Here is a 72,089-nt window from a genome sequence, read left to right as displayed (position 1 = left end):
GGAGAAAAGATATTGAACTTAATTTCCCAGGAACCAAAGGTAGAGGAGGTGAAAGGTGCTGCATTTGTGGATCGGCCTGTCAATGTCATTAGGCTGTCTTCCTTGCTACGTGGTACTTTTCCAAATTAGGCTCCTCCCCTTTCACAGAGATTAGGAAATCAGAGCACTATCTTTCCTAATGATGACATTTCAAAAAGACGGCTCCCAGGTCCCTGAAAAAGGCATTCCTGGGTCTACACGATTTATATCTGTAGAGACCTGACTGCTAGCTCTACAGAACAGCCTGAGAACAGAAGCTCCACTGAGCACCCACGATCCATAATTTGATTTACATATTTCATTTATGGAGGCACAAGTTTTCTAATATCACACAGCTCACCAGGACAGACTGTAATTTGTTATTCTGCTTCTTATTCTTGACAGTAGGCTATGAACTTCATGAGGGCAGAGATCGTGTTTATATTTGTAAACTCAGGACTTAAAGTAATATCTCTCACCTCATTGTTACTTAATCAACGCTTGCGAAAATGAACTGAAGTCTAAGGAAATCAGAGAATGAGATAGGAAATAAGAAGTGAGGACAAGCTATGGTTGTCACAAGAAAATTAACAGCCTTGAGTTTGGTGTAATGGAATTTTTAAGGGAATATGACTGGGAGACATGTATTCCTGAAAGTTATAAATTTTTCCAGCCAATTCTAGAAAACTAAGTAATAGCAAGTGAAGACAGGAAAAGGGCCTGTGTTTACGGTATATTGCAAGGTAGATATAACGTTTGCATATCAAATTTAGTCCTTTTTGTGAGGGAAGCATTACAGATTCTCCTTTTTAAAAATTCTACTTTTATAATTGGATAAACTGATACATATTCTAACCATATAGGCACATTCTCTGTATTTTCATGGACGTAGGTCATAAGGTTATTAAACTTCCTCTGAAGCATAAATTATAATACTTTAATTTTTAGAAGAAGGAAAAAAAATGAGAACTTTTAAAATAGATGAGTCCCCTTAGGAAGGATCATCTCCAACATATAAATAGAATTTGTGTAGTATTTGACACATCTTTAAATGACACACACAAGAAAGAATATTAAAAGTAGGTAATGTTTAGGAATGCCTTCAAAACTTCATAAGATGAGGGCCTTCGTAAGGGTTGTCTACCTCTTGGCAGAACCATCGGCTGGGTTGGATAGACACCGAGATGGAGATTAGCATGGCTCTTCTTTTGTACTTAGCATATTCTGTGGAGTTCTTTAGTGTGAAATACATCTGTTTCTTGGATCCTGTTATCACTGACAAAGATTATTTAAGGAAAAATCTTTTTCTGGATGTGAATTGAGAATGCTGTTTCTTCTTAATTACCATTACATACTGAAGACCTGGAGAGTTATGGGTAGCCACCATCCGTATATCTGTGTCAGAACAGGCCATATGAGGGCTCCAGGTGCCTGTCTATCTGGTTAAACTGTTTGAAGGAGGATATCCCTACACTAAGGAAAGATGTCTGAGACAAAACTAAAAAGGTTGGACAGAATTTAATTAATTATTTGCTTTTAACATTCAAATACTCATATAGGGATGACTAGAGCTTATTTGTTAAAGTAATATGGATTAACAATTTTTTCTCCATAATTTGAGGTGACAAGAAAAAAGTAATGTACTCTAGTCTATGAAAGGAATATCTGTTTCCCTCACATTTCCTTGAAATTCTGGATTTGCCATCTGACTGACTTTACTGTTTTCTAGGGAAAAAAACATTTTGAGAGGGGTAAGATTTAGTGCTTTTCCAGTACGCTGCTGGCATTCTTCCAGTTCTTTTGAAAACACTGTTCTGCCCTTCATGTGCCTATGGGAAGATGAGATGAAAATCTCTGTACAGCCTCTTGCATACAAGTATCAGGGTTTTCTTAAAGGGGCCGTGTCAGGCAGGCATATGTAAAGCAGTTATTAGTTCAACAGCTGTTACCGCTTGTAGCAAGGCGTACTTCCAGAAAGCCTCGTGCACTCACAGGTGGGTCTTTTCAGTTGTGGCTGCATCTAGTGTGTGTGATGCTGGGATTAAGGTGTGATGCTTTTATTGATTCATTGTGTGATGATACGATTAAGGGCGCTCCACCCTGGGTGTAGGTGCTACCTACTCTAAAGGCAGATAACCTGGATAGAATTTAAGGGACAGAAAGAGGGCTGCTGTAATTGCATGCTGCTGCTTGATACTTTGCTGCTTCGGTGCCTTCTGCCTGACCTGCTTTATGATGAACTGTTTCTCCTTTGTGATGCCCCTCTGCCATGCTGCTGTGCCTTCGAGCCAGCCAATTATGGACTGAAACCTCTACAAACTATGAGCTGAAATAAACCTTTTCTCCTTTAACTTTGGCTGTTAGGTATTTTGACTCAGCAACAATAAAAGTAACTAAGACGTCATCATACTCCAGCAAGACAGCCAGGTTGCTTAGCAACAGAATCAGGCACACTTAATAGGAATATTCATGGGAACAGTGGTGAAAAGTGATTGAAACCTTGAAAAGGCAAATTCTTTGAACGACATCATAGTGAAAAGACTGTGAAGACATGAGTTGTTTGTCCTAAGTATTGTTCTCTGAACTTTATTTGATAGATAAATTTGAACAAGTTATGATAGGATGGATAGGACAATGGTACTTTTAGCCTATATAATTTAGGACACTTAAAAAAGATTATTAAACTTGGGCCAAAAAGTACATAGTATCCCTATTATGTCCCCTTAATTATCTTTAAAACTGTAGAGATTTATAAAGAAAGGAAGTTCTTACAAAAATAAATGAATATTACAAAATATTTCATTAGCTACAATTTTATTTTATTATCACATTTAATAATTAGCCTTTCAAAAACTCATAATTTTTCTGTTTCAACTTGAATGTCATATCATTATCCATACACACACACACGTTTCTCTCATTTCCATTTTTATTTTTTTTTAAAAAAGGTTAAAGTACTATTTAAATAGTTTGACAGGGTGAGCTGTCCTCATACCAAATATTTAAAGGCAGTGTCTTGCAAACAAACAGAAATCTGGTTCATATGAACTCATGATGCCTAAACATCCAGAAAACTTTAGCCAAAGAATAAATTTAAGGTTCTTGGTAGGGAGGTGTGGAATCCCAGCTCCGATCTAGTGCTGTCCTTGGTTCTATGTCTCTTAACCATTCTAGACTTCATACTCATGTATAAAATGAGACTGCTAATATCCTTTCCAAATCTAATATTTCTAAATCAATTTCCATCAACTCTATATAATATTCTTTTTTCTCTCATGATAAAGATGGCTGTTTTACTGAATTTGCTATTTGAATACTTTATGTAAATACTAGAAGTTGCAGGTCCCTTCACCAATAATTACTCAATAGCTGAGCAATATTTGAGCATTGGCCAGAGAATTTTTACTACTTTTTTTGGCTTTTATTGTGTGATTATATGTTAGAGAGGCAATTTTTGCTCACTGAACATTGAACGCATACAGGGGCAGACATACCATGCTGAAGTCCTTTATACCAACACATTCTGCTTCAGAGCACCTAGATTCTCATTGCACAGTCTTTGGAACAGGGCTAGATCAAGACGTCTGATTTACTTTCTTTGAGAAGTTTTTTAAAATCACCAAAAGTCATCCTTAAGCATGTAGCCTAGATCAACAACCAAATCTTGGAGGAGAGCCGTTGCATCATTTAAACGATCCAGAGGACTATTTAAAACTGTTTGTTTAGGGATCGAGTCTCAAGGTGAGAAGGAGCAGGGCAACACTTTATAGACTTAACCCATAAATAGCTTTAAGGGAGTCTCGTGAAGTTGGACTGTGGGAAACCCAGCAACTGCAAACATACTTGGCACTTGGCACTGAATAAAGGTTTACTTAGAAAGATGTTGGAAGTAAAAATCTAAAACTGAGTCGAAAAAGCAGAATCATAGGCTCCACCCACACTGCACTGTAAATTCTATTTTTAGGACAAAATGAAATTGGTGGACATATTTTAACTGCAGGAAGCGAGAGGTGGATCTTAACCCTATTAGTTAATGTCATCAGGTTTTGGACTATGTATGTGAATATGTGACTAGATTTTACAATGTGGGAAAACACTCTCCCTGGCCCCCAAATACTACTTCTACCAGGAATAGTATAGGAAGAGAAAGCCTTTCTAAAGATTACATATGAGACATGCATTCATTTATACACAAATACACATACTTTCTAAAGATTACATATACTAACTATATTACATATTATTATACTAACATATTAATATACTAAGTATATTACATATTACTATACTAACACAAATGCACATGCTAACTATTGACCTAAGAAGCAAGCAATCTTAAGAGGTAAGTTGACAGAATCCATTGATGTAGGCTTTATACTTTTAGTTGAAATTTTAAAAATTATGACTAGAAATAGGGAATTATATGGAATTTGTGTTTTACCCATATTTCAAGGAAGTGGCACCTTAGAAGATTACCAGAATGAAAAGTAACTCATAGAGAAACAAATATATAAAGCAGAGGTGTTTTTTTTTTGTAGCATAGTATTCCATCAGGTTTCTGAAAGGATGGTTGACACCAGACTCAGATTGTAGTTGTACCTAATATAAATTTCAGATTGCAGAACACATAAGGATATACCTGGGAGATACAGTCGATGAATTTCGTGGAATGTCTTATGGCTCATATCCAGTTGTCCCCCCTGAGCTCGTGGGATCACAGGTGGGGCTCTCTGGAAATGGCTGGATCTAGGGTGTGTGCTACTGGCTTTCAGGGTATATAATAACTAAACTGGTTAGCATAGTTCTGGGCTGGACAATGGAAGACTTATCCTGGTTGTGGATGGCACCAACCAATAGGCTAATGGAATAGAAAGGGACAGAAAAGAAGGCTGCTTGCTGCGCACTGCCTCCTGCCTGCTCTGCCACGGCCTGTTCCTCCTCTGTGATTCCCCTCTGCCATGCTGTCCTTCCGAGGAGCCAGCTAGCTATGGACAGAAACCTCTCCAAACTGTGGGCTGTAAGGAACTTCTCCTCCTTTAATTTTTGGTGTCAGATATTTTGTCTCAGCAGTGAGAAGGTAGTGAAGACAGATTTTGATCCTTGGAGTGGGGCCATTGCTGTGGTGCTATCTGGCCACATTGTTCGGAAGCCTTTGGAACAGGCCTGTGGAAAGAGATTGGAAAGATTTGGAGATGATGGCTGGAGAAGCAGCCCTGGAATGCTGTCAGCTGAGTTTGACTTCAGAGATTCCGGTCAGACCTCAGGAGATCAGAATGCTGATAGGAATACAGCCAGTGTAGACCATTCTCAGGAGGTTTCAGTTAGCAACAAAGACTGCATTACCTGTCGGACACAAGATCATGTGAACGATGATTTGACAGAAAATTTGTCTGAATTTGCTCATGTCCAGAGACATTGTCTGAGACTGAGATTGAGGGCAGTAGACTAATTAATCTTACAGAAGAAATTTTAAGGTAGTCTAAATGTGAGGGAGTGGCATGGCTGCTGTTGGGGGCTTTTAGCCAGGTCTGTTTTGGAAAATCTAGAGCAAATGATCTAGCAGAGTGATTTTTAAAGTTTTGAGTGTAGCCAGAAAGAAAGCTCCAGTAAAGTTGTGACCTGCCAAGATGGAACAGAAGAAAACTTGGTCTGAAAAGATAAGCAATAAAAAGCCAAATATTTCAGAAGAGGACAACAGAAAAGATTGCCTGAGGGCATCACAAGAACCAGCAGAATGCTACCCTTGAAAGTATCAGAATTGCAAAGGTGAAAGACTTTGCTTTGAGAACCTGTGAGCACCATTTTCCAGGATAGCAGCAGCCTATGGAAGTTGTTGCCCTGGTTTTGGTTGGTACTACTCAGCAATCCACAGAATGGATCCCTATATCCAAAAGTGAAGGAAGTCTGGCTATTGCTCTAGCTGGTGGCAGACTTTAGTGTCATCCACATGGTGCTGGTTTTATTTACATAAATAATGTAAGAATTGTGGGGTCAGGAAGGCTTCCACCCAGATTTCAGAAGGGCTGTGAGGCCAGGCAGTGTGCCCCTGAGAGGGCAGCATGTGAAGCTGTGAGTGTGAATCCAAAGGTCCAGTAGTAACCGCAGAATTTTGGAAAAGCCAGAAATGTGGATCATCTGAGGAAAGCTGCAAGGAGTGAGCAAGCCTGACTATAAGATAGAAGCCGTGGGAGCTACAACCACTGGCAGTGTCATAGGGGCAGATCCATGCAAGCTCTCTAGAGATCATACCTTGCCACAGAGGCACTGGATGCTGGACAGAAAACTCAGGATTTCATGTTTACCTTTCTGGAGTTTGGACTTGCTTTGGTCCTATTCCTATCTACCCCTTTGTTTGTACCTTTCTGGATGGGAATGTTTATATTGTGCCAAAGTAGATTGGAAGTATTTTCACTTTCTTTTCTTTTGTACAGGGGCTGGCAACTAAGAGTTTGCCTTAAATCTGAGGGAAGACTTTGGACTTTGACTTTTCAACAGTGCTGAAACTGTTAGGAGTTTGGCAACTCTTAGAGATGGACTAAATGCCTTTTGCATAAAGGAACATGATTCTTTAAGAGGTCAGGGGTGGAATGTTATGGCTTATATGTAGGTGTTCCCCCAAAGTGTTATGTCATGGCTGGGTTTTTTAAGAGGTAGCTGGATCTAGGGTGTGTAATACTGGCCTTAAGTTGTACAATAACTAAATTAGTTTAGCATAATTCTGGGTGTGGATAAAGAAGGCCTACCCTGGTTGTGGGTGGTACCAACCAATAGACTTGTAGCCTGAATGGAATATAAAGGGACAGAAAAGAAAGTTATCTGCTGCTTACTGATTCCTGCCTCTCAGCCGTGGACTGCTTCTGTTCTGTAATGCCCTTCTGCCATGCTTCCCTGATTTGGAACCCGCTGACTATGGACTGAACCTCTGCAAACTGTGAGCTGAAATAAAACTTTCCTCTTTGACTTTGGGTGTAGGGTATTTTGTTTTAGCAATGAAATGATAACTTAAGATATAAGGTATTATAATAGTACATATTACATTCATTTCTATGATTGTTTTTTTTTTTTCAGTGGTGGGGATTAAACCCAGGGCCTGCACATTGAGCCACATCTCCAGCTCTTTTTTATTTTTGGTTCTGAGGAAGGATCTCAGTAAACTGTCAAGGCTGGCCTGGAACTTGTAATCCTCTTGCACTGCTCTCCCAGAGTGCCCGGATTAAAGGCATGTGCCATTATGCCTGACTTCGGTGAAGAACTGTGCAGTCTTTTTGAGACTTTTTAAAAAGCCAAGTTAAAATTTTAAATTTGGGAAATGTGAGGTTTAACAAAAGATGAGCCAGATTTCTCCACTCCAGTGTGTGATGGTCACAGCAGACAGGCTAAAAGACAGTGCATGATAAAAATCTTTGTTCGTTGCACTATTTGAATCACATTACACATTCTGTAATATTTAGTGAGCACTAAGCACTCACAGGTTATGCTTTTCAGGTAAACTGTTGCACAGAAATAATCACCTTCATTCTCTGCTTTTATAATGACAGAAGACCTTGAGCAAAACTTCAGTGTTTGCTGAAGTTTCATCAAGTTCCACGTTCTCAGTTTCTTTCCCTTTGAATCTCTCACTGTATCCTCTCTGTTACCTAATACCTGCCACAGAAAGCGCAGGCTCTCAGGTTCTCTTCCTCCTCCACGTCATCAAACATGCTTGGGTTTGAGGTGGCAGTGATGAAGGCCTTAAAGTAGAGATAATTTACATTTCAATAGGAAGGAAATTTTTAAAAAATAAAAGAATGAGGCTCTCAGAAAAGGGATCAGAGTCTAGCAAGCCTCAGTGAGTAGTCAGGAAGGCAGTGTTCAGTATTAGAACTTAGTCCTACGAGCCATATAATTGAAGGAAACAGTTGTATAAAAGGCTCAAAATATCAGAAAATAAAAATAATTTCTTATTAGGTCCTAAATAGAAAGCAAGATTGCAAAGAGAACACTGAAATTACTCCCTCTTTTCTGAACCCAAAGCTTCTGACAGAAGAAAGAAGGTAGCTGAAGTGCCTTTGTGTTGGTTAACGGCAGGGAACATTCAAGATACACTTACAAAATCAAAGGGGCTGTCAGAGAACCTGTGTGTGTGTCCCTGTGTCTGTGTACAGAAGCCGTTTTTGTTGTCCAAGAGAAGACATTTAAATGCACTAGAGGTGTTAGTGATCTGAGAAGAACCGTGACTTCAGCATCGCTGTACTGCTGACAAGATCACATCTGAGGATGGCAGTAGCAATGCCTTCCACGAAATGTGTGCCAAGCCCATTGGTTTTGCTTTTGTTTAAGACACTGGTAAGCAAGGAGTTCATTCTGAACAAATATAAACAAGTAACGTTTCCGTCAAGAATTTTTGCAGTAATTGAGCAAAACAAAAGAAAGAAAGCAGAGTGGCTTACTTTGTCTCACATAACAAGTTCAAATGAAAAAGTTAAAAAAAGAACCTAAATTCTCTTAATTTTATGTTTTGTGTTATATAAATTAAAACAAACTGATCTGACTATTAAATTTATTCAGTAACCAAAAGAACATTACTTTTGAAAGTGCTTCTTGAATATAGATGCATTTTTTTCTTTTAGTATAATCAGGCAGTAAAGGAAGAGTTTCTGTTCCTTGCGTGGACTTACAAAGTATGTAGTTATTGATGAATCATCATGAAAAATAAATTTTCTGACATTTCGTGGTTTACAGTTAATTTAACAAAAGTGTGAGGTTTAATCAGATGTCTGTTCTGTGTTAATAAATGAGGACTGAAGCACTCACTGACTCTGGCAAGCTGGCTCCTTGGTTTGCCTGATGGTTATGAACGTGAACACAGCCTTTCTGTACAGAAGAGTAGGTCTAGCTGCAACCTATTCGACCATGAAAGGAAAGTGTGCCAAGACATACTCAGTGATCCTTTTAAAAATTTTTAAGGTTAAAATAGCATTTTACTTGGTATGAGTTTTTATATTTCTCCTAAGTAGTTTTTACTGTGAAATTTAAACTGTTATAAAACTATATTACTTGAGTAGGGGTCACGTATCTCCATACCCTATACGGATCACATTCACATTTGAATGCTAGATCTTCCCTGTTTCATGAACTAGGAGACAATTACACTAATAGGCAGACTCTGGCAGGGACAATAGATTTGCCGCCCCTGCTTTCTGTTGTTTGTGAGCCTGATTACTTTAGTTGGCCAATTAATGGCAACACATGACAAGATTTCTCTGACTCCTAATTAACTGGTTCTAATTTCAGTACTTTTGCTACTGCCAAAGCTTCCACTAATTTTATATGTGAATATGTTACTATACTCGTGTTTATCTTCCTCCCAACCTCCGTCAAATTCAGAAAGCATCTCACTAACTTTACAGTCAGATGACATTTGCTGAAATCCGGGGGAAATCAAAGAATGAATGCAGTAACCGTTATTGTAACTACTAATTAGAAGTCATGCACTGAGCTTATCAAACCAGAGAATGGGATATTAAACCAGAGAAATTTTAATACCTCAGCTTTAGGAAAACTGTAATATATAAAGCAACCGAAAATAGCACCGTAGGTAATTTCCCAGTAACTCATATACATGATACAAACCCAATTTGTGCCCATGGATACGAGCAACCAGTAGTAAAAAGAATAAACTAGTTACATAGCTGGACAAATCAGGTTCCTCACGCAAAGTGATGATGACCCTGTTTGCTCAATAACTTACGAGGCTTTCTTTTTCATAATTATGCTAGAAGTGATGTGAAACTGGTAACAGCATTGCAGTGACTTTTAGTATTATGAGTCATGTTGCAAAAAAGAACTCAGAGCAGGGGAAAAAATAAGTAAAGAAAGAAGGAAAAAGAGAGAGGAAAGCTGAAGGACTAAGAGCTATGCGGTACTAGAGAAGTTTACTCGTGCTTTCTTCATCTTCAGCATGCTCTTGTCAGGTGACTGAGGTCTTGGGCTGCAGGTACCTGGCAGGTATTCATGCCTGGGATGGCGACAGTCATGGTGAGATTCCAGTCGTAGCCGACCTGACACAAGTGGAGACCTCGCTGTGGAAGCACATAGTTTTGACCTAAATCTTGACCACATTAAAATGCTGCCTTTTCCTCTTTCAGGATAATGGTTTGTATTTCAGGAAGAACTATTTTTTTTTTTTTTGTACTGGGAATCGAACTCACGACCTTGCGCCAGCCAGGAAGGCTTTTGTGCGGCTGAGCTATACCCCTAGCCCAGAACTATGTCTTTTTGCTCATTAAGTTTTTTCTGAGTTGCTTGTGTCAGGAATAGGCTGTGATTGGTTTCATATGAGGAAAGGCCTGAAATTCCATGTAAAACACTGTGTACAGTTGTTTGTTTGAAGGAAAGAAATACAAAGCAATTGTTGGATTCTCAAAATAAGATCAAATTACCAAGTATTCCATAGTAAACCAGGTAATGAATGAGTCTTCTGGCTCCAAAGGATATTTTTCCTGTAATAACCCTCACAGTTGCCCTGCAATACTTAACTTTTATCTTCAATTAACAGAAAATTGAGGTATAAGGAGGCCTAAGTAAGTGGCAGATACGCAGTTCAAGTCCTGCACTGTTGCAGTCTTATGCCTCTCTACTTCTATATCTAACAGTTCCAGTTACTGAAAATAATCAATATTTATTTCCTTTGCCTTAGTGGAGGACAAAGAGCACAGCGATATGAAAGAACCAGAATCCGCGACATTAAGCAACATCTGAACTGACACGTGTGATTTTAAAATGGTATAAGAACACTACAAGTCTCTAGCTCCTGAAGATTTATTCTGTGTTAGGATCTGAGCATTAAGTACTTTGTGGACATCTTTTATTTAATCTTATTACCTGCTGTATAAAGATGTTCTAAGGTGATTGAATTAACAGTACAGTCAAATACCGTCTGTGAAATGAAAAAGTTCCTCCACTGATGGTTGAATTTGACCAGGACACTCAGGAGAGAAGAGATCGGCACTGAGAAACCGAGGACCTTGTCATGGTGCGAGCGTCCCATTGTTTCCTTGGGCACTGTGGGCCCTGCCAACCTGAGCACAGGGTTGATGAGAGCTCCAGGGTGGGCAGAGTGCGTGTTAGGGAGGGATGCGTTCACACACTGGAATACTGATTGGGTTTTGTTCAGAGCCTCTAGCTTTTAAACTCAGAGCAGAGCCTAGGACCTTGCAGACTAAACAGTTTTTCCTACTGGCACTTTAAAAATATTGGCAAAATTGCATTATTATTTAAGGAAAGCAGATTTGTTTCTCACCCTAAATTTATGTGACATTTTAAGTCAATCATTGAATATAAATTAGATTAACATTATGTTGTCTTTTTCCATCACCAGAACAAATGACAATAACATTTTGTACAAAAAGGAAAGATTCTCCTACCCGCATCTTGTATCATTGCTCTCGTCTTTGAAATCTAATTCTAATTAAGATGAATGTTACCTCGCTAAAATCTTCCACAAAACAAGCTCAGCTGTTCCTTTGGGTAATGATTTCTCTCACATTGAAATATTTTAAACATATAGACAGTAATAGCTGAAGTGATGAATTTCACTAATAAGACATCATCCATCAAAGAAAAGACACTGGAAAAGTAGGTGGAGTACAGTAGTAACTTTTAATAACTGTATCCTTGGTGTTAAGACCAAAGCCTAAGGAAAACCGTGAAGGACATAAAAAACATTTTATCCACCTCAAAGAAGCTGAGTATTTACAGATCACTTAACAGGGCATATTACTAGGTATGGTTTAATAATCTGGAAGGATATATTGAATTTCACATAATTTATTTAATTTAACACATTATTTTGTGATAGTGTTATCTTTATTTGTATATATAGATGGGAAATAGGCTCAGAAAAAATTAAGAATATTATCTATTTAGCCTGTGTGGCAAAACCCAAACTGATCTCATTCTAGAGCAAAGCCTTTTCTACTTTATCACTTTGAGAACGGATGGACTCTATGACTCTTGTCAGAAGAATGCACAGATAAAAAATGTGAGGTATTATATATCAGCACAAATCTCCCTAAATACCTGTTGTGGTTGGACTTGATTCTTCAGGAAGATCTTTTGCAAGATTATTTTCCTCTTCCATTGTAGGATTTAAATATTTCTCTGAAGGCATTTCTAAATCATACAAATTAAAAAAACTATTTTGCTTAAAAGCCAACAAAAATGGAGGTTTACTTAACTATAGATTGGCGCAGTTGCTATAATGTATACTCTGCACATGCCAAGATTCAAGCTAAAGTTAGATATGTCCACAACTGTCCATTATATTGTAATTCTGTGCTCTTGTGAAGTAGATCCTTTAGTACATAAGTAGACAAACATACCAAATTCTGCTTCCTCCTCTTCAACTTCACGCATTCTACCCACTGCCCTAGGTTTAGTCTTTCTCGCCTCTGCTTGTCTGCATAGTACGGAAGGCATAAGGTGACACACAGTCTTCTGCACTCCAGGTGTATTTCACACAAACCCGGGACTCCCACACGGTCAGGTCTTAACTGGAAACCTCTGTGACAGTTGTGTCCTTAGGTATATCGCTTTGAACTTCTCAAATAGGGTCTGTGTAGTCAGTAGAGCATGATGCTGAAAAGCACTGGCACTGATGTCAGGTCTTCTGAGTCTCAATAAGCATAACTATGAGCTTTGCAACCTTGGAGAAATCGCTGAAACCCTTCAACAGCGTCAATTTCTGATCTGGACAAAAGGGATAATAAATACCTACCTCGTAGGATTACTGCCTGGATTAATGTGAAATGAGATGGTGTGTGCTAAGCGTTAGCACAGTATTGGGTCTTACTAGGAATAGCTGCTCTTACTGTTAATTATCACTTTGTGTTCCCGTTAGCTCAGCGCCTGACACGCTGCCGCTTTTATGTGTCACATTCAGTTCTAAAATGCACGCAATACCCCATTAGCAAAATATTCTCCACCTCACTCATCGATGGCTGTCACTGAAGCCACGTGCCAGACCCTCTCTTCCTGCTCTGATCCTTTTGTTCATCTCCGTTATAAATCCTCCCAAAATTTGAGGAATTTAAAAATCGTACAAGTTTTGAAAGAGTGTTATTTCCTTATTCCAGTGCGTACCAGGATCCCAGGTTTACCACGTTTATATTGAGATAGTTTCATTAGGACTAATCGTGATATTTAGTGAGCTGGTATTTTTTTAGCTCATTGTGGTTGTAAAATTCATTATCATTTTACAGCTGCACAGCTGTTTTCTTTTTGGAGACGACTCAACAAAATAAAAAAGCACAAATGAGATATCATTGGCCTTCTGCATACCTCCGAAGACTCCCTAGTGCAAATAACGATAAAATATTCAGCAAGAGTGACAAGCACCATGTGCTGTGACTCCCTCCAGCCCTGTCGCAGTCCACCTGATGAGCACATTTGCCTTCCAGCCTGCAGATGCAGCGGGCGCAGGATCTGCCCTTTCTGATCTTGGTGCCTACCTCATTTTCCTTTCGGCCAGTTAGGTCTCACTTTGAACCCACTACTGCTTCCTCGGAAAGAGGCCTTTCTCCTGCCGTGCAGTTTTGTTTACTTTGGTACGTGCAGTTTGTTTACTTGCTTGCTATACCTGTCCTTACAGCTGGGGTGTTTCCTTAGGAGCGAGGATTTTGTTCTTCCTTTTCCCCTCTGAATCTGACAGTTTCAGCAAAGCAAGGTAGATGATTAAGAAAGGAGTTGAATAAAGAGTGAATAAGAAGCAACAGAAAAAAATGAGAAACACTGCAAGAAAACTTCTCTTTCAATGAACAGAATATGATAAAACATGCTCACTCAATAAGAATCAGTCATGTGTACTCGCTAACATATGACTTAGTTTATATTCAATGCGAGATATCCCATTGCGATTCTTGGTGCTTTCTCTCATAAAGAGCAATTAATTAAATTTTATTCACCTTAAGAGCAACCTGTGAGGTATTATTTAACTTGCCTATTCTAAAAATCTAGCATTAACTCAGCCAGAGAAATCACCAATTACTGGTCATGTGACCTTGGGTAAATTATAGGTAACCCCTTAGTATCTCAGTTTTCTCACTTGTTGTATGGGAATGATAATAATAAGACTTATTAATTTGCTAGGAGAATAAACATATTGACATGCACAAAGCTCTTAGAATAGTGTCTGGTGCACAGAAAAAATTAAGGAGGTGCTGACCCTGCTACAGAATTACTGTTATGAGAGTTTCATGTTGAAAATAGTCTTTCCTACATTTGTACATTCCACTGACGGTAAATACGACTAGTAAAATATTTTAAAATGAGGCCAAAAGATAGTATAAAACATAGAAGGATAAAAACATTTCCCTTCGGTTTTTCCGTTTATTTTCTTTTTGAAAGAATTAAAGAGCCTAGAAATATGGAGGCAAAAAAGTTGCCTTGTCGGTGGCCGTAACTGGTGAGCTTTCTGTGAAAGTGAGTTTCAGAGCAGAGGGGTTGGAACGGGCGCCAGCTGGAAGGAGGGCGGTACAGAGTGGATGGGACGCGAGCAGCTGGAGACAAGGCGTAAAGATAACGATGTCAGGAAGCTGGGCTGTGCCTCTGATAAAGGAGATACATGAGGAGGAAGAGAAGCCTGCATGCTGTGTGGATACTTTGCTAACACTTGAAGTAGGAGTTACTAATCCAGTACGCTTGAATTTTGATGAGAATAATTCATAGGGAGTAGGGAAGTTGAGGACACAGAGCTGTAAAGGCCTTGATGGGAGAAAATGGAAAACCTGCTATGTGCAATGCAAGTGGCCTTTTTAACTTTAATTTACAATAAAAGGAAATTGAATTCAAAGAGCAGGACAGATGCTAATAGGTTATGGCTCTTGCAGTGGGTCATTTACTGGCTTCTGTTCTCATAATGAGATCTGAGGCACTCATTAACCCAGAGGAAAACAGAGAGGCCAAGGGGAAATTTGAGGAGAGGAGGGAAAGTTTATTAAAAACAAATCTTTAAAGGGAATGAGAAGGAGTTTACTGGTAGATCAGAGCAACATTCCCAGTTTTGAAAGCCCATTTGAGGTAAGCAATCATTAATTTATTGGACTATCAATTTCCCTGTCACGTATTTATTTCTGTAGCTACGTGTGCATGAGTTATAAAAAGGGGAAGATGAGAGTAAGGAAGATAATTACTTAAAAGAAAATATAATTAGTGCTCTGTGTGTGTGTGCGCGTGTGTGTGTGTGTAATGATCAGCCTGAGTAGTTACTGAATTCTTTGATTTGATTCCTTGAACATGAGGTTCTAGTTTATTAATGGATCAAATTTAAAACTATTACCTTATGTTGTCAAAGTGCTTTACGATTTAATTTGGTTTGATTCACTTGCAAAGTAGTTTAGCATTGTCTCTAGTAAGATTTTAAAAAAATATGCATAGCTTTTACACATTAACCTTAATTCTTGGAAACCTATCTAATAAATAATTTATATAGAAAGTTATTACATAAATAAAGGTACTCGCCCTGTAAGTTTATATAACAAAAAACGAGAAATATCTTTTCAATAATTTTAAAATGACTTAGTAAAACAAATTATATCTACTTTGTAGCATGTCCCATGGATGTTAAAATTATAATTGCAAATCTAGGCAGCAAAACAGAATAATGCTTAAAAAAGAAAGCTGATTTCAAAATTGTCTACCTTGTGACAACTATGTAAATATATGAGTATTTATTAAAAATTAAACAGATAACATAATTAAAGCTCTGTAACACTAACCATTTTTCTCTGTTTCAAAATATTTGCAGTGTAACCCTTTTATAGTTTTGCTAAGCTTGTCAAAAGAGGTTTCCTACTAGCTCTTTAAAAACCTTCTGATTACTGTCATATAACATCACATACTTTTTAATAAGTACACAACTCTAGTACCAGAGAGTTGATATATTTGATAATTGAAACTTCCAGGTTATATGTGGAAAAAACTATATGCTCACCTAAGTATTTTTTAAAATCATTCTAAAATTCAAAATTTCTCTTTCTTTCTTCCTTCCTTCCTTTCTTTCTTTTTGCTCTTCTTCCTCTCCCTCCCTCCTACCATCCCTCCTTCCTACTTTCCCTCCTTCCTTCCCTTCTCTTTCTCTCTCCCTCTCTCTTTGGCTATAATCTGGATTGGAAATTAAGCAAACTACTTCCTATAATTATTAGCCCTTCTTTTCTCCTATTCTCATATTTATTCATCTGTCTTTCCCTTCACAGAAATCATAACAATTGGGTTTGTAGATGATATCTGTCAATTTCTTAAATCTCCTATTATCCATATTATGAAGGTATGATGATATGAACATATCCAATATGTTAAGAACTCTCTAGTTATGAGATTATTGTTTGGACTTTTATTATAAGGATGGATGTAAGTATAAAATTTAGACTCAAGTTTTATAAGCCTTTTGATTTCTTAGTTTAATACTGAGAAATTCTTAATATATAGCCAAATGTTGAACAATTATTTGCATAAATAGGAATTCCTGATTATTGGCTAATGGATACTTGGCAGTATTCTTGCCATTTCTCAGAAGTTTTCTATTAAAGTGTGTGTGTGTGTGTGTGTGTGTGTGTCTGTACACACACACACACACACACACACAGATAGTCACTTATTTGAAATAGTATCAAAATCCAAGGTTCTACCTACTTCCAGTTCTGTGACTTTTGGTCCATCTTTCTTTAGGCAAGTAACATAGTATCTCTTAGACCTACTATTGGCATCCGTAAAATACAAATTAATTATTATGGTTGTTTTGATCATTGTGTGTTATAATATGAATAGAGTTTCTTTTACAAACGTAGATACAAAACAAACATTTAATAGAGAGCTAATTTTATTACTTTTTGAGTATTGTTTGTGTCCTGGTGTTTCCTAAGTTTCTGAATCCTATAAGGAATTGTAATTTTTCATAAATTGAATAACACTTCTTATCAGCTTAGTTAAGCTCATCATTTTCCAGTGCAAGTCAGGTTGTGTTTGCCTGATGTGGGTGCTCAGTAAATATGTATTTATTATATAAGTAAGCAAGTAAATAAATAAGTACATGAATGATGTATTTCAATGGTACGTTTGAGAAGGCTGAACAAATACGATACACTAAGAGATGAGAAAGCAGTCTAAGGAAAAAATGGCCACGTCCCTTGCATGCTCACAGAGTAGCACGGGAAGAATTGCTCTGCTCTGAAAATTACAGAAGTGTATGAGTACTTTATATTAATTATTTCTAAAAGTCAAACACAAAACTCTCTGATGATTTTCATGTTTGTTCCCATACAAATAATGTGACATTAGCCATACTGAAGGTAGAAGATTGAATTTTACTTGTTGGCCGATAAAGGGTTAGAAAGTGGGTGACTGATTATAAGAAACAAGGTGCAGGGGGCTGGGGATTTAGCTCAGCAGCAAAGTGCCTGCCTGGCAAGCGCAAGGTCGTGAGTTCGGTTCCCGGTACCGGAGAAAAACCAAAAAAAAAAGAAATGGTCTTTTCTACTCACTGTTGTACCTCTGCGTCAGATGTTTCCTAAAAACAAGACCCTGTTACAGAGATGGCGTTAGCCACCTTCTGTGTTAAAGATCTCCACCATGGAGATCAGATTTTGCCATAGAAAGGATTTGTAAAAATAACACATACACCAGTATCACTGGAATGCCAGCCAAAGGAGCCTCCAACTCAAATTCATGATCAGATTATTCTACAGTAGCACTTTCTTGTGAAGTGTATTGTAAGGAAAAGACACATAGAAAATGTATAAAAGTGAACCTTTTATAGACTGAAATGACAATATATAATTTTGACAATATAAAATATATTAACCAAGATTATTACAGCAGCAAACATTAATATTTCATCATTAAACTTTGCCTATAATTAATATTTATGATAATCTCTGTCCTCTGAAGTGGAATCATGCCCACAACACACATGAATCATATAAAAGATAAACTCATAACAGAGATTCAGCATTTAAATACAGTTATTTTAGATTTATTCAGTAGCTCCTTCTAGAAAAATGATACTAAGAATTATTGCTTATTGGAGGCACTGATCTTTTTCATTTAGTTTTCTCTTCCAAGGCAATGTCATTGAGATAAAGCAAATCTACATTTTTATTAGGGAATATAAATATATAAATCATAAAATGAGAAAATATTTGACTTCTCAGTACTTTATTCATAATACAATTATTTATAGAACAATTGAGGTGAAAGTAGAAAGATTCCCTATATATTCTGTGCTCATTTTCTTTATTAACAATTTAGCGAGCTATATTTCTTACAGTTAATACACAAATACTTATATATTGTTATTAAAGCCCATACTTTAGTCATATTTCCTTAGCTTTACCTAATTTGTGTGCCTGTGTGTGAGTGCGTGTGTGTGTGTGTGTTTTCTAGGACTCCATCTATGGTCCTTGCTTCCTTAGGTTTCTCTTGGTTGAAATGCTTTTGAAGGTCTTGATAAGTTTGCATAATAACGAGGAAGTACTTTGCCGGCTCGCCCACCTCTCTAATTGGTCTGATACTTTTCTCAAAGATGGGGTCATGTGCTCTAAGAAGGAAGGCTGCGGAGGTGAAGGGCCATTTTGTCGGGTCACATCAAGGCTAAACGCTGTCAACACGGCAGGACTGTTCATGTTGAACGCGGTCACTCACCTGGGGTAGTGAGTGTCAGGTTTCTCCACTGCACAGTTACCCTTGTTTTCTCCTAGTCATATGGTATTCATTGGAAAGATGCTGGTGTGCTGGGCCCACAACTAAGAAGTGGAGAGTGATGTCGCCTCCTAGAGTGTAGTAGCTGCATGGACTATTTGGAATCCTTCTGCTCTGAAAATATATCTACTCCCCCATTTATGATTTTTAACCTAATATTTTATACATATTAGTGAGCACTGATAGGCTTTTATTTTATACTTTGGGTTATAACCGAATACCGCTTTATTTTGCTAACTTGGTCCAGCTTGGCCACTGCATACGCTGGCAGTTGACCCGGTACTGTTTTGACATGACATCAGTATGGGTTTATTTTATTGCTTAAAACTTCCTTCTATCTTATATTATAAGATGTCTTGGTTTATTTTTTATATTTCCAGTACTGGGTATAGTATTGGCCGTTTCTCCAAGGACCTGTACTTTTTTTTCATTGAAAAATGTGTTAGACACCAATATGTGGATTCAAGGTCTGCTCACTGCTTCTAGAGTGTCACTTCTATTAGGTCTTCACAACTGACTGAGGAACTGACCTTAGGTACACATAGATGTAAATATTTATATGTATGGCCATATGTATCCGTATTAATCTAAGCATGAGTTTATAATTATAACTTCAATTATAACCCATTGTCACATAGATCATGCTAGTCTTGTTCCCTTACTTACCTATGCAGTTTATGCCCCCCCAAATCATTTAACTTTTAAAAGCATAAGAACGACATTTTAAAGTTTTAGCTATTGGGAAGCCATATTATATAGCATGATAATTTCTAGAGGTCGTAGTAATTATCATCAAACTTGAATTTATGGGCAGAAACACCTTTCAACGTAAGCATAGCTCCATACTTCTGTTCTGATAAGATCAGATAGCCCCTTTTCTCTAGGGTCTTTCCACAACTCAGATCCTGACAGTACCCCTCCCCACAATTAGGAAATCACTTAAGGAAGTGGTACCAAGCAGGACTAGTTAAATGGCCTCCTCACACACAGTCACGGAGCCAATCAAGGGCTTAGCTTCCACTTAATGTCAGTAAAAACATGTTCAAAGTTGGAGACAGGAGGCACTCCACCTCTCCTCCATACCAAGTGCCAGTGGGAACAGACTCTCGAACCCATATAGATCTGCAACAGGATGGAAGGAAGTGGTACATGTAACATAAGTGACACTTCTTTTCCCATTCCTGTGGTGTCAGACAATGATTAGGAGGATTAGGACCTCTTTCTACTTAGAGGCAACAAGATTTTATGAGAGGTCCCACTGTGTTTGCGGGGATGACAGCAAGGCCAAAGGTAGAGTTAAACTTCTCTCTTACCTGCTTGCACTAAGACACTGTGAGTTAGTGTCCCACTTTTGCTGCAGTGGTTATTAGTGGAGCCCTATGGAAAGCTGCACATCCCCTCCCAGCTAGCCCCTATGCTATATCTCAACATAAGGGAACTTTATGACTAAACAAATAACAAGATAGAGCAGGGTCCAGAATTACATAATTCTCATAATGTTTAGTATACAATTAAACATTACTCATTATACTCCAAGCTAGCTGTAAGGGTTGACACATTGTGTCAATTTGAGAAGTTTAGATGCTTAGCTAAGTGATGCAGGAGTTCTATATCCTACGGTGTAAAGGACATGCCCTAGGGCATCTGTTCACACCCTAGGATGTTGTGATGGTTGATTCGTTGTGTCAATTTGAGAAGTTTAGATGTTTAACTAAGCAATTAAGCGGGGGGCCAGGGTCCTCACTTGGTAAACATCCTCAGCCAGTGCAAGAGGAGGGCATGGAGATGGTGTGCTACAACTGACCTAGGGCAGGTAGCCTGCATGTACTATAAGGGAGGGAAAGAGGCTTGCTGCCCCCACATTTTTTTGCTCTTGTTGTTTTTGCTCTCTTCTGCTGCCATGAAGTGTTGCCCTTCAGCAATGCCATTGGCCTGGGAACCATCTGATTATGGACTGAAACCTCCACAAACTGTGAGCTAAATAAACCTTTCCTTAACTTTGAGTGTCAGGTATTTTATCTCAGCAATGACAGAAAAGTAAGCAACACAGAATTTGGTATGGGGTCAGAAGTGAGGTCATTGCTGTGACAATATATGACTTTGTAGTTCAAGAGCCTTTGAGAATGGCTTATGGAAAGAGTTTGGAAAGGTTCAGAGATGTTGTTGCCTGGAAGGCTTAACACTAGAACACTTTAAGCTGTTCTGTATGGGAGATTCTGGTCAGGGCTCAGATGACCAGAAGGCTGATAGAAGTCCTGCTGGTAAAGACCAGGCTTAGGAGATTTCTGGTGGGAACAAGGACTGCACTGGCTGTTGGATTCCAGATGATATGTGTTATGGCTTAGAAGAAAGTTTGTCTGCATTTTACCCATATCCGGAGATTTTGCCTGAGACTGAGATTAAGGGTGGTGAACTAAGTAATTTAGTGGAGGAAATTTCAAAGCAGTTAAATGTTGAGGTAGTGACATGGCTACTATTGGAGGCTTTTAGCTGGATCTATATTGAGAATCTAGAGCAAAGAGCCAGAAGAATGGTTTAAAACATTGTGAGTTTGGCCAGGAGGGAAGCCCAGTAAAGCTGTGGACTGAAAAGATAAAACTGAGGAGATCTTGATTAATGAGAAGGAGTAGGAAAATAGAAAAGATGGCCTAAAGACGACAAAAGAAGCAGCAAGTCTCCACACTTTGCAGCCTCAAAACTTCAAAAGTGAAAGCTTTGAGGAGAAAGCCACAGAGCACCATGTTCCAGAACGGCAGTGCTTGCACCATGTTCTTGAATGGCTGCAGCATAGAAAATTTGTCCCTCAGAATTAGATTCAGAGTGTCCAGTGATCCAGGAACTCGACCCCTACAGCCAAGAGAGAAGAAAGCCTGGCTGCTGCTCCAGCTGTCAATAGGCCTTGGCATCATCCATGTGGCTCTGGTTTTAAGCACATGCAAAATGCAAGAGTTACGGGGTTAAGAAGGCTTCCACCTTGATTTCAGAAGGCCTGAGAAGCCAGGCTGTGTGCCCCTGAGAGGGCAATGTGTGAAGCTATGAGGATAGAGCCAAAGATGTGGTAGAGACCCCAAAAGTCTGGAAGAGCAAGGAATGTGGATTATCTGAGGAGACCTGCAAGGAGGGGGCAAAGTGGGCACAAGAGAGAAGGCATGGGAGCTACAAACACTGGAAGTGCCATATGAGTGGAGCCATCCACACCCTTTGGAGCTCACAGTGTGCCACTGATTGTCTCAGATGCTGTGCAAGGAACTCCAGGACTTAATGTTTAACCTGCTGGATTTTGGACTTGCTTTGGTCCCAAGCCTTTGTATTCCCATTTGTAACCTTTGGAATGAAAATGTGTATCTTGTGCCATTGAATGTTACAAGTGTTCAGCTTTTCCTTTGTGTGGGGGCTTTGCAGCTAAGAGTTGCCTTACATCTCAGAGGAGACTTGGGACTTGGACTTTTAAGCAATGCTGAAACTGTTAGGACTTTGGCAACTCTTGCAGATGGACTAAATGCGTTTTGTGTTAAGGGATGTGCATGAGTCTTTGGGGGGGCCAAGGGCAGAATGTTATGGTTCTAATGTAATATAATTCCTGCAGACTTAATGCTTTTTCAGTGGGTATCCCCCTCCTTTGGATATTTCTCATATTGTTACCATGCATACATGACCCATTCATTCTTTGGCTAGCATGCACCATCTTGTCACTTGACTTTGGTTTTTACACCTCTTGGAACACTCTTTATTCCAATTACGTATGACACTCCTTTTTGTTCGGTGCATAACCGTGCTTCTTCTTGTCGTTGGAAATTTCTCTCCTCTTTGCTCCAAAAGTCACCTCACTTCCCTTTACATGTCCAAGTGCAGTGTTGCCTTCTACAGGAACACCTGTAAATATTCCTCTACAGACTTGTAGTAAATCAATGAGCTACAATGAATTAAAGTGCTACTTGTGTCTTCCCATCACACTCTGTAATAGACTGACTTAAAATAATGATTCTAACGGTGGTCTCTAGTTTATACCCGGGTACACATAAGGAGTTCAATAAATGTATGTTGAATAAGTAATCAACATAAAATTGTAATTGTTTCCCTTTATTTATTAGGATTCTATCAAGCATAAGGATAGTTTGCCAGGAGAGTAGGGAATTAGAATCCTAAGCATGACCTAGTAGAGGAAAGGTTAGTGGTATATCCTCAGCACTTGAATACCTCAAAGAAAAATAATTAACCCAGAAACTTAAGATTATCCACTTGAAGTTAAAAGCCAGTCACTAATACCGCACTGTCATGAGTCAGGTGTTGTCGGCGCCCCACTTGCAGCTCCCAACACTCATCATTTCAGTCTATCCTGATGGATTCATGATGCACCTGCAGGGAGTGGGCCACAGTGCTCAGGAGTTAGTGTATCTGGACATAGCTTTCAACCAACTGCAGAAGTGCTTTGCGATCCAGGTACCTCAGCTTTCTCACTGCTCTGAGGCACATTCTACAGTCTTACTGAACTCTGCGGAAGGACGAGTAGTCAGGCACAGGAGTAGCCTGTTCCGGAACACACCTTGACTTGCTTCATTCCGCGCCTCTGTTCTCCATTTCCGTCTGACTCCTGGGTTTCCTAGGACGACCTCCCAGATAAGCAGATGGCCTGCACGTTCTTTTTCAAAGTTCTTTCTCTGAGGTGAGCTCACCCTAAGCCAACCACAAATCTTTTCTAGCCTCCTAACAGCCCAGCACTCCTCGCAGGAGCACCAGTGGTGCGGGTAACGAGAGATGGCTCAGTATATGATGCTCCTCCTGGCTTCTAACGTTTGTGAACAGATGGACAATAGCACGGCCCTAAAAAGAGACTTTATAGAGAACATGCTAGGGGAGGAAGGAGGAAGAGATAATATCACTTGTGCTCCAGTAATGATGGGACAGAATTTATGAGCAGATGGTCTGTAACAGGTGCAACTATAATTAGAGAAGACTGTTTCTTTAGTCACTGAGGAAACTGCTATTATTATTTTGGAATCACAACCTCAGGATTTTATTGCATCATTTGCTTCCTTTTAACCTAATATTCGTCTTCAAAATCACTGGGTGGAAGTCAACAAATTTATTTCTACACCAACCCATCACAAAAAGAGCTAAACACACACACACACACACACACACACACACGAGTTTGTCTTTGACAAAGCTTGAAAAGCCATTAATAGTGCCTGAAATATCCTTCAACAAGTTCAGATGCTTGTTTTGTGAATAACTGAGTTTAGTCAAATAATTTTCTGGAGATGTAAATGAAGACTGCCAAGACTAAAGAAGGAATGTAAATTTTAGAGGAAAAGACGGTAAACTTGACTTCTTTTGCTCTCACTTTGTTAATTAGCCTTTTAGGAATAACCGGCCTCTTAAGAAGTTCTTGCTTGGCTCAAAGCCCCAAAATGCAAGCTATGCTCTTATCATGATGTGTTTGCTTTGTATTCAAGTTTACAGATCGCTAATTTCTCTTTAGTGGTTTGGAAGAAGTGTGTTTGGACAGTCACTTAAAACTAAATAGATGATGTCTGTATGTACAGATAATTTCAATTTTCCTTGCTGTCTCCATTTCAGTTGCCTGACTTCCTGAGAAGACCTGCCTTCCTTCAAAGCAGCAGTTTCCAATAAAATTCTGAAGCTTATCTCCAAGAAAAAAGAAAATTCAATGAATTAAGAACAAGAAGGTTTCCAATGAGGTAGGAACACTGAACTGCACATACAGTGTCTGCCAAAAAAAGTGTGTACACACTCCAGGAAAAGAAAATCTTGTGCAACTGTTTTAACACTAAATTCACTGAGACATCATGAGATGAAAATAAGTTACCCTTGGCCTCTGTAATTACCAGAGGTGCTCATGCCGGGGCCGCTAGCTTCCAGACCTCGTTCAGTGCAGCAAACTGCTGCTTGGGCATCTGAGGCCATTGAGATCGCTGCACACGCATTTTCAGTTTCTTCTCCAAGTGTAGTGGGTATTGTGTATCCTCCAGAGTTCTGCCTGTGAGGATAACACCATCTATGGAAAAAATATCGTACTATTTTTCTTTTCCTGAGGAGTGTATACATTTTTTCACGGACTTTGTATGTAATCACCCAAATTAAGTATGCTGAAAGGTGGGAGCTGTTTGAAAAAAGAGTAATAGCTAACCCACCACAGAAGGAAATTGCTCACAATTCCCTGGGAGGTGCTGGTGTTTATCGGAGAGTACCCTGGAGGAAAAAGAACACAATAACAGCGTGACTTCTGTTTTCCATTTTTAGTTCCCGGTTGCTAAGTGCACTTAGCACTTAGCGATCTCCGTACCTGTGCTCTCCGCGCCGGGCGTTCGGCGTGGGGAGCAGCAGATTCTCCCTTCTGGCATTTTCTCCTCACAGCCCATTTTCAGACCGCGTTTCCATGACCTTCTAGATGTTTATCAAAATTAGGGGTACAGGAACAGTCCCAGTCCAAGATGTGAGTGAATTACCTTGGCTCTTCTTGGGGCCCATCCAGTCTTGGATGGGGCACAAAATAAGTACGCATAGGAGCTAGAGGGGAGGAGAACGGCCCTGTGAAAAAGGTGCTCTGTTTGCATTTCCCTGTGCATGCCAGGATCCCGCTCGACAGTTTTCTTTCCACCTGCAATTTCAGATTAAAACTTAGGGCAGAGGACCTTCGCATTGTATGAGAAGACAAAGCACAGCAGTGACGTCCAAATCTGGTGACAGTGTTCTCACTTACAGCTGTGTGCAGTACTTGGTGTCTAGCGCAGCACTTCTAGTCAGTACTCAACACGGTGCACGTGGAGTGACAGGTGGATGAATGAATGAAAAGCAAGTTAGTGTAGTAGGAAAGGTGTCTATCCTTTTATTGCCTTGGGTGTTGACCTCCGTAGTCTCAGGAGCCAGCACCATAAGTGACACATTGAATATAAGCATAAAATTTATTGAATAAATGTGTAATCCTCATGACTCAAAGTATAAGACTAGTCCAGGCTCCATATTTACCAAGACTATGACATAGTGTGATATGAAAGCCCAAATCTCATACTGCAAATATAAACAATCTGTCTAGATTTGAGACTGATTTTTAATAGTTTCTCCAAAATGCTCTTCATTTTAAGGAACAACACATGACCACTAAATGACGGACTGTAGATGTAAAACCCCTCTGATGATAATAACTGTGTTATTTGCAACCTGTGTTTCTCAAGCATTTATATAATGATAAAGTTAAGGACAATTTCACAGTCACTAGCTGCTAAAATTCTGATTCACGCTTTTTCCACAGGTAGTACTGCAGTGGCTATTTCTCTATAAAGTGCTATCACTATCTTCTCAGTTCCAAGGGAGGACAAAAGCCTTTCATTAGAGAAAGAAATGCAAAATTTTGCATAAAAATGCAGTTACCACAAAACCAAAGCTGCCTTCAGTAAATCCATCCAACCACACCCAGGACTATATACTATATAACCACTGGACTGACACAGTTATCACACTTTCTTGATCTATATTCCACAGCCTAGATCCAGCCACCTCTGAAAGGCCCCACCTATGAGCGCATGAGGCTTTGGGAGAATATCTAGACACAAGCTATAACCTTTAGATAGAAACTGTAATGTACATCTGCAATGTTTTTACTCTTACAAACTCTTCCTGTAAGTTAACCTTCTTGAGCTCTCTATAATTTAATCTTAATTACTTAGCATTTTTAAACATTTAAGAAATCTCTGATGTCATTTCTTTTAGTTATCTTACAAAATATTGGAAGATGTTTAAAACCATGTGTTGTAGGAAGATATTATGAAGTGAGGATGTGGGGAGGAAAGAAGGGAAGTGAGGGAAGTGAGGAGGTAGAGAGTGAAAAGGAATCCATTTTGGGGGAAGAGGAATATAAGGAATCTGTATCTCCTATAATTACTTGAAATGAAATGAATACACTACACTAAGCACTCACAGGAGAGAGCATGTGGCCAAGGCTTTGAGAACTTTGCACAAAATACTTGGAAATTTACTAAATAAAGACCATAACAACAATGTAAGGTTTTTACCTTGTTTGTCTTTGCAGGGAAACATACAATTCCCTATAATCATGAAGTTGTGGTATCATAAACTATTTAGTGTTTGAAAGTGATCTGTCATTTTATAGGTCATTGATAGGGAATCTGAGGCTCAGAGAGGGAAAGCGACTTGCCCAGGGTCACACAGGAAGTTAAATTCCACCTTTTGAGTATTTTTCTTAAGGACACCATATATGTGTATATGTGTATGCGTGTGTGTGTGTGTGTGTGTGTGTGTGTGTGTATCTTACGTTATATATATAACATGTATGTAAAAGTTTCACAGTTATTGACATATAAGTCTTATGTTATAGTTCCAGGTATCAAAGGTTGCCAAGCTATACGATGGTTGGGTAAGTTACATTCACAGATAAACTTTTATTTTTAAATCTAAGACTAGAAGCATCTCAATTTTCAGAATTGTAATATAGCTGGTGCGATATATTTATGATTTTGAACATAATATTTCTAAGAAGTCACATGACTAAAAATATAAAATGACAATATTAAAAAATACCCAATGAAGTTCAAAAAAAGGAAGGAAATGAAATAATTTATTAGTATCCAGAGCACTAGAGTCTTAGGCTTTACCCATAAAATCGATTAAAATGAATTCAAGTAAGTAATTTTATAAGTAAACTCCATTTTGACTCTGAAACCGTTACGGTCTTTTACAAAATTCCGCTTAAAATATGACAAGTTTCAAACTTCCTGCAAACATAGAAAGACTTAAAATCTATTTTAAAATCTAATTTTAAACACCAGGAATTTTGTGTTCCCCTAAATTTGATGTTAAAGTAACCATTCATCTTCACTTACAGTATGCTGTAGCTGGAGTTGGACAGAGACAAAAATATTACATTTAAGCATTGTGCCCTTATTTCTTAATGGATTTTTTGAAATTTAAAATAATGCTTTACCTAGAGGCTTGATTCCCTTTTGTGCAACTTTTTCGTTAGCCATGCTAATGCAGTCAGTCACTCAGGATAGAAAATTATTCTTTCGTTTCTGTTTGTTTGCTGAAGATCTTTTTTAGAATATCAAGTTTTAAGATAGTATTAATACAAGACATTTTGGGGAGGGAGTTTTAATATCCACCATTAATGCTGTGTTTCACTGGCTTTCAAAACACCATGCTCTCCTACTTTTCTTCCTTTCTCCTTAGGCATTCCTTCCAGTCTGTTAGTGAAACCTCCACCCCTCGACCTCTGGTGTTACAGAGCTCTAACGTTTGTTCCTAACCTTCCAATCCCTTATCTACACTCCCTGTTTATGAGTTTATCCCAGTCCCGTTAATTTCACAGTTCACTCACCCATGTTCCAGGCTTATAATTCCAGTTTTCCACTAAAATTTCCACATATACACCATTAGCATTTTAAACTGAACAAAGTAAACTTAATTTTTCCCGGCTTCATATCTCACTGTTGTGGAGGCTAAAAGCCTTGCCTCTGTCCCTAAACTTCCGCTTTCCCACAGAGCCTACGTGTGGTCTCTCAGAAGTTCTCGCCAGCTGTAATTTCAAAATCTTCCTTGTAACCATTTATCTCCATTATCTTCTTGCAACTCTATCCCTTTTTGTCTCACTTGCTGCTCTGGGCAGTCTGTTACGTGACCTACCTCCCTTCCCTTACCCCACTCCTTACACCGGAATCTATAACCAGTATAAGAGCTACAACAATGATCTTTTTAAAAGAAATAATATCTTTGCTCAAAATCCTGGTTCCCACCATTCACACTGTTTTTCGTTGTCCGTCTGGCCTCATTCAGTGTTTGTTTGTCCTGCCTTACTCCAGGCTCATTGGCTACTGCTCTGGTCCCCTCACATATTCACTTGCAGGATTCCCTGCTCCAAAGGCCTTTACAGTATTGAGACCATTTGCTTTTTCCTGAAGCCTGAAGGATCTGTAAGACTCCTCCAAACAAGAGCAAAGCACACAGTCACCTTTAATTTTGTGAAGATGTTTGTAGAAGACATTTTACAAAAGATAAGCTACATTTCACTTTGTCCGTGACGCAGACACCTAGCAAGGCATAAATTGATTAAACAGCAAATGAGAACCCATAGAACTAAAACAGGTGAAACCAATATGTTTTAAGCAGTGACTGGGCAAGCACTGTAGCCTTGTGAGTTACACCATAGCTTCAATATTTCATTGACCAAAATCCTTGAGGGTCTTTCCAGACATCCATTAACATCCTTAGACATTCTGAACAGGAAGTCATCCCGGTTCAGGAACCTGCTTCTAACAAGATCTTAGATGATTCCACAGCAAAGACTTACATATTGTCCCCTGAGAGTCCCAAGCTGCATGTATTTGCTTGCATACGAGGCGGGGGCCTGAAATGAGCTGGTAGAGATCACCAAAGGGATGAAACTGAAGATCCACAGATAGCTCACAGCCAGAGTGACTGTGGCTGCCCTGGGGATTGGTAGAGCACAGTTGCAGGTGTGTCTAGGTGGGTCGCAGAGGCGCGGCTTCGAGGTCTGTGTTTGGCCCCTCACCATTCTGCTGTGGCAGTCTTCCCTTGCTCTGCTTCACAGGCGCCATAAACTAAGCAGCTTTGCACAGCCATGGCCTTCCACCAAGCCATGATGTCTCTGCCTTGGGACCAGCAGATCACAGACCAAATCCCCCAAACCAGAAGTGAAATTAAACCTCTCCTCCTTCTAATTATGGCTGTTGGCTATGGTGTCTCCAGGAGCCGACTACTGGAAGAAACTGCTACCAGAGAAGTAGGCTGGTAACTGGCTGATCCTGAGTTTGGAAGTCTTGGGAAGTGGCAGCGGTGTCGAAGGAATCTGAAAAGTGTTGAAGCTGTGGGCTGGAGAAGCCTTAGGATACTGCAAATAGAGCTTGACGGATGTTCTAATCAGAGGAAAGCAGCTCGGGATGTCATTGGGCACATGAACAAAGGCTTGGGAGGTTCCAGATAAGAGTAGAGACTCTGTAGGTAGTTGGAGTGAGGTCATTTGTGCTATTTTCTGGCAATGTTCCTAAAGTTTGCCCATGTCCTGAAACTTTGTGGGAAAATGAGAACAGGAGTTGTGGAGTGATTAATTCGGCAGAGGAAATACTGAGCCAGTCAGATATTTAGGTTGTGGCAGTGGGTATTGCTGATTGCTTTTAGCAAGCAAAGCTAAAGTAGAAAAAAGTGGAAAAAGTTAAATTTTGGCCCAGAAAGAATTATGTGTAAAGTTGCAACCAAAGGAGGTAGGGCCATGAAGAGATGAGCATCATTAACAAGAAACCAGGAACTTTCGGCAGGGGCAAGAGGAAGGATTCCTTGAGAATATCCCGTGAATTAGAAAGAGCCATACTTAAGGGTGCAAAATGTCAATCTTTCATTTGAGAAGAGAGTTCCTGGGACCCCCATTCAAGAAGAACCTCCCAGGGAGCTGCTGCCTAGAATTCACTTTACTGTGCTCAGCCATCCAGGCACTCAGAGGCCACTGTAGGTATGGCCTCAGGGGGCCGGGTTATTGCTTCCTCTGACGTCAGACCGAGGCATCGTTCATGTGGTGCTGGTTTTCCTAGCAGGTAAAATGGAAAGGTCTGGGGTCAGTGAGGGTTCCACCTATGTTTCAAAGAAGGCCTGGGAGCCTAGGCAAGGTGCCCCTGAGAGGATACGGCATGAAGCTATAGGAATGAAGCCAAGGGTGCAGCAGAGAACTCAGGAAGTCAGAAATGGCAGCGATGTGGAGAGTCAGCTAAGGTAAGGAGAGCTGTGGGAAATGAGCGAGGCCAGCACAAAAGGAAGGACTAGGGCCCTGCAGTCGACCCGGCTGTGGAAGTGCACGAGCCTTTCACAGCTCGCATTTTACCAGTGTGTGCCCCGTGTGCTGGACATGGTCCTGGAAGACTTCAGCCAACCTAGGTTTTGGTCTTGTTTCACTATTTATTTTCTATACTCTTACGCCTCCATTTTCAAAGGGGAATGTTTACCCTATGCTGTTGTGCCTTGGAATTACATAATTTGTTTTTGATTTTTACGTAGGTTCAGTTTGTCTTCAGTCTCAGAAGAAACTTAGAGTTGGACTTTTGAAAAATGCTGGAACTGTTGAGACTTTAAGGAACAGATTATTGCATTTCTGGTTGTACATAGGATAGTTGTATTTTGTTAGGCACAACTGTCAACTTCCCATTATCTTTCTAGGAAGCTGGAGATTCAGTGTGGTTTCAGGAGATGGGTTTGGGTAGCAAGTTCACAAGGGGTGGTACACAGTGGTAGGTGGGGAGTGTTAAGGGTGGCGTTTCAACATGATTTGCTTTGGAATTTGCCCTGGAGATTGGTGGAACACACTTCTAAGGGTTTGAGTGAGTTGGGAGGCATAGCTTGAGGGTTTCTGTCTGATCCTTCATCCTTTGTGTTCCTGCCATCTTCTCCTGCTCTGCTTCCCAGCCTTATTAACTAAGCAGCTATGTTCCTCTACATACTTTCAGCATGCCATATTTCTGGTTTGCATCCAGCTCGTCATAAATTGAATCCCTCAACACTGAGCAAAACTAAACCTTTGCTCATTTAAGTTCTGGGTGTCAGGTATTCTTTTCCAGAGACAAGAGAGCTGCCTAACACATAGACAAAAGAGGAAGAAGAGTCCATGAGGATGAACGTAGATAGCATCCTAAGCACTGCTGGCTAGGAATTTGGTAAATTCATTTATAGGACCAACACCCAAATGGTATTATGTATGTTTATAAATTGCTAGGTGTTTTATAAATTTAAATACCAAAACGCTGTTACATTTCTCACTACAAAATTTTATGCACATGAGTATCATGGGTGTAAATAAATTCTCAGATCAAGGATTTAGAAATAGAAATGTAGGTATGTAAAAAATATGTATTCTAGGTCTTCTGCTGATAACATCCTAATACCTTTACAATTTCCTAAATGAACCACATCAAGTACAATTTAGAAAAAAAAATCTGACTGTTCATCTCTTTATAATTCTCTTTCCTCATGCTCTCTCTGCCCTCTGTACACACCATTAGACATGGCCCCCCAGCATGGGGAGGGTAAGAACCCAGGGATCATAATGGCTTGGCAGTGGACACACAGCTGGAGAAAAGGTCGAGGAAGACATGCCCGGAGCGTCCTGGTGTAAGATGCACAAGGCTTCTTGGAGCGAGGAGATTCTACATGGGGAAGTTGCTATAGCAACCTCTCAGTACAGCTAGTCATGGCCAGTGGCAAGGTGGGAGAGTTGTGAGGGACGGGAGGATGCCAGCGACAAGAATTTGTTTAAATACTCACTAATTCAATAAGTAAGGATGTTGAGGATGATAGCAATACATGTTTCTCTGTTTGAGGATTTAAAGTATGAAAAAGACAAAAGTTAGAATGAAATCTGGTATTGTATGAAAGACGGTGATATAATAAACTCGTGTTTTTACACATAGAAAAAACAGATGTAAAATATATCTGTGTATAGAAATATAAATGTGTGTGAGTTTGTTTCCACATGTGTGTATAAGTGTGTATGTGTATGTAAATCACCGAGCACTGTTACAGGGTAAGAGACAACTACTCCCTGGTAGGGATGAGCATGCGCACAGGTGGTATCCAGAGCTTGCTCTCTAAGTGCAGGTCTCCATTAGAGAAACCAGAGCTCTCTGAAGAAATGGCTGATTCCAGAGCTAGAGGAGGAAGAAATAAAATGTGCCTAAAATATACTTTTGTTCTAAAAATATTTAAGGTATTAAATAATGATGGGAAATGTACAAAAACATATAAGCTACATTGGAAAAATTTCCTCTGGATAAATTTTATGTGATGTAAGCTTCATAGTAAGTAACTACAGAAGCAGATTATAGTCTGCTGGATAAAAGTCTACGAGTCCATGATACCAGCAATTAATTATGTTTGATGTTTACAGAACACAGAGTACCTTATAAACCTTACTAATGATGACAGAGAAACAAATAGGCTTATAGTGGAAAAGACAGATGACACTCTCAATGAAATGAGTAAAATTAATACCCCAGGAAGGTACAAATTTTAAAATTTTGCCAAAATTTTTTAATGGGATGCAAGAGAAAAAATAAAGCATGACAGATGTAATCATAAGACAAACACAAAAGTCTACAAAAGCAAGTGATCTGTAATCCTTAGAAATTTCAAGCTCATAAAATGTAAAAAGAGCCCAAGAAAATTTTCCACATTAATGAAACTAAATAGAGAAATTAAATGTTGGATTGTGGACTCTTCCTTCCAACATGATGGGCATTAGTGGGATAATTGACAAAACTGGAACGTGATCTGAGGGTGGAATAGCATTGCAGTCAGTATGAACTTTCTAATTTTCATGGTTTTAGTTGTTTGTATGTTCATGAAAAAAATAGAGTATTTGGGATTGACGGTGCAGGATTTTGGCTCTCAAGTCATTTGGGAAATAAATCATTTTTACTGTTACTTCCACTTTTCTGTTACTTCACTGTTGTCTAGAACAGTTACATACAACAAAATCCCTTAACCAGGTCATCCTACACACACCTAGTACAGTTAAAAGTCTGCTAACAATGGTCATGTCCTGGTTACCTTGCTATCATTACTGAGACAAAATACCCGACACCCAAGGTTAAAGGAGGAAAGGTTTATTTAGCTCACAGTCTGTAGAGGTTTCAGTGCATAATTAGCTGACTCCAAGGCGAAGTGCACAGGGCAGAGGGGCAACCGTTCACGGTGGCAGAAGACAGCAAAAGCAGCAAGAGCAAACGGGAAGACAGGCCTCTTTCTGCCCTTTATTTCATCCCAGACTGCTGGGCTCAGAGTGGTGCCAGTCCACTCGCTGGGCTGACCCAGCAGTCACCCCTCTTCACCCACCTCCCCTTAATCCCAGCACCCTAATCCTGGCATTGCACCATGATTAAATCACAAACCTTAGATTCAGCTACTTCCAAAAGAGCCCCACCTAAGAGTTCATGAAGCTTTCGGCGGGGGCATCGAGACACAAACCGTGACAGGTGGTCAGCTTCTCATCCATTAGCACTATTCCCTTTTGGCTTTCTGGTAATCTCTCATTTCTTCAGCCTGAGATTTTAGGGGCTTTTTCACAATGATATTTTCGTCCTTTCATATGTCTGTGAGATCAGTATTAAAATAAAACCAGTAAGTCCACAAGAATGAAAACAAGTTCTTGAAGAATTTATAAATTTCTATCTGCCTTCGTACTGTAGGAATGTGGCATGAAATTTAGGGGGAAAAAGTCATAAAGAACTGTCACAGTCAGGACTCCAAAGCAGTTGAGGTCTGTATGGTCTCTAAGAGGCCCACGATAAACCAACAGGTTACAGCTGTACATCTGAACAGGAATGCAGTGTTTGAAATCATGTTCCATATCAAACCGTGAAACAATGGGGCAATTGGTGAGTTTAAAACAAATTCTTGCTTTCAACAACTAAATAAATCAATACTTAGTATAGTGAAAACTGAACTCCCATAAGTCCAGGCAGTTAAAACAAATCCGTTGTTCTACTAGCCTACACCTGTTTGTAAACAGCAGTAAGACGTGAGAACACCCAGGAGTCCAATGGACTTTCTAAATATAGCTTTCCCTTTTTCCAGAGGCCTCGAGAAGAATGCTTTCTTTTGTGAAAACCTGGCATTTATAAATGACGCACAGACATTAATGTCACAGACTGAGACCTAGAAAATATTTGAAATATTTTCTTAGTCTGGAAACCCACATTCTGGCAGCATGAAAACTGAAACCCAATGAAATTAAATATTTTACTCACCATCACATGTCAAACAAATAACAATTATAGCATGCAGTCCTCTGTTTTCTAAATTCATTGAAAATGGCATAAAATAGATTGCAAAATTGCTTTTTCCTTTCCCTCAACACCATATTCTCTCTTGCCTGTTAGAGAGATAGCATTACTCGCCAACATTAGCTGTAAACTACCTTTTAACTTGCACTTTTGAAATGCTATTTCTGTCTTTAAAATTTGTGAGAACGATTATTTCTTTACTTAGCTGCTTGCATTTATAGTGTTCTACTGTTAAGTCTTTATGCAAACAGTACGTACAGAAATGTACTGTAGAGGAGATAAGAATCTAAGACAACAAGTAGAGATAGTATGTTTTAAGAGTGGATGGAGAGGGAAGAAAATGCAAATGTAATTTTTTTAAAAATGTGCGGCAAGCTAACTAGTGTTTGGATAGATCTACTACAATCCAAGTTAAATTGCAGAGTAGCTTCTGTGTTTACATTGTCTCAGACTATGGAGTAAAGAAGCAAAGCACCAATATGCTATGTATAACAGCCATTGTTGAATTCCTATTATCTTGTTTTTTTAAAAAGCTGTATCATTTTTAATATTGTTTATTCTCTTTAAAATTAAAAATTTAAAAATTTAAAAAATAAAATAAACAAAGCAACAAGATTTTTGTATTTTACCAGTGCATGTTATTTCCTAAAAACCTCTAAAATTTTTTAATAAAAAGCTGAAAAATGATATTTAAACTCAACAGTTATGATTTGCCCTGTCTATACTTTTTAGCATTGTGGATTGTGTGTGTGTGTGTGTGAGAGTGTGCACATGTGCTATCAAATTTTGCTAGATTTGATAGTGGCGTCAGCCAGTGGTAAATGTAAAGTCACCATAAGTGATTTACATGTGCAAACAGTTTCAACATTTGAATACCTCTCTTCCAGCACTTAGAGAGAAGCATAACTAAATACAACTGTAATGTGATATTTGAAATCTGTTTTGTTCTCAGTCATTTGAGAAGTGCTCGTTCTATGTGGTTATAAAGTTTCCAGTTGTGTTCTAAAAATATTAAAAGTTGGTGAGAATTAAAAAAATTATTGTTGTGGCATATGCAACAATTAAAGCCTAGAAGATATGCTATGCGCCAGGCCTTCTAATTATCACTCAGCTAAGTTTAGTAGACATAAAACATTATGGAAATTGGATGCAGACATTAGTAATTCTTAATAATAAAATATTTTTAGTTAGGTAAGTATCAAAGAAAGTCTAACTTATTCCACAAGGTAATGAATGGAAGAATTTTAAGAAATATTTTGTACCTTGCACACCACATAAAATCTTTTCTGAAATTTAAAGGAGAATTAGAAAAATAGACACTGTTTATTCTCAAGTAGTGTCAAGGAAATATCTCCATTTTTGAAAACTTTTGACTTCTCAATTCAGTGGATTTTATGAATCTCTCAGATTGAATCTTGTTAAATTCAGCATTTAGTATTTTAAATAGTTTCCCAAATGTTCATGGTAATGGAATAAAATTATAACAGTAGTTTTCAGTACTAATAGTAGACTCAACAGCAAATACACTCAGTATTAGCCCGGTGTCCCGGTGCATGCCTGTAATCGCAGTACTCTGGGAGACAGGCAGGAGGTCAGAAACTGGAGCCCAGTTGGGGCAATTTAGTAACTTCGAGAGATTCTCTCTCAAAAACAGAAAGAAAAAAAGGCTTGGGGATGTAGCTTCATGTGACGTATCTAGGTTTAATCCCGAGCACTTTGAAAGAAAAGATGTTCAACTTTGATACTCATGTGATTTTGATAGTCTATAAAATATCACGGTTTTCCAAAAATTTCGTATCATGGACAAAGTAAATGTACTGATTATTTATCTTCTTACCTTATGAAACATATGCTATTCATATTTGAAAATATTTTTCCATGGATTATCTCATTTGAAAGTGTCTTGATTTATGTATCCATATACATATATAGAGAGTATATTTAATATATATACATGTATATATTATATCTGGATACATTTCTTATGAAAATACTTTCTTAATTACATTTAAATATGTTCATTTTTCACTGTTGCTATTCAATATTCCCTCTGAATCTATCCCACTGAGTTAAAAAAAAAATTCTATTTAAAGAAAATGTATGGAAATTCTTCAAATAACATATAGCAATGTCAGAGAAAAAGAATATTGAAAGCTATACTAGTGAGTAACCATTAATAAAAAAGTTTAATGAAAGCTGAGTGTATATAGTAAATGTGAAAATCATTAATTATAATTCTGAGCAATGATATTTTCAGTAATTAAGGGAGATAAATATATAGTAGTAACTACAAAGCAGATGAACTGGCACTGGTTAGACATGTATTTTTAAAATGTTGAGATGTAGTTATAGCAACTGTTTTTAGCTGAGAAGAGGCATATTGAGAATGTTCAAGTACTATTTCAATTTGAATAGATATTTAGATACCATGCAGAAAATATTTGCTAGCATGGGTCTGAAATGTTTTAATTAATGCATTTTCAGTCATTCAAAAAGGAAAAGATCACTGAATTTAAATGTCACCTTATGACACCCTAAAGCACCCGTTTTAGTTTCCGTGCTGCTGTCCCCTTTGCATTCACCAAGTTACCCCGTCTTCTCATTTACCCAAGTTAGAAATTTAGGAGCATCCCTGGTTCTCATCCTAAAGACCCATCTTCACGCCTCCCGCTCAGTCAGTCTGGAGTCCCCGGCTGTCCTGTACCAGACAGCTCTCTCCAGCGTGAACCTGCCTCTCCCGTGCGCCTGGCCGAATGTCTTTGCCTCAGGCTGCCAGCGAAATTGTTTCGAATTCACTGTGAGCAGGGCCAGTCTCAGACACCTGCACTTCTGAAGCTCCACACTACACCTTACCAAATTAATCAAATGTATTAAAATGATCTGACATATATTCAATATAATTTGTATGTAATTAATCATAACAGCTGGTTGGTGTTTCACTTTATGACTTATAGTAATATTGGTGTTAAAAATATTAAACATGTTTTATCTCAATTTTTTTCACATCGATTGCTTCAACATGATTCTATTTTTTTGTTTTAAGGATAAAAGAACGAAAACATATTAACAAACATACATACATTTACGAAATAACTCAAGAGCAAGACAAGCAATACTAAATTTCCGACAAGGTGATAGGAAATTAACAATGACTGTTGTATTACATATTGATTTCTTCAAAGTGGTTACTCAGGAAAACAAATATAGACATGTAAGATTGATCAATTTTGTTTTTGTTTTTTCCAAAATTTGGAAACATTTTCTCAGGAATCAAATAGTTTATAAATCCTTTTCAAACCCATACTCTCTAAGGAGTGTGCTTTTACTTTCACAAGACTGGAAATACCTACCAGTAAGATATCTGAAAATGGGGACCATCACCAAGATGAGCAGCCCACGTGTGTGAGCGCTGGAATCGAAAGTGTTCATAGACAAATACAGAGGACAGGAAGAGATGGAGCAGTGATTCATGTGTGAATCAGATGATTTTGTGTTCTATATTACCGCTTACTTATTTAAAAAGAAATATTGATAGTAAGCCATCGACAGAAAATGAAGTAAGCTTAATATATCCCAAAACAAATGTGACAAAATGATTAACTGGTCCTGTAAGTGGTTCCATCACTTACTAGTTTCATAATTTAAGGTTTTTAAACCTTTAAAACAGAAACGATGAGAACAGCACTTTAATAGAGTCAAGAGAAATGTAAACCATATCATCTTGATACACTCAGTGTTTCTGGCTGTTTTTACATTTTTATTGCTAGCTTTCAGGACGCACTAGCAAACAGCAGCTGTTTTATTGTTGCTGTTAAACCTTGGAACAGCCTAGAAAATGTGGGCATTATTAGGCCCTTCACTGTGAGCGTAAAGATGGGAAACAATGAGTTATTTTGAAAAGTATTTCAGTGTTCTAAAATGTTTTCCAGAGCTAAACATTTACTTGACATGGGGGAAAATCTTAGTCTAGCAAGAAGGTATATACATGCGTCTTAAAACTCCCTTCCCTCGTTGGCTTCATAGAGAACTGGTGAAGGAGAAGAGGCAGTGGTTTTAGAAAGTATCTGTACAGAACCTACCACCAGCCTCCGGCTCTTAATGCTTCTGTGATTTCCATGTGTGTGAGTCCAGATCCGCAGTCTGAAGTCCGCACTGCCACTGACTGTAAGACATGGTTCAACTCCATTAACCTCTTTCTGCGTTAGTGTCTTCGTTGTAAGGTGCAAATAACATGACTTGTCACTTCCTGACCAGAGGTACTTCTACAGCTAATTGACTGCCTCAGCAGGTAGACTGGTAAGAGTGTATGATAAATGATTTATAAACCCTTGGAAATGTTAAATAAATTATGTAAAAAGCAGTACCATGATGGCAGAACAAATTATTCTATACATTACTTTTGAGCTTTAGTAATATGTGTTTGAGTCTTTAAGCCTAATAAGAGGGAGCCCCCAGTTAAGTGAAAATAGATTTTTTTTTTGGTAATTCATTTCATAACTTTCACTTGTACAACTTTGCAGTGCATAATGACATTAATTCAGGGAGTTAGGGTGTGTACATAACACATCTTAATTCTTTTACCTCCCTTTCTTCTCCCTAATTCCAAAATGCTTTCTTTGGCTGTCGTTTATGTTTTTTTAAGTTCTTCTTGAAATTGGGGATATTCTGAAGAAAAAATATTCTACAGTGATTACAGTTCATCTCCTTAAATTGATGAGGTAATTCACTAAGCAGGAAAGTAACTGAGTAAGAGGAAAGAAATATACCTATAAAAAAAACCTATGACCTTGAAAAAAATTACTTAACCAGTGATAATCTTCAGATTATGGAGAATAAATTTGGATGAGAAAGCAGCAATAAAAAAGTCTGGGCCAAAACTTGTGGGGGATTCAGAAATCAAACAATCATATTGCAAGGAAAATGTAGTACAGAAAAATGATCAACTGAATATAATTCTCACTTAATACGGAGTTCCATCAACACTTGTAATGAAGTCTTTCGTTCTACTCAGAGATGCGAAAGGGTGTGTAACTTACAAGTTGGCTGGGAAAATGAGAAGGGACTTTATTGTCATTCATTGGAAAGAAGAATATTGGAGGTTGAGAGAACAACATGGGAAAATGCCCGGGAGACAGCCAGGAATACTGCATGTGTTATTGTACCTTAGTGTGCATGAAACAGATATTGTAGAATCTACTAAAATAGATTGGCTTAAAACTTAAGAGAGCTATATGAAAGTTTTAAACTATGTTTTGTGGCTTCCTAAGAGCCATTAAGTTTTTTAGTACTATTTATGCTTTAAAAAGTTAATTCTTATAATAAAAATACACTGAAAAGAATGTGTTTAAATAAGTGTGTGGACAGCCTAAACTGCAATTGTTAAAGAGATGGTAAAGGTCGTAGCTGAAGAAAGAAGGAAATTAAGCATTTTTAACTGGCATTGAATGGATAGAATTAAACAGTGAATTCTGAAAGATGGTAATGAGACTGAGTAACCAAAGCAAATTTAAGATTTCTGTTACAGAAGTACGTGATAATACAAATCTCATATGTCAATATGTCAGAAACTAGTGATAATATAAATGAAAATAACAACTCAAGGTAATGAGTATTTTAGGGTTGTGGGTGGGAATGCAGAACTAGAGTCAATTTAAATTTATTAAATTTGAGATGCTGAGGCTATTCATGGTGTAAAGTCAAGCAAGAGTAAAATTTCTGACTCAAAGCTTCAGAGAAGAATCAGGCTCCAAAGCTACAGATTTGTGTGTCATCAGTTAACAAGTGTGGTTAAAGCTGCTAGGGAAATGGGAGCATAATAGAATAGAAAGGGCAAAAAAAGAAAATAATGATCCTTTAGGAGGTAGAGGAACAAGTGAGAACAAGCAGGCAGAGGGAGCGAAAAGAGCACGGGGACTACGGTTGCCCACGGAAGAACATTTAAGAAGAAAGGAGTAGCATGTTAAAGTGTCCCACACAATTTGATATGGTGGACTACTGTGAAAACACGCTTGCACTTGGTAACTTACATGGAATAATTTTCCTCTGAGGAAACAATGCCAGTAAATTGATAGACGTGTTGCAAGAGGAGTGTATAGACTATACAGCAAGCAGGCAAGATTACTATTGGCATCTTTTCCTATGAGTTTAGGAGTGAATGAAAGGAAAAGATTGAGTATCTCAAAGAACACATAGAATTAAAGATGGAAGATTTGACAGCAGGGATGATACAAGCGATGTCATCGCCACTGAAGAAATAGCTGGATAAGGGGAGAGTCCAGAGGCAGCAGGGAGAGTTGAAGGAACAATAATGGAGAAGAGAGAATCAAGAGCACCGCTCAGCTGTAAGGCTGGCCAGAAAACTCTTGAGTATTGGGCTGATGACTTTTTAAGTGTGCGTAAAGAAAAAGGCATAGAAGCAGTTTGTGTTGGCTGACTCTGATCTCCCATGAACTTGATTAGCAGGATTTTCCATGGCGAGAGTTATAAATGAAGTTTAAGGAGCATCGGAAAAACAAACGGCTGTGTGGCTAGGAATGTAAATGGGTAAAAGAGAAATGAGAAAATGAGTAGCTTTTCCGTCCCTTAGTCCCAAAATAATCAGTGGAAATATCTCCTAAAAATAGTGCTTCTGGATTTATGAACAGGTTGCAAGCTAGGACTTCTCATTTTGAAGTTTTGATTGATTAAAAATTGTGGAGTGGGACATGTATTTGAGACTAGCCTAGATAAACTTTCAGAGAAGTTAAGAAATAATGTAATTAGCTGACTTATGAATTCACAAAAGCATTATAAAAATATGCTCAAGTAAAGGATGATGTTTGCACTAATGGTGAAAAACTATGGTGTGGAAAATCACTGACATCTTTGCACTAACCAAGCTTGTGACACTGAACTCTGCCAGTAATCAGGACATTCTTCACCGCTGTAAACTCAGTCAATATTTTCCCTTTTTAATTAGCATGTTTGTGGTCCATAATAAATGCATTCATCTTGGGAAACTGACACATGTGCATATTGCATCTTGATCCATTTTACTTCCTCTTCTCTCCTCCCACCTCTCCTGTCCTCAAATCCCTTCCCATTTCTGCAAAGTCTATCCCACTGTTTCCTATTATCTGTCTTTTATTTACTCTCTAAGTTATTTATACTTTGGGTTTCTTATATAAGAGGAAGCATGGGATGTTTAACCTTCTGGTGTGATTTATTTCATTTAGCATGACAGTGTCAAGATACAACCATTTTCCTAAAGATTTAGCTGCTATAAGTTGTGAGTCTGTAAACATGAGTGTGCATATATCCTTGAAATATAATGTCTTTCGCTTTTTCTGGGATACCCAGCACTGGCTGGGATTTCTGCGTTAGCGTTCTCAGGGCTCTCTGTTGATTTCCATAGTGGTTGCACTAGTTCACATCCTTGCCAACAATGTAGAAAGGTTCTTTTTTCCCCACAGCCTCAGAAGCACTTGTTGATTTTGAGGTTTTGATGGTAGTCATTCTTTCTGGAGCAAGCCGAAATCTAAGTATTGTTTTTGACATGTCTCCAATGGCCAAAGATGCCAAACGTATCTTCATGTTCCCACGGGCCATTTGTACTTTTTCTTTTGAAAGTGTGTATTCATTTCAGTTGCCCATTTTTTTATTTTTTTTATTTTAGGAGATCTAATTTTTTTTTAGTTCCTTATATGTTCTACATATTAGTCCTCTCTACAAGGAATGGTTTGCAAATTTTTTTCGCATTTGGCAGGTTGCCCCTTCGTTTATTGGTTGTTTCCTTGGTAGTGAGGGCGTTAATTTGATGTAGTCTCATTGGTTGATAGTTGCTGTTATTTCGTGTGCATTTGGGGTTCTATACAGAAGGGTCTTGCCCATGATTGTGTCTTCAAGAGTTTTACTTATTTTATCTTCCAGCATATTAAATGTTTCTATTTTAATATGTAGATCTCTGACCAATTTTTAATTGATATGGGTCTAGATTAAATCTGCTGCACGTGGATAGCCAGTTTTTTCAGCACCATTTGTTAAAGAGGCTATCATTTTTTTATTTTAAAGAGAAAAGAACAAAAGCAAATTAACAAAAACAAAGACATAAAACGACACAAAACAATAAAATCAATACAGAATTTCAAACAATGTGTTAGGAAATTAACAGTGGTAGTTGTATTACATATTGTTATCTTAGAGTAGTTACTCAGATAACCAGCTATCTGTATGTAAGATTGATCAAATAATTAAATATTAACTGTTCCTTTCAATAAATCAATAGAAATTAGTGGTACAATTATCTTAGCTATCGTGTGTGTGTGTGTGTGTGTGTGTGTGTATACACACACATATTTTTCTCTTTCTTCTTTGTTTCTTTTCTCTTTTCCCTCATCCCAGTTGTTCTTTCCTTTTGAACAGTTTCTTTCCCTTTCACACTATCTATTGTACCTTTCAGATTTTATTTACTTTTTTAGGTTCTTACACTAGGAAGACACTACAATGTTTACACATGTGAGTTTGATTCATTTCACTTATGAGTATGGCCTCTACTTGCATCCATTGAGCTACAAAATCCTCGAGTGTATTAAAGAGGCTATCTTTTCTCCAGCATATGTGCTGGCCTGTTTGTCAAAGATCAGAGAGCTAGCTGATAAATAGCTGTTCTATATTGGTTCCACTGATCCAGGTGTCTGTGCCAGTATCATGCTGTTTTTATCAATATAGCTTTATAATGCAACAAAATCTGTGATTGTTAGGCCTCATGCTTTGCTTTTCTTGCCTGAAAGGGGAAAACTGTACAAGAAAAATTGTTCTTCTTAAAACTTTGTTCTTTTTGAAGCTGCCTAGCTCTCTAACTGCTTCATGGCTCTGTAATTACTTTCTTCACCCCTGTGACTACTAGAGTGTAGCCGAACATGCAAAATGTCTGATTGTAACAAGCTTTAGGATCATTACTCTGGTTTTGTAACTGGTGATCATTAATCTAGCCCTGTAACCAATGATCTCACCCTGCTAGCTAATCAGAGATTTCCAGGCTGTTCTGTCTTGCCTTTGGACCCCCTGGTTATGCATCATATAAAAACCCTAGACCACCAGAGATCGGGGCCTGCTATTGTGGGAATGATCCCAGTCAGTGCCCTTCAATGTGAAATAAATCTGCCTCCAATTCCTGGGTGTAGTTTTGGTGTTTTTGTTTGCTGTAGCATGCCCAGGACCACTTTTGCTACCCTGAATTTGTTCTTGTTCAATATGAATTTTAGAGTTGTTTTTCTGCCTCTGTGAATAATGCTGTTGGTGTTTTGAGTGGGACTGCATTAAACCTAGATGTCAGTTTGGGTAATATGGCCTTATGACACTATTGGTTCTGCAGGGAATGTCTTCATATTCTGAGGTCTTCCTCAGTCTCTTTTTTCAGAGTGGTATATTTTTCATTATAAAAACTTTGAAATTTCTTGGTTATATTAATTCCTATGTGTTAAATTTCTTGAATTTATTGTGAAGGGAATTGTTTTCATGATTTCCTTCTCATTGGGTATGTTATTTTTTAAATAATAGATTTACGTAAGAATATATTTGATGAAGTTATAAGAAAAACTATTAATTTTGTTAAATTTTAATTCTTGACTACATATTTTTAGTATTCTATGTGATAAAATGGGCCATCTCATGAACCACTTTTTCCATGTACCAAAATACATATTTGTCTCATGCAAATCCTTGTGTGATAGTTTCAATTGAAAGCTAAATTATCTACTTTTTTCATGGATCACCGTTAGACTGGAATGAAAAACTGTTCACCAGACTGTGCTTATTCAAACTTGGGCATTTAGTGGAGAATTTTTTGAAAATGAAAAAAAATCCAAGAGTACCTGTTACCAATATCTGACCTTTCAGACAGTAACTACCATTTTGGAAATTTACCATCTGTACCTGTACATGCTCAAAAACTACCACAATTACTGTCCTTTCAGACAGTAATTACAATTTTGGAAGTTTACCATCTATGAAGTTCTATTTCTCAGTTCTTAAGGACTTTTCTGATAAAATAGGTGGCATTGCTAACAAATGTGACATTGTATAATAAAAGATACTACCACTTGGAAATTTTACGTAACTCTCAGAATCAATATTTTCCAAATGAATAGTACCTGATTTTTTAAAAATATATGTATACATGGACAGAAGTCTTATTTAAAATGTAAGTTAAACAAAGGAGATTTCGATAATACAGGGTGGGAAAACATTGCCGTGCCTTCAGATTCCACACCAAAAAGAAATCCACAATTATCTGAAAATGCTATTAAAATTCTCCTCATTTTTTCAAACAAGAAAATCTGTAGTGGGCCAGATTTTCTTCATATACTTCAACTAAAACAACATATTGAGACAGTTTGCCTGCTGAAGCAGATTTGAGAAACCAGATGTCTCTTATTAAGCCAGACACGTGCGAAATTAAGCCAGAGTTGCAAATGTAAAACTATACTATTCTTGCCACATTTTGGTTTTGGAAAAATATTTCATTTACATTAAAATATTTGCATAAACATGTAATGAGTCATTGCTATCTTTCAATGAATTAATGAATATTCAAATTAGTTTTTAGTTTTTCTTTCCATATTTTATTTTCTCATATTTTTTTCCTTTCTCTATTATATGGTAAATATCGGTAGATTTATTCCAGGAAAATGAAAGCGCCCTATAGTTCTCCATAATCTTTAACAATGTAGTGGATACCTGAGAGGAAAATAAGTTAGAAACACTAATATCAACCAGACATTTAACCGTACAGTGAGGTAAGCAAAGGTTACCTCTAACACACACCGCATATCTCATGAAGTCACAGCAGAGAAGTCAGACGATTGCGTTTGTAATGGTGGGACAGGAAGATTTTCTCCTTTCGCAGCTCTGAAACTTCTGAAAGAAACGTACTGCTGGTGCTGGAGAGGCGCCTTCAGTGCTGCCGCTGACATTCTCTCCATTCCTTCTGCCCAGCCTGTGAGTCTCATTTCATGTGTCCCATTTACAGGAGTAAAATTAGCATGTTCTCCAGTCACCATTTGGCCCATGACTCAGTGTCACTATAAAAATCGCTTTAGCAGCTTCACGGGCCCGGCTTCTTCCAGGGTACCTCCGTGTGGGATACTTCAAGTTGTTTAATGTAAGAGGCGTGAGTACACAATTTCACAGACTCGAAATCTATCTAAATCTGTAAATTCTGCTAGCTGTAAATTCTGTCTTATTCTTTCAGATAAGTTGTATATATGGTATTAGAAGTGGTAAAGGGCATAAGAAGGAAAAGTTCATAAATAGTGTGCTCACTTCAGAAATCTTTCATTCGAAAGAAGAATTCTTGCGCAGAGCGTTATGCTGCTTCTGTTGCTGCAGGATGAGAAAGTGCGGGATTCTGTTTCGTTGGTGTGTTTTTGTTTGTCTGTTTTTTTAGGAGGGGGATGAGGAAGGGAAAGCCCAATTCCTGTTCATGGATTTTGATTGCGTTTTTAGCTATTTATGGTTTAAAACTTAGTCTAACTTTGAATATTTCAGTATTTAAATAATGCAGTGTCTTTCCCTCTCTTTCATTAGATTTAAATATTAAAATAATTGGGTATGTATATAGCTGGATACAAAACACTTCTATCTATTTTCTGTCTATTTCTAATACTCTCATTTTTTGTATCTTTAAAATTCTAAATATGGCAGTTTTAATGGGAAACTCTAGTGAAGTGTCAAAGTCCAGTTTGGGTAAATTTTCCAGCGTTTCTTTTTTTCTTCTACTTTTATAAGGTCAGAATATATGCCACTTGCTACTTTATTAGGCCTCTATCAGATGCTGACAATTATTCGACTTTTTTGGAATTTGTGTGTGTGTGTGTGTGTGTGTGTGTGTGAAATTGTTAGACCTAATTTTCAGTGACAGTCCTGTAAGATTTCAAAGCAAGAGTACAAGTCATCTATAGTGATATATTTGGTGTGAAAGATATTTCTGGATCTTTAGTTGGACTGCAAAATAGACCCATGTCTGAGTGCCTGGCTGAAAACCACAGCCACCGAGCATGGAAAGGTAACCATTTCTGAGCACCTACTAGGAATTAACTAAAAAAGCAATAATAAAAGGAGAAATGCATACAATACATAGCAGCTATATAATTTGTTGAAAAATCTAAGTGTATACCTCCTTTCACTTAAGTATTTTGTGCGTACTATTTGTTAACTGTTGTTCTCTGATCAGAAAAAAATATATCATCTGGAGAAAGCAAACATAATAAAAATGAAATAGGGGCTGGGGATTTAGCTCAGCGGCAAAAGCGCCTGCCTGGCAAGCGCAAGGTCGTGAGTTCGGTTCCCAGTACCGCAGAAAAACCCAAAAAAAAAACAATAAAAAATAAATAAATAAAAATGAAATACTACTTTTAACATATTAGCTGTTATTGTTATGATCATTATAATGGATGTTGCAATTAGATGCCTACAGCTGAACTGCTAGTGACTTTAAAGGTACAGAATTGAGTACTCATCAGGATGACAGATATATTTCAAAAGAGCTTAAAGGGAGCCACCATTTTCAGGAATAAGATAGTACAGTTGTCCATTCTGCCTGTTACTCCACCCAAATGGAAGCCGCACGGTCATTTTACAGGCAGCACGGCCCCATCTCATCTTTCCTGATCCCATTTCTCCCTGTGTGTGCTCGTTACTTAGGAGCACACAAAAGGAAATTTCAAAGTAAATTGTTGGCTGCCCTCATACAGGTAGAATTAACATGAGACTCTTTTAACATTCTCAGATACATAAATTACAACACAGTAAACCTTCCTTTAATTCGTATCTTCCGTGACGTGTAATCCCTTTTCTTAGCTTCTTTCTTGATATTTCAAATCTCCCTAAACTCATTATTGGCAAAGTGAATTGGATAAAACCTGCACATGTATATGTATTATAACTGTGGTCTGCATAGGAAAAAACAACAAAAAACAAGAACTTTTATTGCAAAAAAGATCTCTAAGCCATAGTTTTGTGTATGATTTAGTGGCTGCTTGAAATCTCTTAAGATGGGCTAGGTGTGGTGGCACAGGCCTATAATCCCAGGACTTGGGAGGCTTAGGCAGGAGGATCACCTTGAGTTTGAGGCCAGCTTGGTCTACATAGTGAGTTTCAGAACAGCCTGAACTGCATAGCGAGACCCTGTCTCAAAAAAGCAAAACATAAAAAAAAAAAACAAAAAATCAACAAACGAAAACATCTCTGAGGTATATTTTCTTTATCTGAAAAGTGAAAATATTTTTCTAATTCGTAATATTGCTACCAGATGGGAAATAATAATAATAATTGTGCTTTATTTTAAACCTATGCTTTGAAAGACCATAAAAAGAGACAGTGAAAATTATTTTGAAAAGAACTTATTCTTCTGACTTCATCTCCCTTCAAACATTTACACAATATATTTCCCCAGGGGATGTGTATGTCCAACACTAAATCTTTCAAGTACCATGGAAACTAAATATGGAGTTGGACAATAGTGGTGCAGATAATGTAGACATCTTTATACCTAGTAGTATGGAATTACTAGTAGTGTAGCAAAACTACCCCAAACTTTGCAGAAGCAGCTTGTCGAGTAGAAAGAACAGGCTGGAGCTTTGTAGACCTAAGTTCCAGGCACTTAATTAACTGTGTGAAGATGAGCAGATGACTTCAAATATTTGATTCTTGGAATCTTTGAATTTAAAAACTTTCAAATTTAAGTTGATAATATCTCAGGATTTGAAAATTTAGTATAATCCGGAAACAGGAGTTCTCTGTTGCTGCTGGTAGCAGGTGATCGATGTGTTTCTTTCTCACTCAGCATTTCTAGCCAGCATACATTTATCATCACTGATTATTTGCAAGGGATTCTGCGAGGAATTGTGTGTGACTAAAATACTAACAAAACACAGTTCCTGTCTTCCCAGAGCCTGCAGTCTGTATAGGGGGAGACAGATTGCTGCTAAGAACGTAAGGACCTTGTACAGACAAAAATCGGGCCCGTAGAGCGCTAGCTGGCAAGACAGAGAAACGTGGTAAAACAGAGCATAGCTCTTCTGGTGCATTTAGGAGTCAGATTCACTTCAGCACGCAAGTTTGTTACGGAAAAGCATTCCAGGTAAATGAATAGACTTCAGCCAAGGCATCAGGGAAGCTCTGGGAAAAAAAATAGTGTGCATTTTTCTACAACATGAGAGCAACTAGCTGGAGCGAAACAAAAAAAATGTGGTGCCTAATCAGACCCTAGAAAGCCTGAACAGGGGATGCTAAGATGCTTACAGTGTGTTCTACAAGCTGCGTGCTAGGGTTCAGAGGTTCCTGAGAAAGGTCCAAAGGTGACTGCTTGTAGCGTTTTGGATAGACCGGATGGGAAAACATAGGAAACAGAAGTTCTCAGTGGTAGTTCTATAGTAAGGGTTTCGGAAACAGAAGAAAAACAGAAGTTCTCAGTGGTAGTTCTGTAGTAAGGGTTTCCCATGTTTTACAGAAAATAAATATGAGCAACATCAATTAAAAATCAAGGTGTTATTTGTAGGAAAAGGAATGCACCTTGAGACCATAAAGTTAAGTGAAATAAATCAGACAAACAAGCTTAAATATTGCGTAGAGGTACACAGTTTCTCTGATGTGAGAAACGCCAACTGTAAATGAAGAGCAAAATAAAAGATAGATAATAGGAAGGAGGGAGATAGAATTTTGTAAAAAGGTAGGGGACCAAGAGAGAAGCGGGGAAGGGAGGGGGCTGGAAAGGATTCAGACACTCATGCACATTTAGTGACTCTCTACGAGGAGTGTACTTATTACGTACTGTAAACATTTACTAATAGAAAATGAAAGTTGAGAAAGAAACCAACATTACCTGGCAAGTGGTGAGGCAAGAGTTTGAAGGGAAAGAGAGTCATACAAATGTGCTCCGACGTGCTGTGTCATATTAATGGCTCTGGAGATTAAAGGAAGTACGATCTACAGCATGCTTCTGAAAGACAGATACCAATTCATCCAGAAGAGGAAAAAATTCAGAGAAATGTTGTTTGTGAAAAGAAAAATGTTCAGAGAACTGAGAGCAAAGTCCTATATCTTCTCAGAGGAGGAAGATGCAGTGTCCTCTCTTAAGGCAGGTGGTGTCAGGTGCGTGGGCCACACAGGGCTGGAGACCCTCCCGCAGAGGAAAACATAAGCAAGGGTCAACTAGAGGTGATCAACAGAATTTCTGCACAACCATGACTACACTAATAATAGTCAGAAATTTCTAGCTGAGCCAGTTGGCACAATTTTGCAACTTTTCCCAGTAACAGCGAGACACTGGCAGTGAAATCAGAGAAAGTGCGTGGTAGTGTTTTCCCAGGGCTAAGGCCTAAGGAGGCAAGTCATTATGAAGGTAAACGAAAGGTGTGTGTGTGTGTGTGTGTGTGTGTGTGTGTGTGTGTGTGTGTGTGTTGTGGCACTGGGATTGAACCCAGGACCTGGTATGTGCTAGGTGAACGTTACCAGTGAGCCAATTCCTAGCCCTCAAAAGAACTTTTGTCTTGTCTCTTCTTGGGGCCGGCAAGAGGCTCTGAGAACTAGTAAGCAACTCAATCATACTGCACTGGATCTAGAGGAGACTAAAATATAGTGTTAAAGGGACTAAAGACAGGATCGGTGGGAGAGAAGGGAAAGAGAGCACTGTGGGTTATGGTCGGAGGAGGGAATTTCTACAATCAGGGTTTAGAAATTAGGAAACTTTGAGTGTTAATTCTCTCTATACTTTCACTTAAAGTAACATTAAAGTGAAGTGTTTTTCTTCAGTTCACTCCAAGACATATTGGTAGCGCAAGGACCAGAACCTAAATTCCAGGCACTTCACTCTGACAGATACCTGAGAAACAACTCCTAGGAGAAGCGCTTGGCTTTGTTTCATGGTTTCAGTTGGTGACCAGTTGGCTGCATTGCTTTTGGGCCTGTGGCAGGTCGGACCCCGCGGCAGGAGCATGCTGTGAAAGATGCTGCTCACCTTATGGGGACCAAGAGGTCCAGGAGAGAGGAGGAACAGGGCCCAGGGTCCAGTATCTCCTTCAGGGGGGTTCCTTCCCACGGTGACCTCCCTCCTTTCCACTGTGCCCCGCTTTCTCAAGACCTCGCATTAGACCCGAAGGTGAAGACTGGGCTTTCAACCTGTGGGCCTGTGGGGCCGTTCGGTCCCCAAACCACAGCTGTCTTCAATCGTATGTGTCATCAGTTTCCTTAGGGAAAACCCATTTTTGACTCTAGAAATTCAGAAACTGTATTTTAAAGACTAAGTCTCAAGGGTTATTCTTCTCAAGCCTTGACTTTCCAAAGAGCGCAGAGGAGCTGTCTTGAACCAAAGCAGTATTTCAGCCCTGGCAGTGCTTGTAATTGCTGGTATGCGATGATGATAAAAAAGTGACTGAATTTTTGTCAATTTCTTTAACATGTTTAGGATCTATTTCCTTACTTCTTACCTTTATGTTAGTCCCCTTCTGTCCTACCCCTCACCTGATCTCTACTCCTTCTCTCTGGAGTTCAATACTGACTGAAATGGCATGAGAGAAACACATTTTTATAATCTAAATCCGTTGTCAGAAAACTATGGCATGGAGGCCTTCTGCCTGTATTACAAATAAAGCTGGTTTACTACCTCTGTTTAATTTACTAGTGATGGCTCTTTTTACATTTTAAGGATAGAGTTGAGCAGTTGGGATAGAGAACATGTGATTCTCAAAACCTAAAATTTACTATCAGTTCCTGCACACAAAAAAAGGTTTCCTGACCTTTGTTCTAAATACTTAGGAAGCAAAGCACTACTTCTTTTGTGAATATGTAAACAAGACAGTTACTTTACATTCATACTGTGAACCAATAGTTTCGTGTCGTTCTGAAATGTTTACCACCAACTACCATTATATTGACCTCTTGATTCTTCTCTCTTTTGTAGTCCCTGCTATGTGGATATTTGTTAGCAATGACTGATGTGGAAACTACATATGCAGATTTTATTGCTTCAGGAAGAACAGGTAGAAGAAATGCAATACATGATATCCTGGTTTCCTCTGCAAGTGGGAACAGCAATGAATTAGCCCTCAAATTAGCTGGTCTTGATATCAACAAGACAGGTGAGTTACCTGAGACACATCTCTACAAATATGACATGGTGTGCGGCATTGTGCTAAATAGTATTATGGCACAAAAATACCTTTGAAAGGAACTTAACAGAGTTCTCTAGGGCAACATGAAGGTCTGTAATTACCTCCTTAATCATTCCTAGTCTGCTTTCAGTGATTTCTGTCTACAGGGTTTCTGCTCAAATGGAGTCCTTAATTTGATTTTACTAATACAATCTATAAGACACCTGGTATTTTAAACAATCCTAATCTCTGTAAAAGCTCTGAAATTGCTTATGTAAAACATATAACAATGTTGGTGATAATATATTGTCCAACACTAACATTCAATGGATATTTATAACAAGATTAACAAGGAATCTGAGGGAACTCAATTCTAAGAATCATTTCAGAAACAAAAGGTTATTGGGACCAGTTTGATCGAGAATGGGAATAAAAGAGTTTGTTAGAAATGCTTAGGTAAAAGGGCTTCTTGGTTGTCCTTTCATGATTAAATGAGTTTATGGAAAATGTGTATTACTGAACCTTGAATCTTTATCTAGAAGTTTGACTTTGTTAATGAAACACAAAGGAAAATTCGATGTAGTTAAATATTTAATAGCCTCACTTCCAAGTGTTAGAATAAGTCTCCCAGTAGTTCCGCCCTCTGTAGCTTTTCAAAATATCAAAGTGGAAGATGTTCACTTAAAAGCACTTGTGCGACACTAACACTTAAAGCAAAAAGACTTCACAGTTAAAGACCCACAGGACTGTGTACATGAAAAGGCACATATCGGCTTCTAACTACTTTCACAGCATTCGCTATGTCCTTACTGTTAGAATTTCTCTGACCACGCTTTCAGGGTATGCGAAAACTGCAATTATATGTGTATTGAATAGCTCAGCAACATTACCTGAAACACTAAAGGTCAGAATTTTACTCAGTAGGACACAGATTGGTTTTTTGCAATTTTAGATTAACAATAAAACTTCACCATGAACACTTTGGGATATACGAGCCTATGTGTATTTTAGGTTTCATTGTTTCTCTATTACTACTACTACCAAGATTTTCTTCCCAAAGCGTTTCTAAGAAATAAGGAAATTATTCCAGTTTTATATCATGGAATGAGTGAATATATCTTCTCTGTGTCTGAGAATCTGCTCATTTCTTTTATATGATTTACATTTTATTTTTATTATGAGTATGCTTTTTTAAACAATCTGCATCAATTTCAGCCACCCTTCCTACTAAACTATTTCTATTAGTGGTATAATTTCTTCATTTTTAATTTCATTTCTCCATTTTTGTTTTCCCAGAAATTGAGAATTGTTAGCCTCAATGTTTTTTATACAAAAGAACATATTAAAATTATTATTAATAACTTAAATAATGAATTATGTTAATAAATATAGTAACTAAAACAAGTTGATACTCTGTATTAAGTATATTATAATTACATAATTTAAAATAACTCAAGTACTTTTATGCTTCCAAGTATTTTTTTTTTCCTTCAGTATAGCAGGTTGAACTCAGGGCCTTTGCGTTAAACTATAACCCCACCACTCTTTTCATTTTTTTTATTTTGAGACAGAGTTTTGCTAAACAGCAAGTTGCCCAGTCTGGGCTCAAACTTCTGACCCTCCTGCCTCAGCCTCCTACAGTGCCGAGCTCACAGGCTTTCGCCACTGTGCCTCGCTCCTGAGTATCTCCCCTTTTAGTCATCGCTGCATGGTAACTGCGGTTCTGTAGGCCCTTGTACAGTTTTTCCATTTTCAAATCATAAAATCCTAAAGTGGGCAAACTATAAAAGGATTGATGAGTTATTGTTTGAAATACAAAGAACTACAAATAATAACCATCAAGTGTGAAAATCTAAAATACAGAAAAGGACAAATGTAGGATGGCAAACAGCATCACCGAGAACTAAGAAACATCCTTTATAATTCCTATTTCCACTTTGCTTTAGTTTTCACTCAGTAACGTTGCTGCCCATGTTACCGTCATTTGCTAATAGCCATCAATTCAGACACAGCTTTGTGTACGACAAAATGCAAAACCGTAAGAAGGAGCCCCAGAAACCTATAAAGTTCTGCGTCCGTGGAAGGCGAGTTCCTCCTCTGGTGTTTGCCCAATCGCTTGCATCCTTATGCATTCTACTGACTTACCTCTGCCCTAATTTGACTTCGTTCCTTTGATTTCCAAGAGCTTCTCCTGTTTATTGAGTTCTTATTGCATGCTAATCTCCACAGCTCACACTTGTGCCATCTGCACATTTTGGAAAGCTGTTTCATTAACCCAATAATAAAAAGTAGTGTAGGGAAAGGATATATAATGCCAGGTCATATCTGCTTTAGGACGGAATATGATTTTTATATAAAAGCAGTCCATAAATTTCCATAAAGTCTTCCTATCATTAGAAATGGTGAGATGTTTTATGTGTGTATTTTATGAATAAAGGGTAAGTTCTCTTTCAACATGGCAGTCCAGAAAATGGGCCAGTGTACTTATCTTGATCCACTGAATTATTATAATGAACTACTTGCACATATGGATATAATTTATGTTATTGCAACACTCCAAAATATTTTGTCCACCAAGCCATGTTGGTTGCTCAGGAATCAAATAACTCATGTAGATATTTTAATCTTTGAGTCAAGAATTGCCTACAGGTTACACATATAAAGTGACCTAATGTGGCATAAAAGTATTGCCTAATTTCAGAATTTGTGGTCACTGGCTAAGACTGCTGCTGCGGGTGTACTTCTGAGGGGGATTTTCCTGGAGTTGTGTGTGTGTTCTCAAAGACAGACCATGGGCCATGTGCCTACTGGAGAAGAGACCGACCAGCTAACATAATGGCCTTTGTTCTTCCACTATTACTTTTGATTTGAACCAATAAAACCTCTAAGAAATAAACTGGGTTATCTTCAAGTGCTAGAAAGAACAGAAAATGTATTTTTTAAATATTTCTTCAAATAAGATACTAAAAGGCAAACATGCTCCTACCTTTGGTTCCTTCTTATAGATGTTACTAATTTCTGCAACATGTAAAACTATTTAAATGCCATGACTTGGCCATGAGATTTCCTAGCTATATATCAAAAGCTTAGCTGATCATCTGATACCCTGAAAATTCAGATATTCCTTAGCTTTTGAGTCATACTGTCTTAACTTCACAGAATATGCCAAGCTTTAAAAAACTTCTGTTTTTCCTGATGGTGAACTGGCTACCAAGAAAATATACTTATGTCTATGAAGATTGTAGACTTTGAGATTGATATTCTGAGCATTGAGAAATTAAGCCTTTTTATTTTCCTTTTATCCTCTTTTTCATTTTCTCTAACAGAAGGCAAAGAGGATGCACAGCGAAATTCGACCGAACAAAGCGGGGAAGCCCAGGGGGAAGCAGCAAAGTCTGAAAGCTAACCCCCCGCTTTGACCTTCAACAACACCTGACATGTCAGATCTCCAGGCGTTGCTGGAGTGAGTGTTTCCATGAGCAAAAAGGGGAAAAAGAAAATGGCTGTGCTGCATCACGGGAGCCTGCTCATTATCATATTAAAAATGGAGGCAGAGGCTGTGGCTGCAGACAGACTTTTCTCCACCTCTGTCATTAGCAATGGTTGAAACTATGTGGCTTGTGTTTGGATGTCATTTTTGTATGGATCCTTTCACTTGATCATGTGATGAAATGCTTGTAGCGAGTAGCACTGACCTAGATGATGATTCCTGTAGCATCTGGCCCCTTACGATGTCAGAGGATTTAATTGTGTCTAATTGCAAAGGGTTGGTTGAACCCCAGAGTTTAAATATCTCTGGCTCAAGTATTTACCCAGTAAAAGAACCATCCAGAGAGCACTGTTTTTAGCATTGTGTATCTGTGTGTTACCGCTGTGTTACTTACACTGTTTTGTACTATACGATATAGATGCTCAGCACTGCCCCCCTCTTTGATTGCTTACTGAAAACAAAAATGATGTATATTACTGTGAATTTTTATACCACTCATTTTTTAAAGGGCTGCTTGTTTTTTTCTTCATAGTGTGGTGGTGTGCACAGAACAGAACACATTTTTTAAAAATGTAATCTTTCCTCTTGAGCATTGTATATTGATGAATTAAATCTAACAGATTCATCAAGATTCCTTTGCTTTATTATACAGACATTTGAAAATACCCACTAATGTGAACATCACTTAAATTCAGTCTGTTTGGTTCTCTACAGACTGGAATTTAATCAATTTTCTTTCATGCCCACGTGGGAAATTTCTCCCATCTGTTATTTTTATTGTTAGGTATGAAAATGGGAGGGGGGAATTGAGACAGTAGATAAGAAAAGCCAAGATCATCCTAAGAACTGGAAATATTTTGTTCTGTGTGATCAAATTTCCCAGAGTGCTGTATGCTACTATTTAAATTGGGAGAAAAACTTGCCTCCACCAAATGAAAAGGGTGGAAAAAGTGACCTCCCTGCAGTCGTGTGGACACCAATCACAACAGCCAAGCCCTCATGTCAGGTTTTTCATGTCTTTCTTCAGCCCTATCAGACCCAAATGTTATTATGCACTTTGTAATGTTTGTAAACTTTTACTATAAGTAGTGTGAACTGCACTGTAATTATCACCATTAGAAGCTAACAGAATTTTCACTGATACTGTGGATGACCTGTGCTGTGTTTTGACATCATGATTCTTTTATGGAAACTTTCTGTGAGCTGTGTAATCCCTCTGGTCAGTATCACAAAATCATTTGTCAGTGGTAATAAATAAGGTACCAGTAATATACCAGTGGTTTATGAATTACTGGGCAAATAACAGATAACAGGAAACGTCTTTGCAATGAGGAGCCCACTTAGCTGTCCTGGAGGGCTCAGATATAGTCCCAGGTGATCTATGTGGTTACGCCAGGAACCCAGCCTTTCTCTGCAGTTACAGATAGGATGAAAGGTGGGTTGTGTACATCACCTTTAAGTACTTTTCATCATCCGGGATGAGAGCATGGGTCTCATTTGATTCCAAATCAGAAGTTACCACCAAAAAAAAAAAGCAGTGTGAGTCTTTCTGAGACCAAAAGGATAATTGATTAAATATTAGATTCTTTCTTCCTATCTACCCTATCAGTGGGCCAAAATGCCTAGTAAAAATTTAAACCCACCCATTAATAGACTCTCACCTACGAATACAAGTTCCTGGGGCTATTTTAGACAATCTCTTACAGTCTGTTTCAAGCATCCATCCCACCGAATTGGTTTGCCTTGACTTCACTTACTATCTTGATAGCTTTCTTGTGCATCTAAGTTTTCTTCATCCTTAAAATCGTGGAATTCCAAACCGATTTCATGTAACTCTGTGAAGTTTAGAACCAGTGCTGAGTGTGTGTGGAAGGTTTATATTCAGATGTGATGCACTGTTACTAATGCATGTAGTGCCACGCTTGTCTTTGAATATATAATTAGTGCTAAATTGTGAAGTCATATGGAGCTTTTGAGTTAGTGTGACTCTCACTGCTACTTTGTCTGCAGTATTGAAAGTCAGAGGCATCCCACGCTGGGAAGATACCAACTGACTTTCCAAAACTTCCACGTCCTATAAATTTTCCTTAGCAAAAATATGTAGTATTTTTCAAATTTTGCTTTGATGCCCTTTTTCTGCAAGATAATAATGCATACAGAGCTGATTTTAAGGAGAGAAGGAAATGACAGGAAAATAAGGCAGTGATTTGACAGTCGGCATCGGAATCTTCTAAGTAACTATTCCTCTGGTAACTACTTCACCTCACGTGCAGCACATTTGCACATTTCCTCCACAGACAACACGATCAGAGTGACGTATATGATCTCACACAGAAGGCATAATTTTGCCACGCCTCAAAGGCCTGTAAGTGATGAAAGTAATATTTGAGTCATGTTTGTCTGTCTTAAAGCAGCGTCCCACAGCACATGCCGTGTTAAAGCCAGTTGCAGAGAACGTTTACCTGAAAGAGAATTTCTAGAGATGGAGCTGGCCGCATTTCAGAGAAGGGAACTGAGTTCCAGAAGCTGATTGCCTTTGTTCGGCGTTAGCTGTGTGACACACATGCAACTGAACCTAAAATGCGTGCTTCAAAACAATGATCTCTTATTTTGGAAGGTATGCTTCCCGGAAGATAGATTTCTGGCCGTGGTCTGTAAATTCAGCACGGTTCGGATGCTTATGTTCTGTGCTACTCTTTTTCGCATAATTACCTAACATATGTGAATTTCAGTTTTTGAGCCATTTGTGACATGTGAACTTGTCAAATTTACCTTTTATCATGTAATTAGCCCAGGCCACTGTCTATTTACCTGAAAGTTCATAGACTTGTTTTCCCAGTCAATACAAGAAGCACAGCCTGTACTTTCTAGGCGATAACGGCACTCCCCAGCAAAGCCCGCTCTACCTGTCTTGTACATGAGTCTTCTCAGATATTGTGATACTGAGCCATTTGGAAGGAGGAACAGTCCTGCTGCGTCTCCTCAGAGAGACAGTAATGGGTAAAGAAATGCAACTGCATGGCAGTTTCTGAGCGAAACTGTCATGTTAAGGAGCAACTGGATAGTCGTCAAGGGAAAGCGGGAAAGATCTGTCGTTTATGATGTTTTAATAGGCCCTAAATTGTTCTTTGATTAAAAGTGGCAGTCTCTGCAGTCATTTGTGAGCTTGTATGACTTTTGTATTTAGCGATGTTGCATGCTCACATAATTGATATTAAAAGTAACACATTTTTCTGAAATGTACACAGTCTGCTCAGAGTATTTATTTAATGCTCACTGTATGCTTGGTGCTGGGTGAAGTGCTGCACGTGATGGCGGAAAAGTCCAAGCCTCGGCCATCCCACAGCGAGCACACGCACTCAGCCCTCCGCTCCACTTCCCTGGCCTTTCCGCCGGCAGTTTTCATCTCCGTTCCCCTCTGGTAGCCCACCTGCTGGACTCGCCAGAAGCATCCCAGGTACTGGATTCTAAAGCCCGGGATCATACCCCTGTTTCGTGCTTGTCTGCAGGAAGGTCGTTTCCAATCAGGAAAGAAGTGTGTTCACCGGAGTCTCCCACCTGCTACTCACGTAAGCAGGGATATAGCCACATGCACTCCCTCTCCTTCCAAAGAACTCCCCGCCCGGCTTTTCTTTCCGACTTGAATCGCCTATTTTCCTCCCACTTTCACCTGTACCTCTGAGGAACTTCCGATCTACTGTGGAAGCCTACCCAGGGTCTCAAGGGAGTCAGCAACAGAATGCAGCCCTCACGGATGCCGACGGTGTTATTTCATCAAACGTAACATTTTGGGGTAGAGGAACAAAGAGTTTGACATTTTTTCTTAGTGTTGCTCTCTCGCTATTATGATCTTTCTTTTCTACATATAACCAGTAGAGCCCAAACAGAGACCAACCTGGGACTCAGGAGTAATATGCATCAAACCCTGCTCAGGAGTCCCAAGCAAAGCCCTAAGACAAAATGATGAAAGAAGAGGTAAATATATATATATATATATTTTTTTTTGTACCAGGAATTAAACTCAGGACCTTGCACTTGCCAGTTCACAAGGGTAAAACACTACATAGGGATTTGGGACAAACATTATGCTAGCCAGTGAAACAACTGTAGCCCCGCTGTAGCATTTGTTCTTGTATATTTCTTGCATGTGCCTAGGTCAGGATGTGCAGATTAGAGATTTGAAATTTAAAAAATTGACAGTAAGCCACTAACATTCTAATTTGGACTATATATCACTTTTGATTGTGTCAAGATAGAAATTTCCTTGGCAAGCTTCCGTTTAGTCTAGAATTCACTGGTAATTTTTCTCCTCAGTGCCCTCAAGTTCTTTAATTTTTTTATCTATCTGCCATCTCTTCCCAGTCAAGATGATTCAAACTATGTCCCCTACCTTTATCTCTCTCACAAATGACTGTGAAAGGTTTATAGCAGGGTTCACTGCCTGTAACCTCGGTTTAGACATACATGCTATACATATTCCTTTCTCTGTCTGTCCCAGGAAAACAGGCAGCTTACCACTTCCTAGCTAAAACTGGTTATTTCATCCAGTGTTTTAACACAATTTTCTTCTGACCTTAACCGGAAGTTTATTAATTGTCCTCCTTACTGACTTTATACCCTTTTCCACAAATGTGCTTGTTTTTGTGTTCTTTTACTGCTTATGTTTCTCAAAATAGTAATGAACTAAATATCCCTCATTTTCGAGCTTACATTTTTTACTTTCTGCAATTTGACTCCTAGTTTGACTTTTTTCATTATGACATCATATTACCTCTTAATAATTTTCAACGAAGCCCTAGCCAATAGGGAAAATTTTTTGTTGTTGTTTTTTTTCCGGTACCGGGAATCAAACTCATGACCTTGGGCTTGCCGGGCAGGCGCTGTGCCACTGAGCTAAATCCCCAGGCCCGGGAAATTAAAGAAGTAATTCAGTGATTCAAGGGATTCAAACTTCACATCAAATCAAATATAATGTTTTTATAATTGTAACTGATATGAGGACAGTCTAGCTGCATAATCATGTCTTATGGGTGATACATATTTATATATTTACAATATTTATTGTAGACAGTATATTATATTCATATAATACATCACAAAATACATGTATATAATATTATATGTACATATTTATTTTTCTTTTTAGGATAGCATCTTCCATAATGCATGGCTATGTTCTTAACGTATAACTACAATCTCCACATTTTTTGGCTATGTCCTCAGATCAGAAGAGCGTTTGTCACACGTATGGGTGTCAGTCTGGAGCTTGGCCACTCGGGGAAGGCCGGTGGCACTCTGGGGGAGAGCTGCGTTCCGCGTCACTCTGGGATGAGGGCCGCTAGTTGCTGTGGACAACAGTCACAAGCAGGCAATGATCCCGGTCTCACCGCACTTCTCTAAATTAGGCCTGAACAGATGTATCAACATCAGCTGCCAAATATGGCAGCTGGTTTATATATTTTTTATTAGCTACTTCAGTGGCTTTTAACCTAGTTGCCCATGCTTTATTTACTTCCTTTTTCCTAGGTGATTTTATTGAGATACTTGAGTTATTTAGTGGCTTCTTCACTTTTCTCTGACACCTCCTCACTTCTCTTGAGTAGTTAGTTTTCCTTCTCTACTTCCCTGACAGACACTTGCATTGTGTTCCCTGGAATTGTCTTTATTTCCCTTTTCTAATTCCCTTCAGCTCTTACACTCACACACCGTCAACCCCCATGTGTACCGTGTGAGTCATCTCCAGGTCATTCCTCATCACTTCACCTTTTGGATAGTTGAACATGTGTATCTCCAAAGTACCTTAAAATTCAATGTTTCAACACTAAGGACAGAGCACTGTCCCATTTCCAGAACTGATTTTCTTCATATGCAACACATTGAATGTATGCTAGCACTGATTTCCTAACAACCTGAAATGAAAATTCTTAGAGCTGTCTTAACTATTTCTTCTGCACCCAATTTGTTTTTTAGTTTGTCAGTTCTAATTCTTTGCTATTTCCTAAAGCTACTTCCCTTTGTCTGTGCTTTATCCTTTAAACTACCATGTCTCTAATATCAGCAGCGTCTCCCCCCCCCCCGGGACTGGTCTCGTCTGTCCTCCTCCTATTCACCTTCCGACCAGATGTACTTTTCTAGTACATAAACCTGATTATTTCCCTCCTCTCCTTAGAAAATCCGTAATGTTAGCCAGGCAACGTGTTATACACATGTAGTTTTTCATAACTCCTGGTATATATTAGCTTTTTCTTCTTCTTCTAAAGTCTTCAAATTTATCGGCAAATGTTCATTCAGCCTTTCACACTCCACACTGTGGCAGTCTTTGTTTTACAGTCTTTTTTGACTTGCTTCTCCATCCCTAAACTTCACTGTAGGAAATTAACATTTCCGTACTGCTTGCTCCCTGACACTTCATCTGTAGTACACGTGGCTGTCCTGCAGCTATTTGCATACACATGTGCCTGTCAAAGTTGAGGCCAGAATCCCTCTTTGCTCCCCTTTGTATCCCCGTTACCGGTCAGACTCTCAGCCAATGTTTGTAAATGAATGGTATCTGTCTCCTAAAGATTGTGATAAACTTACGAGACAACTGATGCATAAATCAATTAGGGAAAAATGCAATTCAGACATAAAGTTCATGGCTGAAAGTAATGAAGTCTCCAGAATATCACACAGCAGATGAAAAAAACTTGATTCCTATCACCTTTTCTGTTATGCAGTAGGTTATTTTAAAATGTGCATCTCACATTTTTTTGCAACACATACACACACAATCAAACTTGGCATAATTTACAGAGCTATTCAAAGGACAGCATATAAATGAATGGGCCAATCAGAGTAAGCCATCCCCCTAAATAATGACCTTGGTAAAGGGATTGCTTGGCATTCCATAGCGTGAATTGTCTTAAAGTTGCTGCAATTAAAATTAGATAAAAATGTTTAATTTTATTCTCTTGACCAAAGTAACATATTAGTTAAAGAGAATCTTCAAGAAGACTTTTGAGAACCTTGAACAACGATATACTGTAGCTTCTAATATGCTTTACTAAAATATACTCTAATAACCTAAAGAAATGGAGTTCAGATAATCATATGACAAATCTCACTGGCAGGAATTCATAGAAAGGAGAGAAAAAATAATAGAAAAGACTAAGGACAACATTTTTATACACAACAAAGAAAGCATATTGATACTTATGTATAGGACCCTAAAGTCTTTCTTCCTGAGTGTTGCTGTCTCTTAGGTAGCACTGGTGATGTACTTCACTTAGGGCGATCTAAACAGGCCTGACATAGTTTAGTTGCAGCTGCCAGGTCAGTTCCTAGAGATCAGTAAAGGCGAAGAGTATGAACATCAAGGCATGTCCTCTGCCCAAGAACCCCGAGCCACAGATGGCTCTGTGCCAAGGAGCTCAGTATAGAAATGGAGGAATTCTGAAAATGATTGTTATGGTCTTGAAGGTATGCTGAGGGGTGGAAATCAAAGTACACATAGGACTTAGTCCAACATTATGAAGCAGAATAGATTGAGGCACTGAGGCTGCTACTGTTCTTTATCCATACTTTCTCCTCATGCCCTAATCCAAAGGCACCGCTTTTTCTGCTGACAACATGGAGTTCAAGAGACAAATGACCCCATACAGCACCACGCGAAGGGGGCAAAGACTCTGCACCTCTTCTCAGGGCAATAATATCAGGTTCTGAACATGTGTCAGATACTTGGCTATGTTACCTGTATTTCTAAATTACTCTGAAATAAGACAATACTTCCATCCTCATCAATGATCAAACTGAGACCCGGAGAAGGTAAGTGGACGCCCAAAGCCTTGTAGCTCTGTGCAGCCAAAGCAGGAGGGAAACACAGGCGCATCTCCTCTGAGGGCGGTTCCCATCCAATCGGCCAGAAGAAGAAGAGTAGAAGCCAACTGTATAATTTCAGATTCTCTATAATCTACATGAAAAGTGAAAGAAAATAGTAAAATAATCTGATAATTTAAAACACTCTCATTTTTAAAATTACTAATAATCTTTCAGTACCAATTTTTCAAAACCCAAAGTCTGTTTTACATATATACCTCAATTCAGACTACCTAAAGCTTAAGTATTCTGGACACCACCCACACAATGCCGCATACAATACTCTGCTTTGCAAGGGTTAAGCCGGAGAATGATTCACTGCTCACGGGTAGGGATGAACAGTGTGTAGTTCTTAGCACACTCAACACTGGCTTCCTGTCAAAGTCACCTAGAATACACGCTAAGCCCAATTAAGCACACTAAGAGCTAAGTTCAGTCATTATAGATTTTTATTTTATAGTAAGGTGAGTCTCAGGCATTAGTGCTTTTTAAAACTTTGCAATAAAGCATAATGAATGCTTTAACGTGCACATGCTCATATAATTGTAAGGGTTTTCCCCAAAATGAACATCCGGGTAACTCCAGATCAAGGATCCAAATATTCCAGCGCTCTAGGAACCCTCACATTCCCTGCTGTTAACCACCCTCTGGAGAGGGCTAAATTCCCTGAGACAGGAGAAACGGTTGACAGCCTCTGTCATTCCAGGGAGAACTCTGACATTCAGCCCCAAACATTCACCCAAAGTGTTACCGGCCACTGGAGGTCGCCCTTGGGTCAGCACTATTGTGTCCCATGTTTTCCGGGTCAAGGCGAAGCCCCAGACCTCATACCCCACCTGTCAATCACGCACCTCTTGGAGGCTCTCTACCTTGGAGAGCATAGGTCCTTCCAAACACTCCATCTCCGGTTCCATCTCCACTCCCTCCTGCACCACCACGCTGGCTCTCGCTCTGCTCTGCCATGCTTAGGTGTGTGATGCCAGAGAGTGGCACTCTCCCTTCCTTCCTGGCATCTGCCTTTTCTACCTGACAATCAGTAAGTCATAGGGATGCTGATCCCATGAAGCCAGCAAGAAATATTTTAACTTTCTGCTGAGGAAGCTTTAATATACGTCTCGGTGTACACTGCTTTCCTCTTCCTCAGTTTAACTCCACTTCTTCTGATTACCGCACCATCATCTGGTCTAACAAACTAAATTATATCGACACAGAATTACCTATTGTTGCCATTTATTTGTCATCTTCAGATTTATGAAAATTAAAATATATTTAATAAGTAAGCTCAAACTTGGTGTCTTCAGTAGGTGCTTCCTCATTGGTTTAACTAGGGAATGATCACCAATGAAGACATATCTTAACTCCAGTCTGCTTAAGAAAACACTAAAGTGGACTGAACCCTTGAACCCCACGCTACAACATATCCTGAGCAAACAACTTCTGGATGCATGAAATACTTGGCCACACGCGGCCTGCCATTCGTGGGAACTGCCGCTGCCTTCCACTACTGTTTGATTCCTCTCTTCCCGAACAGTGTCTCATTGTGCTTCTAACCCACACAAGGATATTTTGAATGAGTCTGACTTGCAAAGAAGGCATTTACAGTTGAGAAAAGGAAAACATGACCATCTGTCCTCCCCCTCCATGAGTCAATATGACAGTATCTTAATATAGATCTCTTCCTCTTCAACTTCCCTTCCTCCCACCCAGCCCACCTGCGCTGCTCCGCCCGTTTTTTATTTGAGCCTCCTCTCGCATGTTGTGTCTCTCCACATTCCTCTCCTCCTACTCACACACCACGACTGTCTCGGATCTTCTCACCATGCTCATAACGCTCAAGAATAGAATGCGGTTACTTACCATCCTCCGTCTCCCAACTACAGCTTCCTCCCGCAATCTTTCTGCTTAGTACTTTCTGCGCGCTTAGTATCACCCCGACTCAGCTTTATGTGGGAAAAAGAACAGCAAGAAAGAAGCTCCACGCCTAAGCTGCTAAAACATCATCCAACCTACGGTTTGTTGCAAGTATGGAAATAGTCTCGGGAGGTACTGGAGAGGAACTGGCCTACAAGGCGGAGAGGAAAGGAGGGAGGCGTAGATAGCACTGGTGCCGGGAGTAACCTTCACTGCTGTTATTACAGATTTCCACTGAGTCATCAAAGAGAAATGAGGTCTGTTACGTACACAACCAGCTCCACAGTGAACTGCTGATTATGTGCTTCACACTAACAACAATAAAATTTTAAAAATCTAAAATACAAAGCCACCAGATACACTGCAAGGACAAGACAAAGCTTGCTCAGACTAGTCATTCGATGAGATTTCCTCTGGCACTTCTGAGAGCTATTCCTTGTTAGTCTTCTGATGCAAGAGTACAGAGCGTCTCCTGCTCTTGGTTCCCTTCAGTAAACTGAGATAAGGCAGACCGGTAAGCAATAAGAAACACAGAAGAAAGGAAGGAAGGGAGGGAGCAGCAAAGAGAGGGAGGGACTTGCAGACCCATGAAGGTTTCTCATTTTTAATTTAGTTAACTTCAGCCGAGGATCTCCAGGCCTTTGCACAACTCGAGAGCTCCTCTAGAAGGAAGTGAGATACTTCCCAGAAATCTCCCCTCTCCACCTGCCCGCTCTGCCTCTCATCCGGACTGAGAGAGATCCCTCCTTCGCTAGCTAGATGCATCAATGATCACCCTAACCCGCCAGCACATGTACAAATCACAATACCATGTCCTCAGTTACAGAAACTGACTTTTAAAGTTAAATTTGAAAAGAGTAAAATAAAAATGTATTTGCTTCTTAGCCCTTAGCCAATTCCATACCAGAAACATTCTGGTTAAACATTACTGTGCTTCTCTGAATAAATATTTCTGTGTCCAGTGAAGCACATTTCTCACTTAGATAAGAAACCCAAGTTGTTTAACAAAAATTAAATCAGTCTTTCATATATGTCAATGAAACTAAAGATATTCATTTATATATTTATTTTTATACTTTTCATGTTCCTATCATCTAATCTACATTTTTAAAATACTGACAAACAGTAAGTAATAGATATCTGCCTCCTGGTGGCCATCTGCGGCTTCCAAGTGTAAACTAATGCTCCACGTCTCTTAAAGACAATGAAAGGGTTGAAAACTGCTCAGTAGGAAAGCGGTAGAAGAGTGACTTAGAGTGAACAAGGGGAAAAGTTAACGGTAGCCACCAATGTGACTGTCCTCCGAGGACACTGTGGACCACAGCAGCTCCTCCTTTCACTCTGTTGAGCTCTAAGCTATAAATACATGCGCATAAGTGCCTCCCCGCAGAATCTCAGGGACACTAGATGAGAATCAAAAATCAGCTGAAATGTTTGCTTGGCAATTCTAACATATGCTTACCAACATCTTCCCTCAAATCCAGACTCCTAACACTATGGTGCAGTTTGCCTTTACTACCTTTAACTAGATTTAATGTGCTTTGCATATTTTCTGCTGATTTAAAGCCTTTTTTGTCAATTGGATATGACCAAATAGAGATATCTTATTTGATTGACTATCTTTATTTGTCAATAGAAGAAACCTTTTGGGAAATATCAAGCATGCCTTGATAGGAACATAGCATTTTTTACAAAAACTATGTATTAGAAATCCAGAAAAAGGGGCTGGGGATTTAGCTCAGCAGCACAGTGCCTGCCTGGCAAGCACAAGGTCATGAGTTCGATTCCTGTTACTGGAAAAAAAAAAAAAAAAAAAAAAGACATCTAGAAAACTTAGCCAAAATAATACTTTACAAAGATGATATTTAAAATTATAAATATTCAAAAGCTAAGTCATTTTTTGATGTGTTATCACCATAAAAATAGAGTAAAACATTACATTTCATGTAACTAATGCTCAATTTAAATACTTTCTATCTTTCTGATAGAGAATAGAAGAAATACATTCAAATGGACCAGAAAAGCTAAAATTAATTTGCAGTTTTGAAATTGTTACATCAGTTAACTAAGGTATAAACACTTAAATCATTTGTGAAAGTTTAATCGTGGAGTGAAGCAGAATATATTTATAGTAAATTCCAAACATCTTACAGAGTGTCTTTGGTCAGTGTTGGTTTGCAGGTGGAAAAGAATTGACTGGATATTATTTTAACATGAAAATATAGCAAACAAGTTCACTGAAACTAAATGACTGACTATAATAGTACACAGAATAGTTTGTTAAACTGTATTAGAAGAGTACCTTTTGCTATTGGGTACACAGTGGACTTGTACTGATCACAGAAGAATGTGTGTTTTAATTGAAGAACAAGTTACCAAAAAAAGTCATATGTTTCACTACCAAGGATAAATATTCATTCAGTCATGACAGCTAAGTCTTAAGTTTCACAAATATTGATAGACAGTTGTAAATACAACTATTAAGAAGTAGTATCACGAGCTGGCGGCCATTATCCAGTCACGTGACCCATCCCCGACGTTCCTGGAGCGTCTTTTCCGTCTATCCTTCAACAGCTCCCAACTCAGCAGGACTGTCCTAAGGAAGGCCTCGACAGAGCATCAAACGCATATTAAATACTTTAGTTTGTCTATCTAAAATACAATAACTCTTTTACGTATACTCATGATAAGTTTACGATACTCTTATAAATGACTCTTCGGTTAGTTAGCTTTAATCTAGGTTAATAATAGGCTAGTGCACTACAACTATTGATGTCTCTCCCCTTTTTTATGTGGCTAGACTATTAGTTGGTAGAATCTTGGAGTTGGAGGTTAATTGAGCAGATAGTTCAAGTAATCCATATCTTGTTTTCCTAATTAGTAACAGTCTTACATTACTATGCTAAATTTATTAGAATTAATGAAAAATTATGATAGATTGTTATTAAAGTCCAGACGTTATTCAGATTTCGTTGCTTCTTTTACAGAATATCCTTTGTTTTAAGATCTTATTCAAGATTTATATATATATATATTTATATACACACACACATATATAGATATATATATAGATAGAGAGAGAGAGAGTCAGGTTTCCTTAGTCTAGCTTTCACTATTATTTCACACTAAGTTGTAAACAGTAGTCAACAAAAAACAAAATGTGTTTAGAGACAGTAATTTTAAAGGAGGAGTTAAAACTATCATTACTTATATATTGTACAATCATTCATAAGAAAAACTTAAAGTATCAATGCAAAAATGCAAGCAATTATCGTATATGTACTGTCAATAACTTTCATACTTATAAACAAAACCACTTACAAAATGCATTGAGGATTCCACTTACCGTAGTAAAAATAAAACAGCCAAACAAAAATAAAGTGTCTCAAAGGTTAGCACAGACTTGAAAATAAACAATCTAAACCTACTTGGCAAAAACCATAAAACCTGTAATTTCCAAAAGTAGAAATAAACAAAAAATAAATTACGCTCTCGAAAAAAAAAACAGCATCAAAATGCTATCCATTTCTCCATAGCTAAAATATACTTCACATGGTTCCAATAAAAACACCAAAATATTTTTTTCTCTGGAGCCAAAAGTTGATTATAAAGTCTTGTTTGGAAAATCAAACAAGTAGCCAGGAAAAACCTTGAGGAGGGATGCAGTTATGTAGGCAGTAGGGTACTGACCTCAGCCATTTAGTAGTATTTTAAGAACGCTAATTGAAAGAGTATGCTATCCATGTTTGACTGCACATACTAAAAACAGAAACAAAAACAAACTCCAGAAATAAACCCAACTGCATGTAAATATTTAATATAATTGTAGCATCTTAAATGTATGCAATAGAGACAGTTGTCTAAATAAATGGTGCTGGGATACCTGGGAATCCATACAAAGAAAATGAAATTTGACCTAGTCTATTCTGATAAATTCCAAATCTATCATGGATGTAAATGTAGAAGAGTAAAAATCACAAAAACCTCAGAAGGTATTCACAAATTAATAAACAACTGGAAGTTTTTTTAATTGCTAGATTAAAGAAATCAGCCTAGAAATGCCCATATTATATTATTGTGAATATATGTCATCCCGGAAAGAGCAAAATGATTTCTGTATCAGCCCGTGCTTACTAGAGAAACAGATTTAGTGCAAGATTTATCAGTGTATGAGAATTTACAAGATTGGCTGACAGTGGCCGCCTGCAGAGTCATGTGTGGAAGAGTGCAAAAGGTCTGTCTACTCATTGGCGATCTGAAGGACCCACGGAAAGCCTGGAGCTCAGTGCGGTGTCTCCTGTGAGAGCGTATCGGGAGGCCGAAGGGTCTGTGCTGGAGGCTGGAGAGTCTCCCTGGAAGGCTGAAGACGATCTTCAATAAATCCCCTCAGCCACACTCAGAACTCTGCTGGTCCAGTTTAGCTGGGCATTTCTTACTAAAGTTGACACAGTGTGTTAACTAGCACAATATCGATACTAAAATAATTAATGATTGCCTAAATTCGCTATGGGGTACTTGGTAATTAAGTGAAACAGGTGTTTTTAAGCATCTGAAAATATTCTATATTATATTGTACTTATACACATGTCATAGAATTTTCTAAAGTTCACTCTGCCTTAATTCCCTATAATAAAATTACACTTTGTCGTGGTTTGCTAATTTTTAATGTGGTGCTATATTCTTTATATAATATTTCATTTGGTGCCTTTGGAACTGAAGGCACAGAAGTGAGACTGGTCTGGTGTACAATTTCCTCATTTTTGTGCCAAGTCTTACAAGATTTTTATTGAATTTTAGAAAACCACATTTATGCATGAATTGGCCTAAACAAGCTATTGGGTTGCTTTCAGTCAGAACTAAACTGTATCTTAACAGAGCATTTCTCTTAATGGAGAACCCAAAACTCCTCCCTTGGGTATGAGAAATATTCAAACTCCCAGACAGACTGTGTATCTTGGGGGTATGGTTTCAAAAGACTGTAAATCTCATTTAAAACTCTGAAGAATGGTGGTGTTTCCATTTCATAAAGTACAAATCAGAATAAATTGTGATTCTGTCCAAACATTTCATAAAGCTCATCTTGAAAATCAATTACATGACAGAGGCAAATTTACAGTCCCTCTGAAATAAGTCACCTCTTTTGACCTAAAAGCTGTGGTTATATGTGAAACCAAATATCCAAAATGTAAAACCCTTCAATGACATTATTCAATGTCCTATTTTAAAAACTGCTTTCCAGAGACCAATATAAGAAAACATCCAGTATGAAATGTTTTTTGCATTTTTATCTAAAATTATAATTGAAAACAATGGGCTTTGTCTCATAGATGGACCTGTAGAACAAATTCTCCTAAAGTAAATGTGAGCTCAGAAACTACATTTTTTAAACATTTAACGTAATATCCCCTAGGAATTTTAGTCTGAGTTTTAGGTAAGACAAAATTTGAATGAACAAAATAACAGCAAGTCAGGCATAACCAAAGAAAATCATGGAACTGAAGGGATCTCTCTGGTCACTGACCCCCCAAATAAAAAGAACTCTTCTGTTTTGGTACTGGGAATTGAACTCAGGACCTTGCACTTTCCAGACAGGTGCTGTGTGGCTGGGTTATCTCCCCAGCCCAAAAACTTCATTCCTTAATAAGATTCTAGAGTAGATAGTTCTACTTAGTGACTAGTATTAACCCTAACGCTAGTCCAATTGAATGTAAATGATGCCTCTTAAGTATTCAGTACATTTTTATTACGTAATGACAATTTCTGGATACATTTGTGTTTATGGGAGCCAACTTAAAGAGAGCCCATGAGCACTTAAGGGACAAACCATTTCTATGGCCACAAATTGGAAAGGTTCAAATTCATGGAGAGATAGTAACATGAGTAAATAATTTTAATCTAAAATTCACCGGTTTTCTATATTCTAGAACTTTAATGCAAAGGACAGCATCTCTTCATTACTTTTGCCTACCATTTCTTTCACCTTCAAGACAAGTAACAGCTAAGCATAACTTCCCTTTTGTTCAGCTACCTTACCGTACTTATGCTACTCTGAGAGGAGCAGAACCAGCAAATCTCACAGTTCTGAATATTATTACACTGCCTTCTGCTAACTGGACGTTACTGCACCACTGGAATAGTTCTTTTGAAGTACTGGGATAAACTGGATGATTTAAGTGCAATAATCTGGATTGCCAAGCACTGCAAATGTCAGCATTCCAGTTAAGCACAAGCTCAGAGGCAGCTGTTTCCAATCATTCAAAAAACTCCACAGACTTGAGCTGACTTGTCTTGTATGCTTAAGGAAACCCCAAGTGGGGCTGCATTGCTGAGAATTAAAATGCTTCTGCTATTCCTAAACAGCAGAACTTACATTTGTCTCCTGCATGTCCTGCAGTTGTCTTATCTGCTAAGCAAGGCACCAAATGGCCTCATTATATCTCAGTTTGACAGTCATGACAGTCTACTTGCTTTTTGGATAGAAAGCAGCTTAATTGAAAGAATAACAGAATTATTATTCTTTCCTAACTCTGGTTGAGAACGACCGTTTTTATTTCATAAAACAAACAATGAATGAAAATAATGCAAGGTTTAGTAAAGAAGTTTTTGTTACAAATGTCAGAGAATGTCCCCTTAAGAAATAAACTAGTTGTTTGAAAGATTTACTGTCTTGAGGATATGTGATGAAAGAATTTAAAACCCTGTGGCAGTCATTTTGGTTTCAATTGTGGTTGAACACACCATCTCATTTTTCTGAAATTGTAAATATTTTTTCAACTTTTATCAACTTGAAAGTTTGACTTTAAGAAGAATCCATTCATTGAATGTTACTGGACAAACTCTGGGCTATGTTTCCTTTCCAGCACCTACAATTGTACTAATAAAATTAGGCAAACTTAAGAAATAAATATTACAAATGGATAACTTAAAGAAATCAAGGAGCAGTGGAAAAGTCAATATATGTTAAATGTTTTCTTCGCTCCTGATCCTTAAAGCAGTGTGGAGGGTTGAATGCTGTTAACCTCTATTTTGTAGGTGTTGAAGATACAAAAACACAAATCCATTTCCCTAGAGCTGTCAATTGCAAGCTGGCTGTCTCATATTCAGTTTCTTGGCCATATTCATTTCCATGCTCCATAGAAA

The 72,089-nt window shown here is 38.4% G+C and overlaps 1 protein-coding gene across 3 annotated transcripts; it reads left to right on the top strand.

Moving 5' to 3' along the window:
* The first annotated feature begins 24,330 nt into the window (after positions 1 to 24,330).
* Pkia (protein kinase (cAMP-dependent, catalytic) inhibitor alpha) lies at positions 24,331 to 58,427 on the top strand. Of its 3 annotated transcripts, none has more exons than XM_005392067.1 (3): positions 24,331 to 24,452; positions 51,505 to 51,682; positions 55,021 to 58,427. In XM_005392067.1, the coding sequence occupies exons 2-3, from the start codon at positions 51,532 to 51,534 to the stop codon at positions 55,098 to 55,100; spliced, it is 231 nt and encodes a 76-aa protein (XP_005392124.1). In that variant the 5' UTR covers positions 24,331 to 24,452; positions 51,505 to 51,531; the 3' UTR covers positions 55,101 to 58,427. The 3 variants fall into 3 exon arrangements, with proteins under 3 accessions (XP_005392124.1, XP_005392123.1, XP_013373654.1); XM_005392066.2 differs by lacking the exon at positions 24,331 to 24,452 and adding an exon at positions 45,601 to 45,708; XM_013518200.1 differs by lacking the exon at positions 24,331 to 24,452 and adding an exon at positions 45,642 to 45,717.
* Positions 58,428 to 72,089: the final 13,662 nt, after the last annotated feature.

The sequence above is a fragment of the Chinchilla lanigera genome, unplaced genomic scaffold (assembly GCF_000276665.1).
Source record: "Chinchilla lanigera isolate Chin_1 unplaced genomic scaffold, ChiLan1.0 scaffold00043, whole genome shotgun sequence".
NCBI classification, from domain to species: Eukaryota; Metazoa; Chordata; class Mammalia; order Rodentia; family Chinchillidae; genus Chinchilla; species Chinchilla lanigera.
The sequence above is the reverse complement of the archived record's forward strand: the minus strand, read 5'-3'. Positions and strand labels throughout refer to the sequence as shown.

Bases quoted from the DNA above. Each gene is read 5' to 3' on its own strand.
- Pkia (XM_005392067.1), top strand. From the start codon at position 51,532: ATGACTGATGTGGAAACTACATATGCAGATTTTATTGCTTCAGGAAGA. The intron at 51,683-55,020 runs GTGAGTTACCTG...TTTCTCTAACAG, and splicing joins TCTTGATATCAACAAGACAG to AAGGCAAAGAGGATGCACAG.